Below are 72,089 nucleotides of genomic sequence, written 5' to 3'. Positions count from 1 at the left end.
TGACATGTGTTGATGTCTCGATTGTTTTCGTGGAAAACGTGTAGCAGGTTGCTACGTGTGGCATGGTGGCATGCAAGTAGTTGTGGCATTGCGACGTGCCAGCGGCTGTGGCATAGCGACGTGCTAGTAGCTGTGGCATGATGGCATGCCAGTATGCTCGCGCATATTTTAGGTGCGATAAAATTAGGAGTTTTGGCATAAACTATGGAATTTGGCATTGCGACCAAAAGTTGCCACAAGTTTGGTGGCAAACTTGTACGGTTGAGATTTGCATCTCAGGAGGAGGGAGGACGTTGATTGTTGCAGCCCTTCGTCTGGTAGCCAGTGGCATGGTTTAGGGCCGGCATGGCATAGTGTGGGCGCGACAAAAATTAGGTTTTTTGTGCAAACCGTGATGTTTGTATTTGGGATGCAAGTTGCCATACGTTAGGTGGCGAACTTGTGTTGCTGAGATTCGTATATCAGCAGGAAGGGCAGTCGTTGATTATTGCAACCCTCCGTTTTAGCAGCCCGCGTCGTGTATGGCTTAGGGTCGGCATGACATAGTGTGGGCGCGACCAAAATTAGGGCTTTGGTGCAAACCGTGATGTTTGGCTTTGGGCCGCAAGTTGCCATGCGTTTGGTGGCGAAATTGTGTGTCTGATATTCGTATCTCAGTAGGAAGGGCAGTCGTTGATTATTGCAACCCTTCGTTCGGCATCCAGCCTCGTGCATGGCTTTGGAATTTGTTAGGCGCGACCAAAATTAGGGTTTAGTGCAAACCTTTATGTTCGGATTTGGGCCGCAAGTTGCCATGCGTTAGGTGGAGAACTTGTGTGGCTGAGATTTGTATCTCAGCAGGGAGGGCAGCCATTGATTATTGTAACCCTCCGTTTTGGCAGCCAGCGTCGTGTATGGCTTAGGGCCGGCATGGCATAGTGTGGGCGCGGCCAAAATTAGGGCTTTGGTGCAAACCATGATGTTTGGCTTTGGGCCGCAAGTTGCCATGCGTTGGTAGCGAACTTGTGTGGCTGAGATTTGTATCTCAGCAGGAAAGGCAGCCGTTGATTATTGCAACCCTTCGTTCGGCAGCCAGCGTCGTGCATGGCTTTGGCATGTGTTAGGCGCGGCCAAAATTAGGGTTTAGTGCAAACCGTGATGTTTGGCTTTGGGCCGCAAGTTTCCATGCGTTAGGTGGCGAACTTGTGTGGCTGAGATTCGTATCTCAGCAGGAGGGCAGCCATTGATTATTGCAACCCTTCGTTTTGGCAGCCAGCGTCGAGCATGGCTTTGGCATGTGTTAGGCGCGGCCAACATTAGGGTTTAGTGCAAACCGTAGTGTTTGGCTTTGGGCTGCAAGTTGCCATGCGTTAGGTGGAGAACTTGTGTGGCGGAGATTCGTATTTCATAAGGAAGGGCATCCGTTGATTATTGCAACCCTTCGTTTTAACGTGGAAATTTAGTTGGCACGGCATGCCATTGACACATGTGGTGCGGCTGGAATAGTTGGCATGCCTTGGCGCGGAGACGTGGATGGCATGATTTGCCATTGGAACGGTGGTGCGGATGGCATGGTTGGAATGCCTTGGCGCGGAGACGTGGCTGGCATGGTTTTCCATTGGCACGGTGGTGCGGCTGGCATGGTTGGCATGCCTTGGCGCGAAGACGTGGCTGACATGGTTTGCCATTGGCACGGTGGTGCGGCTGGCATGCCTTGGTGCAGAGACGTGGCTGGCATGGTTTGCCATTGGCACGGTGGTGCGGCTGGCATGGTTGGCATGCCTTTGCGCAGAGACGTGGCTGGCATGGTTTGCCATTGTCACGGTGGTGCGGCTGGCATGGTTGGCATGCCTTGGCGCAGAAATGTGGCTGGCATGGTTTGCCATTGGCAAGGTGGTGCGGCTGCTATGGTTGGCATGCCTTGGCGCAGAGACGTGGCTGGCATGGTTTGCCATTGGCACGGTGGGAGAATTAGGGTTCGACATATACAAAGGTGATGTCAATTAATACTAAGGGTTCTGCCGTGGAACATGACACATGTATATAAAAAAAGGTACCCTGGTAATTCTTACGTAGACACGCTGATTGATTCAATAAATGCGCTATTAGTCATAGTGACGTCATGTCAGATATACGGTTTTACGATTTTAACCCTAAGCTAAAAACCGCCATCAACATTAAGTCCCCTGCTTAGCTCGGAACAGGAGTATTGTTGCGAGGTAAGTATAAAATGGTGACAGACAAGGACAAAATCGAAGCAGCGGGTCATAAAAGATGGTTAGGAAGATTCGTCTAACCTTTTTCGAGAATGTTTGGAGAGTTCGTGATTTTTGTGTAGGCGGCCTTGCATGAATTCTACTTGCGTCGTTACTGGCCAGACCATGAAATGGTAGAGGCGGTTACTGGTTGAGATGCACATTGTCAGATTGGTTTGGTCACGCGTCGTCTTGGCTGGGCTAGGGTACGCGGAGACGTTGTCTTAGTGAGCTATCGGCGTTGGTCGGCTTGGAATGGCTTGAGCGCGACTTGGTTTGGCTTGGCTCGGGCGTGACTCGACTTAGCTTGGCCCGGCTTGGCGTGACTTGGATTGGAGTGGAGCATCAGGCGTTGCGCGGCTTGGAGTGGAGCTAGCTTGAGTTCCTTTTAAGGATGATGACCGGCTTCAGTTCCGTGGAATGAGGCAACTTTGTCTAAATTAGGGTTTGGCATGCAGAAACCCTAATTAGCGCCCTTTACTAGAATCGTTGTAGAATTCTAATACGAACTCGGATTTTGACGGTCCGCCCCTCCATTTCTATCGGAAAAGAATTTCCTATCTCCTGATGAGGAAATATTTAGGTTCTGAGCTCGTTTAGGAGGTGAAAACAGCCCGACAGTAAAATTCAGGAAGAATTCAGGAGGGATGCTGCGGGCCCGAGGTGGCATAGTCGCGCCCAATCATCTATTCATGTAGAAAAAAGGAATCTTCACTTTGTTCAAACTCTAGAAACTCCGTCCGCATGAAAAGAGGTATCGACCCTCTTATGTTGCTCGTCTGGATCTGTGCTTTCGTCAGCAGTGTCTCTCTAGTGGATTCCAAAATTTACCAAAACTCCACTGCATTCTTGGGATGGATGGATAAAATATATGCTCGACAATGATCATGTCAGGGTTAGTCTTGGAGATTGCGGTTGCGTTGTCGGTCCATCCTTCATTTTAGGTTGTTCAGTGCCTGGGCCTCCTGATCGCGATGATGATATGCCATGGATGATTGCATGGTAGAAATCTTCCGAAGCCACGAGATGAAATAGATGAGTTGGGAGACATTCTGCTGCCGATGTGCTCCTATCAAGTCTTCAAGGACTTTGCCCCAGGAGACACCCTTCGAACCAACTTCTGAATCTTGGACTATCGTATGAAATGGGATGCTGTGAGCAGTCCCCGGTTATATTTTTGTTAGATCCGATGGAATGTACGAATATGTGAATGTATATTTGCGGCGTGCTTTTGGAGTCTTCGATGCACATGTACGGGTTCATGTTGAGAAATTCCTGCGGCTCGTAAAACTTCGGCAGTGATGATGTTGAAATCAGAAATAACCAGGTTGAGGGGAGTGAAAGCGTCCCGTGCTGGTAGTCCCATTGTGTAGCCTACTTTCATTGCATCACCTTGAATCCATGTCCACGAGATTTGATACAAGCTTATTGTACTCTTCTGGATGTGTTGCTGGGATGCACATGGACGAAATATTCTGGATAGCGAAGAGGTAGGAATGAGAGAGTTATATTGTTTATCGTGGCTCCCTCTGTTTCTTCAAGAAAATATTTCAGCCGCGTATCTTGAGTCATCTCATGAGTCTTTGATGGCCGTCGGGATGGACTGCGATGAGCAGTCCCCGGTCGCATCTTTCTTTAGTTTCTGAAGTTGTTTTCCTCTAAGCAGGCTTGGGATCCGTCGCGGCCTTGTAAAGTGTTGAAGGCGTCTTCTAGACAGAGAGGTGATGATATTCTTGCGCCACACCCTTGAATAGTAGATGAACTTGTTGTGTCTATGGCCTTTTGGTTGACAGTGTCTTCTGAGCTTTGACAGTGAAGGGGTTCCGTGTAGATCTTTGTAGTGATTGCTGCCGCGGTGAAGCTCTGGCTGGTATCAACAAATGACCAACAACAATTCTTGGTAGCAGATGTAATCATAAGAGACTACATTGTCGTGGGAACAATGTAGGTTGGCTAGAATTGTATGGGAATCCATGAAAGTAAAAGGATTGGCTGGATGCATAAGCGAGCAAACTGTCCATGGTCACGAGTTTTAGCAGGATGGATCAAAAGGTGGACATGACTACGAAGATTGACTGGATGCGATCATGATCCTTGACATGGGGAATGTGGTGGCACGACCCTTTGCAGGAAGGAGTGGTGTTGAAGCGACTTCGGCTCTTGGAGAGGACGTTGAAACTCAAGGAGCCAAGTGCTGAAGCTTCAGCTTCGGATCCCAGAGCATCTTATAGAGAGAACGCTGAAGCGGAGCGGCTGTTGGAGCGAACATTGAAGCAGAGCGGCTGTTGAAGCGGACGTTGAAGCGGAGCCGCTGCTGGAGAACGTTGAAGCGGAGCCACTTCTGGAGAGAACGTTGAAACGGTTCCTTGCACCTCTCAGAGCCTTGACGGTTACCATGTTGAAGTCGGAGACCGCGTTCTGTCAAAATCGACATCCCTCAAGTGAACAGAGGTTAGGAGTCCCCAGTTCCATCTATCGATCGTGCTTTCCAAGAGAGGTTGGGGTTTGGGAACGGCTTCCCTGGATGGAAACACCTGCTTGCCTGATGCAGTGCGGTTGAGGGATGCAAATATGTCTTGACGCTACGCCTTGGAGAATATAGAATCTCACATAACTGTTTCATCATAGACTGCACGACTTTGTGGGCGAAGTCCCCAGAAATCGCGCAGCTCCTGACGGGAAGAGGGTCTCTGTGAACTCAGGAGGGTTGTTGATTTCCTTTGCCTCGATTTTGGAGAAGTCGTTCCTGATCTTTACATGTGATGAAATTGGATTGCTGATTCACTTCTACTGGGCGTTCAAGAGCAACGCCAGCCTCTTCATCTATAAACGCACGTCCTGCTGAAGTGCCTGCGCCAGATGTTAAAATTATTCTTTGTCAGATCCCTCTTGGGTTGACGTGACTCTTATGGTGGCCGCTCCGTCAGTGTATTGAGGAAATAGGTATCTTTTCCTGAGTTATAAACACGTCTGTCTGAGCCTTACGAGAACCTTTTGTCTTTTCATCAAATCAACAGTGGTAAAAGGAGGTCGGCTTCTTCCGGCTCTTCCAGTATCTTGCCCTGATGGTGGAGTAGCAGCGTCTCTGGTGACGGTTGGAGCTGTCATACTTGAAGAAACGTTGGGGTGGCGGAAGCGGCTCTGGTTCTGGTGGTCGTAGTTGTATCGTGCAGAGATGGCACGGTTTTGATCACGGAGTGCTGGAGCCATGGCGTTGTTTCGAAGGGTTTGGCTGGTTGTGGAGCGGAGAAGATGGGGATGGAAGGGTGCAAGCTGTTAGCGCTGGAAGGATGCAAGCTGCTGGCGCTGGAAGGATGCAAGCTGCTAGCGCTTGAAAGGATGCAAGCTGCTGGCTCCGGAAAGATGCAAGTTGTTAGCGCTGGATCGGCTTGGAATGGGCGCTGGCTTGGCGTGGGCGGTGACTGTTGGCCTGGCACGACGCTGGCTTGGCACGGCGCGGACCGCTTGGCACCGTGAGGCTTGTTCTTGCGGGCCCAGTTGCCTATTTATATTCGTAGCTCAAATAGGAAATCCTTTCCTTATTCAAATTCCAAAAGTGTTATGCCTATAAAAGGGGTTGGCTTTCCTCTTTTTCTTTTTTTTTTCGAAAGTCAAACAAAGCGCCTGTTTTATGGTTTGATTTGAATTGATAGATTATTGTTATCTATGAGGGTTTTGAATTATTCTTTTGGAATGCTTTGTTTTAGAATAATGTTGTTTTGGTTATGACTATAAGTAGCATAAGTACCCCAGGAAAAGCCATGGAATCGTGAATGTTGTGCGACAGTAGAAAACACGAAATGAAACATGGGAACAATATGGCTATCGGTTTTTATCATCTCTGTGAAGATTTGAAGTAGTAGACCATGTATTTTGTCTAGGAAAGACTTACTCAGTTTTTAGGATCTCCTAACGAAAAATGATTCTTCCGGGTGCAAGTCCGAGTTTTGTGGGAATGCCGCTGTGATCGTGGAAAGTCCCCAGTCGTCCCTGAGCCACCTGATAACCGAGTCGTCGATTCCTGGTCGGATCGTTTGCTTCTAACCTCTGGGAAGTCCCCAGTCATCCCTTGCCGTGTCATGACTGGTAATCGGGTCGTCCGGTAACTGAGTCATCGATCCCAGAGTGGATCGTTTGCTTCTACCGCCTTGATGTCCGGGTCGAAGGATGAGATCGGGAATTGGAAATTGATATTGTAACCGAGAGATTAATCTCCCACTGTGGTCGCCAATTGTTTGAGGGTGAAAACAGTTTCTGCTGATTTCGGTAATTTTGGATGTATGGGTGAGAAACGAATCTAAACCCTAAACAATGTACTGCACGGGAGTACTTTAGATTCGAAAGATCAATCTGTACAAATTCGGCCTAAACCAAGAAATGGCCATTCCAGACTTGCTTCGGTCACAAAGTGAAGGAGAAGGGTTGGTTTTGGGGAGGGAAGCGAAGAGAGTGTTGAGACCAGAATAGTTGATTCTGGAAGAGTAGTTGTTCGACGACTTGTATCAGAAAGTGAAACCTAACAAATGGGAAAACTAACAGATGATTTCTGAGTGTTGTATGTTCCTGACCAAAACTTGTTGTTTAGTGGAAATAGGTAAGACCTATTTATACAAGTCGTAACATAACGTACTCTGGTCTCGTAAGAAATGGAAAGGGCTGAGTAAAGTGGAAGGAGGTGGTAACGGGTAACGCCTGGAATTGATGTTCCATAATGAAAGGAGCGTTTCACCATTAATCCTTGTATTTACTAACCGACTCATTCTTATGACACTTTCATGTAACGGCCGTAGTATACGCCGCACGCTGTAAACCGCCAAACCAATACCCTTTACGAGCATCTCCCAGTTTGTGACATGTGTTGATGTCTCGAGTGTTTTCATGGAAAACGTGTAGCAGGTTGCTACGTGTGGCATGGTGGCATGCCAGTAGTTGTGGCATAACGACGTGCCAGCGACTGTGGCATAGCGACATGCTAGTAGCTGTGGCATGGTGGCATGCCAGTATGCTCGCGCATATTTTAGGCGCGGCCAAATTAGGAGTTTTGGCATAAACCATGGAATTTGGCATTGCGACAAAAAGTTCCCACAAGTTTGGTGGCAAACTTGTACGGCTGAGATTTGCATCTCAGGAGGAGGGAGGCCGTTGATTATTGTAGCCCTTCGTCTGGTAGCCAGTGTCATGGTTTAGGGATGGCATGGCATAGTGTGGGCGCGACCAAAATTAGGGTTTTGGTGCAAACCGTGATGTTTGGCTTTGGGACGCAAGTTGCCATGCGTTAGGTGGCGAACTTGTGTTGCTGAGATTCGTATATCAGCAGGAAGGGCATTTGTTGATTATTGCAACCCTCAGTTTTGGCAGCCCGCGTCGTGTATGGCTTAGGGCCGGCATGACATAGTGTGGGCGCGACCAAAATTAGGGTTTTGGTGCAAACCGTGATGTTTGGTTTTGGGCCGCAAGTTGCCATGCGTTAGGTGGAGAACTTGTGTGGATGAGATTCGTATCTCAGCATGAAGGGCAGCCGTTGATTATTGCAACCCTCCGTTTTGACAGCCAGCGTCGTGTATGGCTTAGGGCCGTCATGGCATAGTGTGGGCGCGACCAAAATTAGGGTTTTGGTGCAAACCGTGATGTTTGGCTTTGGGCCGCAAGTTGCCATGCGTTAGGTGGTGAACTTGTGTGGATGAGACTCGTATCTCAGCAGGAAGGGAAGCCGTTGATTATTGCAACCCTTCGTTCGGCAGCCAGCGTCGTGCATGGCTTTGGCATGTGTTAGGCACGGCCAACATTAGGGTTTAATGAAAACCGTGATGTTTGGCTTTGGGACGCAAGTTTCCATGCGTTAGGTGGCGAACTTGTGTGGCTGAGACTCGTATCTCAGCAGGGAGGGCAGCCGTTGATTATTGCAACCCTCCGTTTTGGCATCCAGTGTCGTGTATGGCTTAGGGCCGGCATGGCATAATGTGGGCGCGACCAAAATTAGGGTTTTGGTGCAAACCGTGATGTTTGGCTTTGGGCCGCAAGTTGCCATGCGTTAGGTGGCGAACTTGTGTGGCTGAGATTCGTATCTCAGCAAGAAGGGCGGCCGTTGATTATTGATACCCTTCGTTCGGCATCCAGCGTCATGCATGGCTTTGGCATGTGTTAGGCGCAGCCAAAATTAGGGTTTAGTGCAAACCGTGATGTTTGGCTTTGGGACGCAAGTTGCCATGCATTAGGTGGCGAACTTGTGTGGATGAGATTCGTATCTCAGCAGGAAGGGTAGTCGCTGATTATTGCAACCCTTCGTTTTGGAAGCCAACGTCGAGTATGGCTTTGGCATGTGTTAGGCGCGACCAACATTAGGGTTTAGTGCAAACCGTGGTGTTTGGCTTTGGGCCACAAGTTGCCATGTGTTAGGTGGCGAACTTGTGTGGCTGAGATTCGTATCTCAGAAGGAAGGGCAGCCGTTGATTATTGCAACCCTTCGTTTTAGCGTGGAGATGTAGCTGGCACGGCATGCCATTGGCGCATGTGGTGCGGCTGGCATGGTTGGCATGCCTTGGCGCGGAGACGTGGCTGACATGGTTTGTCATTGGCACGGTGGTGTGGTTGGCATGCCTTGGCGCAGAGACGTGGCTGGCATGGTTTTCCATTGGCACGGTGGTGCGGCTGGCATGGTTGGCATTCCTTGGCGCAGAGACGTGGCTGACATGGTTTTCCATTGGCACGGTGGTGCAGCTGGCATGGTTGGCATGCCTTGGCGCAGAGACGTGGATGACATGGTTTTCCATTGGCACGGTGGTGCGGATGGCATGGTTGGCATGCCTTGGCGCAGAGACGTGGTTGGCATGGTTTGCCATTGGCACGGTGGGAGAATTAGGGTTCGGCATATACAAAGGTGATGTCAGTTAATACTAAGGGTTCTGCCGTGGAAGATGACACATGTATATAAAAAAAGGTACCCTGGTAATTCTTACGTAGGCACGCTGATTGATTCAATAAATGCGCTATTGGTCATAGTGACGTCATGTCAGATATACGGTTTTACGATTTTAGCCCTAAGCTAAAAACCACCATCAACAGTAGGCATGTTGGATGATTCCATAAATGCGCTAGTGATGTCATGTCAGATGTAAGGTTTTACAATTTTAACCCTAAGCTAAAAACCACCATCAACAACCGTGAAGTCTAAAGCTCAACTACACACTTTTATGCTAATCCGAGACATATCTATAAGTAGACTAGAAATCAAGTATATAGTTTTGATCAACTGAACTTGACAAACAAGCTTGAGATAGTAACTCTTGCGAGTTTAACCGAGCAGTGCTCTAACAGGGTCATATGATACGGAGCTGGAACATTAGAGGGCTTAGGAAAGACGATAAAATTGCATCAATCAGGAATGCAACTAGAAGGAATAATGTTACTATTTGCACAATTCAGGAAGCAAAGAAAAAGTCAGTGAATGAAGCTTTGGTTAGGTCACTTTAAGGTAATAAAAATTATAATTTTCTGATTCAACCATCGATTGGTGCATATGGAGGTATCATAATCATGTGGAATGAAGGTGTTCTACAAATGGATGATTATTTAGCAGGGGCTTTCTTACTCACTATAAGATTCAGAAACATTTATGAAAAATTATATTGGAATTTCACTTTTGTGTATGTTACAAGTCTAAAAGAAATTAGAAAAGGAGATCGTATCTCTCATTTTTGTTCATTATGGTTGTGGAACTGCTTTCATTAATTATTAAATAGGCAGCGGAAGCAAGAGTGCTTTCTGGTTTTCAAGTCACAGAAAATGGTACTACCATCAATCACTTACAATTTGTGGATGATTTAGTGGTCTTTCTAGATGATTCAGAGAAGCAATTAGTGAATCTGAAAAATATATATTTTATTCGCTTTTGATCTTGTTGATGGATCGAAAGTTAACTTTAGGGAAAGTGCGATATTTGGTATTGGGGAAGCTATAATGGTGTCAATTGTGCTAATACTTTTGGTTGCTAACTAACTAATTTTCTGATTAACTATCTAGGAATCCCGATGGGAAGTAATTCAAAATTATGTAGAGTAAATTAGGAACTACGTAAATTATATGAATAAGGGCACCTGAGAAGAACTGGTATTTCAAACTATCTAAAATACCCTAGGTTTGACCGTTTTCGTCCCGTGGATACATGCTAGCCGTGAATTTCTCTCCAATAAGATATGACATAAAAACCCATGAGTTTGCTGAGTTTTAAGGGGTTGGACTGAGTCTACCCAAGTCCATTGAAACTATAAATTAACATGAACCCACTATTCCAAATTGACAAATTTGAAACCAATAATAACAATTTGATCTAATTATAAATCAAAACATGAATCAACTGTGTGAAATGAATAACAAGAAACTCACATTAAAAAATACATATTCTTCTACAGTTTTCAACGAAACAAAATAAAAATTAACAAAAGAAATAAATTAGAGTTGATTTACATGTGTTTACAGCAGAATAGATTAAAGTTCTTATTCAAAACAAAGACATGTATGATACTATTTACATTTCCTCTTTGAGACCAGACTTGAAATAAAGTTCAGGATTTGACTGAAAATCAAAATTTAATCAAGATCATATCCCAACCTTTAAGGAATTTTTTCTCAAAATGTTCCAAATCAAGAACAAACCCTAATTTTTGGGGATTTTTTTCTCTCAAATTACTTCTGTTTAAAACAACCATTTTGCATGAATGTGATCAAAACTAGAGAATGATTTGAAAACTTAGCCTTTCATATGAGTATATTTGTTGAATCTTTATACATCAAATAACAATGAGTCAAAAAGAAATCATTATACTCTTCAGCTTAATCCAAATCTTAATTTTTTTAATATCTAAAAATTTTCCTTATCCATTATCCTTTCTATTAATGGTGGCATATTAAAATATCAGTTGTTGATTCAGGGATATTTTAAGATAATTCCCATAATCAAACCTTAAAATTTATGATATAAATGTTTTTTTGAGTTTACCTGCTAAACGATTTAGTGATATAGCTTTCTCCCCGTATTAATTGTTAATACTAGTAACTTGCCTCCTAAGCAATAATTTTCGTCAATTTTTTATTTTTTGAAGGTCACAACCATTCTCGATTATGGCCATAGAAAAAGCGATAGGAATCCATTGGACTAAATGGTGGCTCCCAACTGTGTATTACTGCATTTCATACTTGGGCTGGGTGCTATGGTAATTCAATATTCAGCCTAAAACCCGTTACAAAAGCGTTGTATTTTCCCTGATTCAACATAATGTTCAAGCATTTGCTTGGATGCTATCTTGAACCAACACATGAATGTGGCGTTCAGCAGCATATCCTGGGAGAATATGCTTCCGAGCATCTAATGGTAAGGTGCCTAACGATTAACCATAAGGCGCCGCACCTGAGTGCCGAACCATTGGACGCTGGTGTTAAATATTTGTTTGTCCTTGTTTTAAGCTATACCCCGTATACACTCATACGAAATATGTTCACATACCTTGTTCTTGTTTGTGTATGAAGATCGGGCAAAATAGGTTCAAAAGAACCACAATGACCACAAACAAATACCCCTTCTAATTTGTTTTCAAACAACTCAAGATGACCACACAAATACCCCTTCTAATTTGTCTTCAAACAACTCAAGATGACCACACGAATCATACATGCAAACCTAAGTTTTGTGGAGTAAAAAAGAAGAAAAAGTAAAATGAAATGAAGATAAAGTTTCTGTTGGTTTAGGGGAAATTTAGGAGCGACTAACCATTTGACACTTTGACCGAATTTGACGCTCAGTCAGAAACCCCAAATGGTTAGACGCTAGACGTCTAATGGTTCGACGCTTTTATAGGGAATGTTGAACCACCGTAGGGGTACGGAGGTGGCTCAGAATGACGTGGCACCATCTTGTATCTTGAATGACCATAACACTCGTCACTCGGCCTTAGGGGGAAACCCTAATCGAGACAATCGAATTCCACCCACCGAATAACCGATCCGACAGTCATAAGATGTTCTCGCAATCTAACCATCTATTAACTCTCCATACATGGTCATGTAAAATACCGGATAATACCCTGAATTCACCTAGTTCGTCTCTCTCTCCTCCTCCCCTCTTTCGCTGCGAGTCTACTTCCACAATCAAACTCAAGAACCCTAACAGAACCCTTATTGCAAAATTGGGTGATTTTTTTAGTCAACAGACTCGTCTATTGAATCAATTCGAACCCTTTTCTTCGTTTCCTGTAATCACTCCAGACAAACCCTAAAATATCCTCGCCAATTTTGTCGTGAAGAAAACCAAGTGGAGCTTGATCAATTGATGGTTAGTTTTTACAGTTACATATATTTATTCTTCTTATAATGTCTTAGTTTTTGTTAATTCCATAGAAAAAACCCTAGAGCAGGAGAAAACTATAGTAAGTTATTACTAATGGAGTTCGAACCGTTGAATATGGATAACGAAGGTTTTGAGATAGATTTAGCTTTAGGAGACGATGCAGTTGATATTGTTCATCCTGTTGATGACGAAGAAATGGTTGATAGTTCAGCAAGTAGGGAATATTACATTCCTGAAGGAGATACTAATCTTGAACCTTATGAGGGTATGGAATTTGAGTCTGAAGAAGCAGCTAAAGCGTTTTATAATTCGTATGCTCGTCGTGTGGGATTTAGTACCCGTGTTAGTATGTCTAGACGATCAAGGCGAGATGGGGCGATAATTCAAAGATCATTTGTGTGCGCCAAAGAAGGTTTTCGTGTAGATAGAGAAAAGCCAGGAAGTGATGGTAAGGTTAAACGACCTCGTGCTGTAACTAGAGTAGGATGTAAAGCTATAATGGCTGTAAAGATACAGAATTCTGGGAAATGGGTTGTATCTACATTTGAAAAAGAACATAATCATGAATTGGTTCCCCCTGATAAAGTTCATTGTCTGCGTTCTCATAGACATGTATCAGGTGCTGCAAAAGCTCTTATTGATACATTACAGGGAGCTGGTATTGGTCCCAGTGGAATAATGTCTGCTTTAATTAAAGAATACGGTGGAATTAGCAATGTTGGATTTACAGAGAGAGATTGTAGAAATTATATGAGAAGTAGTCGGCAGAGGACTCTTGGGGGTGATACTCAGATTCTTTTGGATTATCTGAAGCAGATGCAAGCTGAAAATCCTTCATTTTTCTATGCAGTGCAGGGCGATGAAGAGCAGTATATGAGCAATATTTTCTGGGCTGATGCAAAAGCCAGGATGAATTATGCTTTTTTTGGTGATACAGTGACTTTTGACACAACTTTCAGAACTAATCGGTATAGGTTGCCATTTGCTCCATTCACGGGAGTAAATCATCACGGACAACCCGTCTTGTTTGGTTGTGCTTTGCTTATAAATGAATCAGAAGCTTCGTTTATGTGGCTATTTAAGACATTCCTTACTGCAATGTCAGGTCAACCTCCTGTATCAATTACTACTGATCATGACAGGGTTATACGCTCAGCCATCACCCAGGTATTACCGGACACCCGTCATCGTTTCTGCAAGTGGCACATCCTCAAAGAAGCCCAAGAGAAGTTGTCCCAGGTATTTCTTCAGCACCCACATTTCGAAGCAGAATTTCACATGTATGTGAACCTGACCGAGTCAATTGAGGAATTTGAATCTTGTTGGTTGGCTCTGATAGATCGTTATGATCTGAGGGATCATGAATGGCTTCGATCTGTATATGCTGATAGGCGGCAATGGGTCCCTGTGTACCTGCGTGACACATTCTTTGCTGAAATGTCCATAACGCAGCGTAGTGACAGTATAAACTCATATTTTGATGGGTATGTGAATGCATCGACGACCCTGCAGCTATTTGCTAAGCAGTACGAGAAAGCCCTTGAGCATCGGTATGAGAAAGAAGTAAAAGCAGATTATGAAACTATTAATACTACCCCTGTTTTGAAGACCCCGTCACCTATGGAGAAGCAAGCGGCAGAGCTTTACACGAGGAAGTTATTTATAAAATTCCAGGAGGAGTTGGTAGAGACCCTTACTTTCTCAGCAACGAAGATGGATGATGATGGACCAATGACTACTTATCGAGTGACCAAATTTGGGGAAGATCACAAGGCTTACTTTGTTAGGTTGAACGCCCTCGAGATGAGAGCAACTTGTAGTTGTCAGATGTTTGAGTTTTCTGGTCTTCTTTGCAGGCATGTTTTGACGGTCTTTAGAGTGACGAATGTTCTTACTCTCCCTTCTCATTATATTCTGAAAAGGTGGACTAGGAATGCCAAGAGTGGTGTTATACTAGAAGAACGTTCTAGTGATCTGTTGATTAGTTGTCGGGAATCTGCTACTGTACGCTACAATAATTTGCGTCACGAGGCTTTGAAATATGTAGAGGAAGGGGCAAAGAGTATGGACGTCTATACGGTTGCAATGGAGTGTCTTCAAGAGGCTGCAAAAACTGTTGCTTTAGCAAAAAAGAACGGTGGAAGACTACCTATAGCAAATGGAAGTAGCGGAGCTGAGGGTGTTACTGATGGAAGCTTCAGCAGTGGAGGTCTACAATGGGGTTCCGGAGAACCTTTGTCGGGGGTGAGTTGATTTTTCTTAATTTAGTTTCAACTTGTACCTTTTTTAAAAATTCCATATCTTCGCTGTTGTCATTAATTGTTTTCACATAAGCTATTTGTATAGTTCTTAAAATTTATCATTTGTTATGGTAGAATACCAGTTATCATCGAGCTTCTAATTTAGATAATTTAGTGAGTTCCCTTTTCTGATTGTGTTCACCAGAACTAAACTATTTATGGTTTTGTAGATCAGGTTTCATTTCTTAGTTCTTCCAATACAGATGTTTATGTACCTTGTTATGTTAACATCTATAGTTAACGTTCCCGTTTTTGAAATTTGGTCATGTAACTCCTGTAACTATTTTACTGATAAATGTGTTTCTGTTTGACCACGTAGAATGGAAGGTTTTACTCTCAGATTTTTTAACGTGGTTGTTTGCTTTTGAACACCCCGTACATATTCAATTTTACTGATGTTCTCTTTTCCTATATCGAGTAGTTAGTAACAATGACTAATGTGCACATATTTTTGTAGGATGAAAAGGACAAGAAGATTCAGGAGTTAAACTATCAACTAAGCCGTGCAAGTCGTAGGTGTGACGTGTACCGAGCAAACTTGCTAACGGTTTTGAAAGATATCGAAGAACAGAAACTACAATTGTCCGTGAAAGTTCAAAATATAAAGATTGGTATGAAAGAGTGAGGTGGTTAGTTAGTAATCCATTGTTCCCAATTTTATTTTATTATTATGATAGTTTAGGCACAGTGTGATTGGCGACGTGTTTTTTTTCTACTGAAAGTTAAATCTTATATCTATCAAAAGGAAAATTACATGAGGCTGTCTATACTGTTGGCTGCCCTTATCTCAGTGTTAGGAGCTGAATCATGGGTATCTTCCATCCTCAGATTGAAAAGCAAATACATTCGAACTTAAAAGCGGGAAGAAGAAAACTAGGCATCTGTCTCCAATGGGGTTTATGAGGACTTGTTTCCTTGCCTGCTTTGCCAAAACATCTGCCACTTGATTGCTACTCCGATGATTAAGAAAAAAACCCAAAAATGGACTATAAGACTTCAGAACCCTTAAAGCTTCAGAGATTATGGCTTGGTTTCTCCGCTGAATCATGTTTGCTTGACCTTGTGCAAACTCAATTACTCTCTTGCAATCTCCTTCAATCCAAAAGTGCTGAATGTCCATGACTGCTGCCCAAAGTGCTGTTTCTAGCAAAGTAAGTGCTTCCGCCTCCTCAGGACTGGAGCCATCGATAGTCCCAAATCGAGCTTGGACAGTTGTATCTGAATCAGAACGGAGAATTAGTTCATAACTTGCAGGAGAAAATTCATCAATCCAAGATGCACCAAAATTTGTCTTGAATAAAATCAGGTGGTTTCCATCTTTTGCGGTTGTTTGAGTTTAAGTTTCAGGAAGGTACTGAGGATATTCCAAAAGCGTTTTGGCTCAGTCCATTATCAGAAGAAGCATATATATTCAACAGAGAAGGAGATCAAAAATTCAGATGTCTTAGGATTTCAAGTGAAGTCTGCAAACTAGTTTTTGATTTTTCCTGAAAAATTCTCATACGCCTTTCCTTCCAAATCAACCAGCATTTGCTATCAGTTTCAATTATGTTATTATCTGTTTTACCTGCAATCCAATTAGTATAAATTCATAAAGGAGAGGTCCGAGTTAAGATTGAAATCCACACATGCCAAAGGGGTAACATCCAAACTGATTTTGCAAAAGAACACTAAAAAAACATATGCATTAGTGATTCACATGAATTATTACAGAAGATACAGTGTAGATCAATGTTGTTTACGTATTGACCTAGTTTTTACTAACCGATAATGCATTATGAATGCATTTCCATAGAAAATCTTGATTCTCTGTGACACATTTAGCTTCCAAAAGGCTTTCCAAAAAGCAACAAGAAAACGTGTATGACTTGTTCGTTCATTGTTTTGAAGCATTTTAAAGTTAAAATTCCACTTTTCGTCAGAAGCCATCTTAGAGTGTCTTTCTTCAGAATCATTTTAGTATTTTATCGGATATACTAGTAGGAAAGTTATTCATAACTCTTTCTATATTACACTTTTGTGTAGTTGAGTCAAGAAACTCAGCTACAACTGTTACAAAGCTTAATTTAGAACCACAGAGTGTTTCTAGGTTAGTATCTAACCCTGATATCCACTTATCTGACAAAAATATATATCATTGTGCCATCCCCTATTTCCCAACAGCTGAACCTATGAATTAAGGAAACCTCATGCATAATGCATTTCCATATCCAAGATTCATTGTAATGTTTTCTAGTGTTAAAGACCGTTGTACTTCTAAAATATTCGTGTCTTAAAATAGAAGATCATAAAGCTTTTGACTGAGTAGCCAATATCCATGCTAGTTTGGCAATCATTGCCATGTTCACTTTATTGGCTTATTTGAAACCCATCCCTCCTAATGCTATCGATTTACATAAGAAATCCCAGCATTTCATTTAGCAACCTTCAGCATTGTGAAAAGATGAGGGTACCAAGTACACCATCAATTTTTTAGTTCGGAACCCGTATGAACAAAATCTAATGCAATTGCAAATAAATCTACTGTAATCAAAGATCCTTGAACAATATGTATGCATAGAGTTTTCTCTTATCTTTTCCACAAGCAATATGTCTGGACAACTAAGTCCGTGAACCTGATTGTGTAGAAGAGTTCTTGGACGATCTCACAAAACAATTTCTAAGATGAATCTAGTCGTATCTAAATCTATCTTTCAAGATACGAATTCTACAAGAACAAGTCTCGTAATTGATCACAGTTAATAAGGACTTAAACTACCTAGATTGAATACATACTACTTGTGATATTCTTATTATAAAGATAAACAATATAATGCGGAAAAAAACAAACACAAGACACCAGAAGTTTTGGTAACGAGGAAAACTGCACCTGTAGAAAAATCCCGGACCTCGTCCAACTTTGGATACCAAATTGTATTAAGCCGCTACAGATACTAGCCTACTATCAGACTTCGGATTGCAATGTAGTTGAGACAGAATTAACCCTCCAAGCAATTTAGCTGTAGTCGTGCTCCTTACATTTCTTGAACCTCAAAGGCTCAACGCAATTGATTCCCTTCGCTGACGTCCTTTACAACCTAAGAGTTGCTTCAACCTAAGTGAGGACTTTTGATACCAATCTTCCACTAACAAATAAGCCTATTTGATCTCCGTTTACATCGTTCAGATCAAGTCTTGGAAATCTATTTGCAATAAACAAAGCCAACAAACCTCGTGAATCCGGAACTCTTATAGTTAGTCCGCTGGGAAGCCTAAATCACTAACCACCTCTCAAGAAAAATCTTAAACCGATCAACAAAAAATATTTTAAATATTTATCTTGAGGAATCACAAAGTCTAAGATGAAGAGAACTTCGTGATTTCGATATATATCGTTCCTGATCGGAGATTGATGAAAACCCCGACGATCAATAAGAATAAGTTCATGATACACGAACTATCAAGATAAAGATAGTCGGACATGCTTCATGAATCCCTAAGTAAAGTCTTTAAGTCGTAAACCTAATTATTTCTCAAATTAAGGAAACCTAAGTTAATAGAGGACGACTCTAGCAAGTAACTAGGACACATAAGTGTCAAGGATTGGAATTCCAGTTGTTTGAGTCTCTCTATTATAGTCTTTTAATTTAATTAGATGAAATTATTATTAGCAATTCATGTAAGCATGTGAAAAGTGTGTCTTGAAATTACATAGAAGAATATACACTATGGTCTATGGTACTGGAACCGTGTACAATGATATATAGTTCATGGAAAATATGCCATATGATTGTATAAGCATAATTGTGTTCAATGACACTTAAGACTTAAACCATGATTCACATGCACTGAGTGATTTAGTGACAAAAGTTGTCTTAGAAGTGTTTATGAGAGTTGTAGCAATATCAAACATATTTGTGAAAATGGTTTATGAGCATCTGCTTAGTTCGTATTGGATAGGTTTGTGTAGGTTGCAGTACCTATAGACTAGTTCGTGAACTCAGGATGCTGAGGAATGCGTACTGGATATGTGTATCTCTAGTTATGCACTAACTCATGCCCTTGGGATACGGGTACTGGGTATGCCTACCTTCCCCCTTTAACAAACTCAGAACCTTAGGGTACACGTACCTAGAGGAGGTGTGAAACGGACTGGCACAGCCCATTAAAAGACGAGCCTAGCGTGCTATGTGTTGTGTTGTGCCGTGCCAGAGATTAAGACGTGCCGTATTATGCCGTGCTTGAGGGCTAGCTGTGCCAGGAAAATAGTCGTGTTGTGTTGTTCTTTGCATGACACATTTATTTTATATATTTAAAGTAAATGTTTTCTATGTATTTATATACTATGCGTGTCGTTATAAAAATAACTCAACATAACGAAGATAAAATGTCAAAAATTATATACACAAATGTGTTTTATTGTATTGTGTATGCATGTTATGACGTGCTTTCTTAGAGTGCTATGTTGTGATGTATCACGTGCTTATCCGTGCCACATGTTGTGCTGGGCCATGTGCCGATTAATCTGTCCTAGCCCATCACATGAAGCTACCATGCCGTGTGGTGCTGGGCTAATTCATGTGTTGTGCAGGGCTGGGCTCAAATTTTAGTGTGTTATGCTGGGTTGTGCTCATGCTGGCACGACCCAATTTATACCTCTATGCGTACCTTCCTATGTTCCAGAACTCAGATGTCAAGGGTACACGTACTGTGTATGCACTACACCAAATGGAGTAATTTGTAACACTGAATTGTGACACCCATAGATGTAACAAAATACATTACACATATTAGTGTGACAAACTGCTTAAGTGTGACATTAATTCATAATTTAATTTTCATTAATTATGTTACACATTTAGGTGTGACTTTTTAATGGATCAGAAAAATATGTTGTATTTTGTTTGACAATTTATTTATTTTATTTTCTTAATATAAGTAAAATTATTTTACATGTAAACCCACAAACCCACGTTCTCTCCCGCCTTCCTTCTCGTAGGCTTTAGTCTCGAACTTAGGTGGTCATGGGGCGGGTACAGGGAGGGGATCTTGTATCCCAGTCACTGTCCCGTTCAAAAAAAAAAAACCACACCCTCCCCATTACCCGCTTGATCTGGGACGGGGCGGGTATGGGAAATACCCGTATGAAGCGGATTTTTTACAAGTTACCCACAACATTAAGCTCAAATATGATGAGTTAATTTAATAATCAATACCTAAGTTCAACCAATAATAATAATAATAATTTAAAATTTCAAACTCATAAATTCATCGTAAAACAAGCAAAGAAAAACAAATTGGTCTATAAACGAGCATCACTCATTTTAGTTCTTAATTATTTCTTATCAAGTATCTTTCTTATAATATAATATAATTTCTTAATTTAAATATAATATAAATAATTAATGATATCTTATACTTTTACCTTTTTTTTTATAATATAACATAATATAATTTCTTAGTTTAAATATAATATAAATAATTAATGATATCTTATACTTTTACCTTTTTTTTATAATATAATATAATATCTTAGTTTAAATATAATATAAATAATTAATAAAAATATAAAATCCTAAAATGGGAACGTACGGGACGGGTATGGGGCGGGTACCTAGAATCCCATCCCCGCCCCATCCCCGCTTCACTAATTTCGAGTATTACCCATATCCAATCCCAACCCGTTTGTACGGATAAAATCCTACCCAATAGGGGCGGGTACCCACGGGGATGGGTTTGGGTGGGGCAAATGGCGATCCCTAGTAGGGTATATGATGTGCTTAAAATCAATTTCGTTTTCACAGTAAACTGGGGATCCTAATTTTCCTGGCGTTTTTAGGGGCCACTCAAAAGGATTTAGGGGCCAACAATAAAACAAAAAAGGTCACCCAAAGGGAAAATGTAGCCAGCCCTTATCTCGCGTAATTCGTAATGGAGAAATTACCCTTATATATTCGGAGGATATGATAACATTGTTACCCTCCGAATGCAATCGGAGGCCAAAATATTTGCCAGACGTCCGATTATACGAGGTGCAGTATTTCTTGGTTCGTGTTTTGGATTCAGCGTTAATCGGGAGTTAAATATATTACAAAACCTACCGATTATAAGTTGCCGCAAATTCAAATTTTGAAAGCTACCATAATCGGTAGATATGCTAAATCCAATACCTACCGATTATTGGTTTCTCCACATTCAACTTTCGTCAAATTAACCGTTGGAGTTTTTGGGAAAAACAAAAAGAGCCGTTGGACCCTAAACCTATATAAAGAAACTCATATCTATCACCCCAATTGCACCAAACTCTTTCCTCTCTTCAGTTTTAATTTTCATAACAAAAAACATGGATATTGCTTTTGCCGAAGAAGAAGATTGTGCTATTTATAATGCGTGGGTTGTGGTAACTACTCATGATCGTGTTCACAAGCTCCACAAATCGGAATCCGAAGAGCAGATATGGAGCCGTATCTTAATGGTATTTGAGGCCTTAGATGGTAATCGAATTCGAAGATCATCCAATGACATTAAGATGAGAAAGAATGCGCTAGATAAGGAGATTGACAACTTGAAGATGAGGAATGGTTTGTTAGGAACGCTTTTCCTTGGTGGACGTATGAAAAACGAGTAAGTATCTCTGTAACTCCAATTCACATTAACAAAAGTTAGTACTAACTTGTTACTCATTCGTAATTTCAGAGAAATCTTGCGGATCGCCGGTATGTGGACCTCTACGGGAAACGATTTGAACATGAAGGATGCTACAAAATCAAGAGGGACAATTTCTATGGTCACTGGAAGTTATGATCTGTTTTAATACTTTTATAGTCAATTAGGAGTATGGATTTAGGTGCTTTTGACGAAATTGTAAGGTTAAGGCCGTTTGAACTTTATGTAATGGATGTAATCGGAGTATTATTAATATAAAAACTAGCCGATTATACGAAATCGGTAGATTATTTTGTTAAACAACCTACCGATTGTAAAATATTCGGTTATTTTATGAGTCAACTTTCTTTCCGATTATGGTGTTGTTTGGTTCCAGGAAACAGTTTTTTTTGAACTTGTAATTTTCGGAGGATAATGTTTTTGTAAAGTTCCGAATGTACGATGGCCCAAAAATCAGAATTTGGAAAAACTTATACTTTTCAAATTTTGTCTTTGAAATAATCGGACGTTAAATTAGTTACCAAAACTTCCGAATATGGGATGTCTAACCTTCAATATGGGCCCTTGGAACCACCTGGAGCCATGGCGTGGTTTTTTTTTGAACTTGTGATATTCGGAGGATAGGTTTTTTACAAAGTTCTGAATGTACGATGGCCCAAAAATCAGAATTTGGAAAAACTTATACTTTTCAAATTTTGTCTTTGAAATAATCAGACGTTAAATTAGTTACCAAAACTTCCGAATATGGGATGTCTAACCTTCAATATTGGCCCTTGGAACCACCTGGAGCCATGGCGTGGTTTGTTTTGAACTTGTGATATTCGGAGGATAGGTTTTTTATAAAGTTCCGAATGTACGATGGCCCAAAAATCAGAATTTGGAAAAACTTATACTTTTCAAATTTTGTCTTTGAAATAATCGGAAGTTAAATTAGTTACCAAAACTTCAGAATTTGGGTTGTCTAACCTTCAATATGGGCCCTTGGAACCACCTGGAGCCATGGCGTGGTTTGTTTTGAACTTGTGATATTCGGAGGATAGGTTTTTTATAAAGTTCCGAATGTACGATGGCCCAAAAATCAGAATTTGGAAAAACTTATACTTTTCAAATTTTGTCTTTGAAATAATCGGACGTTAAATTAGTTACCAAAACTTCCGAATATGGGATATCTAACCTTCAATATTGGCCCTTGGAACCACCTGGAGCCATGGCGTGGTTTGTTTTGAACTTGTGATATTCGGAGGATAGGTTTTTTATAAAGTTCCGAATGTACGATGGCCCAAAAATCAGAATTTGGAAAAACTTATACTTTTCAAATTTTGTCTTTGAAATAATCGGAAGTTAAATTAGTTACCAAAACTTCTGAATTTGGGTTGTCTAACCTTCAATATGGGCCATTGGAACCACCTGGAGCCATGGCGTGGTTTGTTTTGAACTTGTGATATTCGGAGGATAGGTTTTTTATAAAGTTCCGAATGTACGATGGCCCAAAAATCAGAATTTGGAAAAACTTATACTTTTCAAATTTTGTCTTTGAAATAATCGGACGTTAAATTAGTTACCAAAACTTCCGAATATGGGATGTCTAACCTTCAATATTGGCCCTTGGAACCACCTGGAGCCATGGCGTGGTTTGTTTTGAACTTGTGATATTCGGAGGATAGGTTTTTTATAAAGTTCCGAATGTACGATGGCCCAAAAATCAGAATTTGGAAAAACTTATACTTTTCAAATTTTGTCTTTGAAATAATCGGACGTTAAATTAGTTACCAAAACTTCCGAATATGAGATGTCTAACCTTCAATATGGGCCCTTGGAACCACCTGGAGCCATGGCGTGGTTTGTTTTGAACTTGTGATATTCGGAGGATAGGTTTTTTATAAAGTTCCGAATGTACGATGGCCCAAAAATCAGAATTTGGAAAAACTTATACTTTTCAAATTTTGTCTTTGAAATAATCGGACGTTAAATTATTTTCCAAAACTTCCGAATATGGGATGTCTAACCTTCAATATTGGCCCTTGGAACCACCTGGAGCCATGGCGTGGTTTGTTTTGAACTTGTGATATTCGGAGGATAGGTTTTTTATAAAGTTCCGAATGTACGATGGCCCAAAAATCAGAATTTGGAAAAACTTATACTTTTCAAATTTTGTCTTTGAAATAATCGGACATTAAATTAGTTACCAAAACTTCCGAATATGGGATGTCTAACCTTCAATATTAGCCCTTGGAACCACCTGGAGCCATGGCGTGGTTTGTTTTGAACTTGTGATATTCGGAGGATAGGTTTTTTATAAAGTTCCGAATGTACGATGGCCCAAAAATCAGAATTTGGAAAAACTTATACTTTTCAAATTTTGTCTTTGAAATAATCGGAAGTTAAATTAGTTACCAAAACTTCCGAATATACCACACAAATCATTGTCATTTGAACTTGTCTAACTTAGTTACCCAAACAAATTTCCGAATGTACAACAATCGGGAAAACAATTAAGTACCTAGCCACCGAATAACCAACATTCGGAAAATAAGATGGATCAATTCCTACCGAATATGCGTCATTTGGAGTTCAGTAACCTATAGCTTTTCTGGCCTGTATATTCGGTTCTAATATCAAAAGAATATTTCCGATTGTATATAATCGGGAAAACAATTAAGTACCTAGCCACCGAATAACCAACATTCGGAAAATAAGATGGATCAATTCCTACCGAATATGCGTCATTTGGAGTTCAGTAACCTATAGCTTTTCTGGCCTGTATATTCGGTTCTAATATCAAAAGAATATTTCCGATTGTATATAATCGGAAAACAAAGTAAGTACTTAACCACCGAATAACCAACATTCGGGAAAGGAGATGGATAATTTCCTACCGAATATGCGTCATTTGGAGTTATGGATATGCATCATATGTATTGTCTACTGAATAACTATAGAGTGAGTTATAGAGTTAAAGAAAAAACCTGCAATAGAGACACATTCCCGGCAACTTGGCAGGTTCCTAGCCTCGAAGCCTTTCTCAACTCTTCCATCAAGAATGCTAGGCATGCCGTGCCCCAAGAATAGTCACCGACTTCATGGAGAGGATCCAAAAGTTGTATAAGGTTGGCGTCGATCCGGTTGCCAGAAGTATTGGGGAATATGACACATCCCAATACACAAAGGAGATATGCGGTGGCAGCGTGGTTCACTTGCTCATCAGTTAACGTTCTATTCTTTTCCTTCTCCAAGGTGCCTCGAAACATATTCATCAAAGCTGTAATGTTGATCTGTCTTGTTCTGTAACTTGCATGCCTCCTAAACTCTGCTGTTGTTGTCTCTTCATCCCAACCTAAGCACTTGTTAGTTAGAGAATAAAGTTGTGCCCAACTTAACTGCTTTGTGTAGTTAAACTTCACAGCTGTGCCTTGGTCGGGAAGGTTAAGAATCTGCACAACATCATCCGGGGTGATCGTCATCTCCCCAAACGACATATGGAAAGTATCGGTCTCAGGATACATTCTCTCCACGAACGCCGATATGGCCACACGATCATGTTCCAACAATGAATTCTCGGCGGCATTAGCTAACCCCGAGTTGGAAACAATTGTCTTGAACCTTTCACATTCACCGGATAAAGGCCACGCAAGCATTTTTGTTGGTGCGGCGGTAGGTTTGAGTAGACGGACCGCATCTTGATGATCCTATTAATACAAGTATTACGATATAACATATAGACAATACATTAATAAAAAATAGTAATTTTATTACCTCGGTTTCATATATTTCTCTGGCCCATGAGTCTTTGTATCCAAATAACAATTTTCCTCCATCCGCTGGTAATCCAAGGATTGTGCCTGCTGGAATACCCTTCTTCTTCAAGTGCTGAGGGACAAGATGTGATGCTTTCTTAGCAATATCCTTCCTTCCAACATCTTTTCCTTTTTTGGCTTTTTGGGTACCACTTGGTTGTCCTTCTTCTTCTACTCTTGCCACTGGATCAACTGGTTCAACACTTGGTCCTGCACTTTGTTGAGCGGCTTGTTCAACACTTGGTCGCACCCCTTGTTCACTGCCTTGTTGTTCAACAGTTGGTTGCACTCCTTGTTGACTGCTTTGTTCTTGTTCGCTTTGTTGAGCACCTGAATTATCTTTGGCACTCCTTTCCCTCCTAGCACTAGCTGTCACTTTCTTCCTCCCTTCTCGACTTTGTCTAAACAACAAAGAAAGGAACAATATTTACAAACTATACAATCGGAAGACAAAGTATGGAAATATAACCCGAATGTACACATTCGGACGTAAGAAGACACATATTGTTCCCGAATACAAAACAATCGGAAGCTAACTAAACATATTTGCAACCGAATATACATCAATTGGAGTTCACAAGCTGTAAATTTTTCATCCTACACAATCGGAAGAAAAAGTGCACCTCTATAACCCGAATGTACAAATTCGGAAGTAAGAAGACACATATTTTTTCCGAATGAAAAACAATCGGAATATAACTAAACACGTTTACAACCGAATATTCATCAACTGGAGTTCAGAAACTCTAAAATTTTATCCTACACAATCAGAGGTATAAAACATTATATTGTCTTCCGAATAAATACTGGCCCCAAAATGGGATTTTTCCTATATCATAAATTTTGAGATTTTTTCAATATATACATTCGGTAGTGAGTGTTCTTCCGAATACTTTGTGTCTACTTAAATATATTCGGTAGCCAAAAAATTCATTAAACTACCGATTATTAGCAGTTTGTATCCAGGAAGATATGTCCACCAATATTCGGCAGATAATCATCAAATCCTTCTCCCGAATACTGTCGATGTTCTTGAAAAATGAAGAACACGACTACATTCGGAAGTAAATGAGCATGCATATCGTCCGAATCTGGATAAATAACCGAAAACGCTAGAATTTTTTTTTCTCGATTCGACGAATTAAAGCGAAATAAACCCAAAAAATGATAGATTCTTACCTAATTGGGGCCATTTGAAGTTGACGAAGTGTTTGAGTCTCGGAATCGCCACCACCGACTACATTGCCGGGTACTTGTTCTTCGCGTTCTTCTTCATTTGCAGCAAGAATTTCTTTATTTCTTTCTAAAATTCCAATGTTTGGATCGATACCCCGAGCAACATTTTTGGTTCTAGGTCTGTGGGTTTCATTTCTCTTATCCATTGTTTTATAATCGAATCGACGATGTTTTGATTTTACGATTCGCGGCGATGTTTCGGTTGAACGAGGAATTTTTTTTTTCTTCCATAATCGGAAGATAATATGAAACTGGAAGAAGAAGAGTTGAAATGAGTAGAATTGTTTTTGATTTGGTTTTTATACAGTTTTACCAGAAGGGCATTTATGTAACTTCAATATCATATAGGGTACCCCTTAACTAGAGTCTTTGGCTGGGTATAAATTGATGGCCCCTAAATCCTTTTGAGTGGCCCCTAAAAACGCCAGGCTAATTTTCAGCAAATTTTTTTTCTTTTTTTTTTCAGCAACAAGATCTACAACCTCGGATGATGCTCTTTATGTAATCAATGATTAATGGTATGGTTGCTCATGAATCCATCGCGAAACAGGTTAGGGATTTGCGTTTTTCTTTCAAATCTGATTTCTGTCTTTTATTTATTGTATATTACTTCCTTTAAATTCTCTTAAAAAGGGTTCGTTAGATTTGATATTTTCTCATAAGGATCTTTCCTAAAACAACAAAAATTTTGTATCCAAAAGTTAGTTCCTAACCTTCCGTTGAGCCATTTGAAGCTGACACCAATCTTTATACTCACATTTAGATTCATAATATTGATATTCATGGCCATATGGAAATCCTTGGATTTGTAATTAACACATTTTGATAATCTATTGGACCGATACTTTGCCGTATCAATTTGTGTAAAAGTGTTCATGATGTACTCGTTGAAGCTGCTTCATCCAACTTGATTCAAGAGGATGATACTAGCTAGGATTAAGGTTGTGTAATGGTTATTTACTGTTTACTAGTAGTGGTTATGGTGTAGACTAACATTGTCATGACTGTCTTTTATAGTATGTTTCATTAGGCTTGGCTTAAAATTTGATAAAAGAATGGTACTCTAGTAGCACGACTCGATCTGTGTTTCTAACTGTAATTAATTTCCCCCTAATTTCCTTTTTCAGGGCTAAGTAAACGTTAAGGATTTCAAGTGTTTTGAATCACATCAGGTGAGTATGATACAGCAATATGATTCCTATTATATTTACTTTCCCTGTCTATTTAGCGTTGATTTATATGATATAGAGTCAATTAACTTGTTTGTGCACAATTTTGTGTGGTATTATTGCTATGCAAACACTGTAGGTTTGATTTATTGTCAGGTTGAAGCAATTATTCAAGCCGGTTGGGATTCAAATCTGTGGAAAAGTAAAGAATAGATTCATGCTATAGTGGGCGGCTGTGATGATTTTTTTCGATGCCGACTGGAAGCAGAACGAGTTTGACATCCCAGGTAAGAAATTAACTATGAGTTTCTCGTTTTGATTATGTCTGTGCATATAACAATCTTCGTTTTATTCATGGTTGAGAATTTTATCTCATTATCTTGCACTCTGATGTAAGCTGACATGTTCTGTAAAGAAAGTGGGTAATAATTTTATCTTATTTTTCACTAGGTTAATAGGGTTTGCTAGGGGCCTTAGTCTTCTTTAGGATGAAAGTACACTGTCTAAGACGACCACTGAACAAAAACTAGCAATTATGATTCCTTAGACGTCATTTTTTTTTTTTTTTTGCTTTCAACTATTCTCGTTCGCCATAAAGAATAATTAGGAGTCATTCAGCATAAGCAAACAACACTTAGTGCTCATTCTTTGGTGGTTTGGAAAAACTCCGACTGAAACAGAAAATGCACATCATGTGTTATCCTAGGTATTATTGTCCCAATTGGTTCTTTTCCTAAACTGTTCCCCGCAGCTTCCTGCTCATATATGTGAGTGTGTAACCATGGTGATTTCATTTCTCGTCTCGCTCATTCAAGATCAAATTATGCATTTGCTGCAGGTACTATATATTTATCTTACTTTTTTGTGAATTCATGTTTTAAACTTCTTCTCTTTCGTATCTATTTTTTTGGATCAACATTTCCTATGAATTTTCCTTGAGTTAGGCAAATATCCCTGTTTCTTATTTGAGTGCCAGTAAGGAGTGGACTGAGCAGCATGAGGTATCCTAGAGAACTTAGCTCTGTTTGCTGTACATACAAGTTACTATATGTTACGTCAGTGTTCATGACACGTGGATCCTAATTTACTCTTCTATGTGTTTATACTTTCCTTCTCATATAATTTGCAGTTTCGAACTGTTGCTTTGCTTATATTATATCCCTTTTCTTTGTAGTGATTGTGATCTCACGACTCTTATATTAATACGCAATTAATTGAGAAGATTATCAGTATTATAGCGATAGCATATCTCAAATGATGGCCACATTTATAGGGAATGAGGATCTCTGAACTTATGAACAGAGTGGTTGCCGTACGACCTAGGGCTCAGGTTAGTTTTTTCTGGCAAAAATCTTGATTCTCATGTGATGCAGTACATATTCATGTTTGCTCTCAGTTCAAACTTGTTTACTTTTTAAGTCCTTATACTTTTAAGTTATGTGCAGGAAGACCATCAGGAACACCTACATCTACAGAGCCCTCTGCTACACCATACATATTCTAAATTGTATTTGGAAGTACTGACGATCTACAGCTGCCCTGCTAAGCGGAAAAAACGAACAAGGATATAAGCATTTGTCTATGCGCTAATGGTCAAGTTCGTTATTAAGATATTGATAATTAAGTTATTACAACGAAATAATGGTCTAAATTGCACTGATATGGTATGATCATTTTGTTGTAAAACTATATGGTTTCCAATTTGTGGCACCGCCTTGTTTAGTGTTTAAGAGTGTTCAGGATATTAGTCCATGTGGAAACATATTTCTTTTTATTAATATAAATTTTATTGGGTACTCTCTTATAAAATTGTATACATGTTTTCGTGGATTTTGGGGAAAATTTAACAATATGGTGGACCGGGCATAGTCGGTGTACGTATCCAGAACAGGGTGGGGGAATAAAAATAAATATATATTTTTTTAATGGCTGCCTGATTTGTGACACTAATATATGTAAGAGATTTGACATACTTTTTAGTGTGATTTTAATTAATTAAAGTCACACTTATTAGTGTGGCTACTGGTGTGTAACAAAAGAAAAACACCATATTTATTACGAGTATAAGTGTGACATTTAATAAGAAGTCACACATATTTGTGTAACAAAACGCCTGATTTGGTGTAGTGATGCATACCTACCATGTGTTCAAATTTCATTAGTTTTGAAAACTTTCTTTAAATGATTTGATACATTCCCAATCGCCATAGATATGAAATATCATTGCTTGGGAAATCTACAAATGATTAAATTGGAACAAAAATAGTTCTTGGGAAACAAATTGATCTTAACTACGATTGGTAAGGATCCATGAACATCCAATGCTTGAATCATATTTCGAGATATTCAACAAAAAAACCTTGACTCGAATTTTTTTCTTTGCAGTACTAAATCTATTAATAATTATACGATGTAGTCTCATGAAGATAGAATGGTAATTCCCTGAGTAAATAGGATGGTTCAGTCTTCACATACCTCTTTGTAGATGAAGTTCTCCAAATATCTTCGTTTGATCTTCACTCTTCAATTTTCGAGGGTTATTCAATGATGTTTAATAATCAACTACCATAATATAATCCTAGTCTGAGACTTGACTTTATTAGACCAGAAATCAAGATATAGTTTTGTGCATCTAACATTGACAACAAGCTTGAGATAGCAAAACATGCGAGTTCGACCGAGCAGTGCTTTAACACATTTTCCTTTCCCCACCAGAATCTGAATAACATTTATCATATTAGTAATCTTTTTAGGAAGAATGAAGCATCCAATTTAGTAGATTGATAGGCTAGTAAGAACTGATTTTCATTTTATGAACTATGTTGTGAAATTTTTTCAATTAAGATCTGTCAATAAAAAGTGGTGCCCCTATATAAGAATCAGAGATATATATTTTTTTTTTAATTTTGAAAAGTCTAATCATCATCCTTTGATGTCTTTCAAGTTTTTTTTTCCCGATAACTTCCTCGCCCGATGTCAAATTGACCTCATTCTTTCATCGTTGGATTCTCCTTTCAATTTTCTAAAACATAGTAGGAAGAAACATTGGACTTGAATGAGCAGAAATTTTTCTTTGACACCTCTTAATCAATGGTACTTCACTTCCTTATTCATTATATGTCTCAAATAAACTTTTTTCGTCTTATTCGGTTGAATGCAGTCTGAGGTAAGGAAAGTCTACCAACATATGTTGACTCAATATAAGCCCTCATTTTGCGCATGTATCACGGGGAGGCCCTCGAATGAGTCAGAGACTCTAAATTCATACGTTGATGCATATGTTTAGAAATAAAACCCTAGGTTGAGCTCTTGCATGTCACTAGCCATAGAGTGACTTTGAGAACATCCTCCATGAGCATGGGAAAACCTAGATTAAGGAGAATGTACAAAACTACAAGAGGTAGTACAAGAGAAGCAGAACAATTACAAATACACAAGGTCCCAATTATGGACAATATTAATTAGCAAATTTTAAATGCACCCTTTTGTTGAAAGCATCAACCCAAGAGATAATCAAAATTTCTTGAATCTTCGATTAAGTCATTATCATTCTTGAAATTGTATTTCTCTTCAGACAATCTACAGTTTCTTTCCTTCCATAAAATCCATACTACAACTGCCAAAATAAGATCCCACACCGCCTGACCATGGACTGAAAATACATTCATATGCCATGCAGTTACCAGAGAAGCCATCAATTCATGGAAGACCCAAGCAAAACTTTTTTTAAGTTTGCGAGCTGACCAAAGGTTAAAACCTATTTTGCAATACAAAAGAAAATGATCTTGTGATTCACCACACATGACACAAGAGCTATAGATGTCCATCCCCTTATGCCTTAACATATCTTGAGAATTTAGTCTACGCGGACAACACACCACATCGAAAAATTAATCTTGAGAGGGATATCATATTTCCATAAGAACTTATGAGGGAAATTATCAATGGCATCTTCAGCAGTCAAACTAGCATATAACGACTTGACAGAGAAAATACTAGAATGATGTAGACCCCATCTTCTTGTATCAGAAACCATGTCTAAAGGAGGAGGAGAATCACCAATGGTAGCAAAAAGAGTAGCTAACTGACTTACTTCACTATCAGATATAATTCTTTTAAAATCGAACTTCCAGGAACTATTTACAGTTATATAATCAACCACACTAGAATTTTTCAATCTATCAATTTTAAAAAGCAACGAAAAACTCTCAGCTAGACAAGAGTTACCCCTCCATCTGTCATGCCATAAAGAAGTAAGTTGTCCTTGAAAAAGCGGGGGGTCTACAACCACACCCAATATTTCGCTTAGCAATCTGTATGGACTAACTCCAATATACTTTTAAGAGAATCAACTAGACAGTTAGACTCAATCTTAATAAAAGTATATCAAAGATTTCTATCTCTCTTTCTCGATTCAATACTCACTCAAGTAAATAGGAATCTGCGAGTCTAATTGAATACAAGAGAAATCACTTGAACGGTACCAAAGACCAATGTTCAAGGATCAATCAATTTCAATCAACAACCAAAGGTTGGATTTCCCAATTGATCGATTCAATGCACAACCTGTGATATTTCAATTATATAACAAAATATAATGCGGAAAAGAAATAATACAGATACCAGAAGTTTTGTTAACGAGGAAACCGCAAATGCAGAAAAACCCCGGGACCTAGTCCAGATTGAACACACACTGTATTAAGCCACTACAGACACTAGCCTACTACAAACTAACTTCGGTATGGACTGTAGTTGAACCCCAATCAATCTCACACTGATCCAAGGTACAGTTGTGATCCTTACGTCTCTGATCCCAGCAGGATATTGCGCACTTGATTCCCTTAGCTGATCTCAACCACAACTAAGAGTTGCTACTACCCAAAGTCGAAGACTTTAATAAACAAATCTGTATCACACAGAAAAGTCTACGGTAATAGATAAAACTGTCTCCCACAGAAATACCTACGAGTTTTTTTTCCGTCTTTTGATAAATCAAGGTGAACAGGAACCAATTGATAACCCAGACTTATATTCCCGAATAACAACCTAGAATTATCAATCACCTCACAATAATCTTAATCGACTAGCGAAAGAAGATATTGTGGAATCACAAACGATGAGACGAAGGTGTTTGTGACTACTTTTATATCTTGCCTATCGGAGATATCAATCTCAAGCCAATCTTACGATTGTACTCAAATACGATAGAAACAACAAGATCAGATCACACAACTACAAGAAAGTAGTATCGGTCTGGCTTCACAATCCCAATGAAATCTTCAAGTCGTTAACCTACAGGGTCTCGAGAAGAAACTTAAGGTTAAAGGAGAATCGACTCTAGCTAATAAAACTAGTATCACACAGGAGGTGTGGGGATTAGGTTTCCCAGTTGCTAGAGTTCTCCCTTATATAGTCTTTCAAATCAGGATTTGCAATCAATGTTAGCTTAGTAATAAAGCATTCAATATTCACCGTTAGATGAAAACCTGATTAGATTCAAGCTAATATCTTTCAACCGTTAGATCGAAAATTAGCTTGTTACACACAAATGAAATGCACGTTTTTAGGTTTGTGTAACCGTACCCAAACATGTACATCTAGTTGGTTTAACAGTAGTTAACCAAATGGTTAGCCATATGAGCACTTTCATATCAACCATATTCTTCTTTACCATAACTAGTTAAAATGACTCAAATGAACTAGTTAGAGAGTTGTTCAATTGCTTAGATCTTATATAAGTATACAAGACACGATCGAAGCAAAAACGATTTGATTCACTCGAATCAATTCATGAACTGTATATCCACGGTTTGCAAATATGCATTCCTTAGTTAAAATAAGTTTAAGTTCACGAATAACCGTTTTTAGAAAATAACCAACTTAAGTACGCGGACTTAAGTACCCGGAATAAGTTTATTTTCAAATCACAAACTCCAACAGAAATTCTCGGTATGAGAACTTCCGACAGTACGCGGACTTGGTTCACGGACTTGGTACGCGGACTCTTGTTCCGGTTTTCCTGAGCAGCAAAGTACGCATACTTTGGTTCAAGGAATAAGGACTTATACATGTATGAGTTTCCTCACAATGTTTATATCCAACCATGGTTATATAATCTAAACTCTCATTTCAATAATTGAAACATTCTTAGAGGACGTTATATGATTGTTATTCACAAACCATCGTCAAAGCCATTTTCAAGTAATTGAAACGTATCATGACTTTCGTCACTAGTAAAGATGAACTTGTCCAAAGCGAAAGTTTACCAACACATATTTCGAGAAATAGATAAGCGAGATAAACTCGGCTCGAAATAGCAAATGCGTATAATCAAAGTCTATATAGCAAAACGACTTTTGTCTCAAGATAGGAGATAGAGTAAATAGACTTTTGAGTGATAGATAAGTTCAAGTCTCCACATACCTTTTAGTCGATGAAGTTCCACCAGTTCCTTGAGTAGTTCTTCGTCTTTGCATGATGATCGCCATGGAGTCTTGAGCTCAACTACACTTTCTATCCTAGTCCGAGACTTAGCTATAAGTAGACTAGAAATCAAAACTTATAGTTTTGATCACTAAGATTGACAAACATGCTTGAGATATCAACGCATGCGAGTTCGACCAAGCACTGCTCTAACAGTCCTGAATGCAAGTAAATAGTTGAATTTTTAGAGATCAATTGATGACTATTTTCATCAATAATTCTCCAACAAGAAACGCCATATGGAGATAATACCTTACTAGCTAGGAACCCAAAAAGAGTCTTGTTGTCTGTATTTCTCCTTTATGAGCTTGCACCAGATATGAGATTTCTCAACTCCAAATCTCTAGCATCATTTGGATAGAAGAACCATATTCATGATTTTTAGATTGAGAACACTTAAACCACCTCTTTCTTTAGAATAACAAACTAGCTTCCAGTTTATCAGATGAGAAGTAGTGCTACCAGATTTACTTTTCTAATACATTTATGACAGAAACAAGTGTCTTGAAGAGAGAAAAGTAGTACATTGGCAGAGTGGTAAAAATGCATTTGAGCAAAACAAGTTTACCAACTTTAGTTAGAGTACTTTGCCTCCACATATAGAGATAAACATCAAACCTAGCAATGACAGGATCCCAAATTTGCTTGGAGGAGGATTTAGCCCCTAAAGGCATACCCAAATACATAAAAGGAATCTTGTCAGTAGAACAACCCAGTTCCTTAGACAATCATCAATGTGAGGAATATTGGCACCAATAACAATGAGTCTGGTTTTTGCAGTGTTTACTTTCAGACCTGCAATATACTCAAAGCAAAGAAGAATATAGAACAATTTAATAAGCTCTTTTTTGTTGTTATCAACAAAAAAGATAGTGTCAAGAGCATAATGCAAGTGATTAACCACCATCCTTTTTTCAACCACTGAAAAACCATTAAAGAAATTAAGATTAGTATCTCTATCAATGTATCTTGAGAAACTCTCCATAACAATATTGAAGAGTAAAGGAGAAATTGGACAACCTTGTCTCACACCCCTTGAACTACCAAAGGAACCAAAAGCATAACCAATTATCAATACTGAGAACTAGCAGTTGGGTAACAACATTTCATCCATTTACACCATTTTCGACTAAAACCCATTTTCTACATAGCAAACTGTCACATGCCCATTTAATCGCCTAAAATTTTCATGGGACATGACCGACAATGAATGTGGTTTAGTGAATCATCTTCACCCACAATCACTCAGCCTTGCATACTTGCATCAAAGTATGCATCTGCCTTCACTCATAAGGCTTTGCACAACAGAAGTCTTTTCTTCTTTCTCTTTAACTCTTCATGCCCCCATAAGCATAAGAGGTTCTGCCATGCATAAAACCAATTGATCAACTCACACAAATCAGCAAACGCAAGACCGTGGTGTATCGGTTTTCTCCTAACTTGCGCTTATTTCTTCATCCTTTCAATAAGCTTTCTGCTATATAAGAATTGGTCATCCCTTCTTTTATGGCATCACATTGCCACAAAAATGCTTGTTCGCAACCATACTTTGCATTACCACCAAGGTACATGCATTCGAGAGAGATAACTTTAATCTTCCATCCAACTGGCTATGATAAAAACACCTTCAATCTATCACATAGACATGTTTTTCATCTACTTTGCCACTGCAAAGACCATCAACTTCTTTGAGTTCAGGAATTTTCGCAAAATTCCCATTACAACTTGTAATGTACTCGCTACTGATAACACCACAAAGATATGCATTCCTAATGCATCATCTTCGTATACTTGTGAGAAACATGGACTTCAACACCTGACTTGCACCATATAAGTCAGCATACTCCATAGTTTTGTCATGACATCACTTGAAAACCCGGTTTTCAATGATTCTTGCATATTCATCTAACACTTTGGGCTGGAATTTTGACACCTTTGTCATAAACTTTCATGGCCTGCCGCTACATCAAGCTTCAAAGTTCCTTCCAATTGATCTTTCCACACAAGACCAACTTCTTCTAGTCTCCATACCAGTGAAACCTAAACAATTCTTCACTGAATTTGACAAACAAATGATACCAACTTGAGTAAAAGAGAGAAAAATCAGCAAACTGTGTCCCCTAACACAGCTATGATACCGGCTGTCACATGCCCATTTAATCGCCTAAAATTTTCATGGGACATGACCTACAATGATTGTGGTTCACTGGATCATCTTCACCCACAATCACTCAGCCTTGCATACTTGCATCAAAGTATGCATCTGCCTTCACTCATAAGGCTTTGCACAACGGAAGTCTTTTCTTCTTTCTCTCTAACTCTTCATGCCCCCATAAGCATAAGAGGTTCTGCCATGCATCAAACCAATTGATTAACTCACACAAATCAGCAACACAATAAACAGAAAGATTACTGCAACAAACCCATTTTATTGCACTAAAGGAAGATTACAAAACTCGTCTATCACATGGACCAAAAACAGGCCATTCACCCTCTTGGTGAATGCATAACTCTCTCAAACATGAGACTAACTCTCCTATGTAAGCCTACTGATTTTCCCACTCCTTAGGACTATTTATACAGCAAACTCACTAGCCAAAACCGTGCACAACACTTGCACACGCATGGAACATCCATGTGTCCCATCATGTAGTTTCCTTAACCGCCAGCTTGCTTTTCCAACTGCCACCTTTTGTGTTGTCAAGCCAACGGATGCCACATATGTTCTTGGTGGTTATGAACACTCCACATGGTAAGAAACTCATTTTATAACCGTTCTATCTTGTCTCACTTCATTGGAATGCTTGCAAAGCCCGTAACCAACTTGTAACCGTCACTTGAGCCGTATTGCACAACTGTTGTGCTTTACTGAATTCTGCCTCGCTCCAACGCCCATCCATCTTGGCCCTGCATGCTTATCACTCTAAGCTAATGCACGGACAATCCTTATGCTTCAAACATCGAGGCCAACTCGTTAAGCTCACTCTAGTTACTCATGCGTCATATATGCTTCACTTCTCCAATTAGCTTGACAACAACAATGAAACTCTTGCATTACCAACTTGTTTGGATTGTTCAAGCTTTGGCCAGCCTTGAACTAATGCCATAGACCAACTCTTGATCTATACTTCACTCTTGCATCATCCTTGAGCTTGGGCCAACTCAATTCCATCGATATGCATCGATGCCAACATCTCATGTTGCATCTGTCAACTTTGGCCATGTCTTGCCAATCCTTCAATGAAGCTTCATTGTGGCGGCCAATAAGCTTCATCACTTAGACAAATGTATTTACAATGTAGTGCTGCACTTGCACTACATTGGCCCTGTGGGTTTATGCCATTCTCGACACTTGACAGTCTATACAGTAATACCGCTATTATGGCTTGCGTTGCGCTATTATAGCTTACGCTGCGCTATTATGGCTTCACATTGCACCATTACGGCGGAGTACTGAGTTGGCCTGCAACTCTGTAACGCGTAATCATTGTGCGTCACTTGCAGTACCGTAACACAAACTTCATATAATTCCAATTTACTCTGTAAAATGCCTTCTCTACGTCAATCTTATAGATAATTCCAAGACTACTAGATTTGAGCCTAGAATCTACTAGCTCATTAACAATAAGAGTACCATCAATATCTTCTCTAACTTAGGTGTGTGCTTTATTCCTAGCTTACACACTTAGTAAAAATATCTTATACACTTAGTAAAAAAAAAGGAAGTCTGAAGGGATTTGTGCATATACACACGCGGGGGCTTTGCCACTGCAATCCACTTAAGAAACTGCTATCCCATGGACCCTTCGTACCGGCAAGCATAATCAATACTCCCTCCGTCCCAAATTAATTGAGATATTTGGTTTTAAATTTTGTCCCATAAATAATTGAGCTATTTCACTAATCAAAGAGGATTTTTCTGAAACTACGCTTTTAATTGATTATTGTTACTATAAGAAATATGTATAATTCGATAGTCATGTTTATATTCGTTATGCAGATGTTTTCAAATGTTCTCCAACGGTATAAAGTTTACGAAAAACCAAGGTATAGTTTAAGAGATAAATCATTTCTAAATTTTACTATTTATTATTCATAAGGGCATAATTGTAAAAAACACTTAAATATACTCCCTTTTTTCCTTCCCTTAAAAATTGTGCAGACTACAACTAGCTTAATTAATTTTGGACGGAGGGAGTATTATTTTTAAAACCATTTGCAAATGTCCAACATAATGTACTTTTTTTTTTTTTTTGATGAATGAAAGGTTGATTTAATATGTTGAATCATCCATACAAGACCTGTACATGACAGTTCAGAAAGAGATTTTCGTATGTCATACTCACTAGAATACTCCTAGAATTCTTGTTCTTATAATTATTTAAGCCCAACAGCCTTTAAGCTTGTACAACATTTCATACATCAAGATCTTGGGCAATGGAAAATAAATAAAGCAGTTATACATGCATATGTAGTTCTGTTTCTAACATGCTAGCTAGTGAGACAAGCTTGTTTATATGTTTATACCTCTGCAGGAACTAAAGTTCATATGTCATTCCAACTTTCAGAAGACGTTTGTGAGGGATTTCAAAAACCTTCTCACTTTGTCTCAAATTTCTCCTCAAGAAGTTGAAGGCATAATTTATCAAGATCTTCTTAGCCAAGCCTGACCCTTTTCGAGCGACAACTTCATTCTCACCGATCAAGTGAACAACCCCAGCACGCCACGCGTGCTCCACCATTTCCAACTCTTCCTTATCTTCGTACTGCCTTTCTATTATTGGTTTGCGATGACCATCTGCATTATCTTCATGATCACCACGATTCTCAATAAGAACTCCATTTTTGGAATCAACTTCGGATAACCATAAATCTTCTGCGATGAATCCTTTCAAGCTATCTACTAGCATTCTCTCAAAAGATTCATGCTGATTTCTAACGTCAGTATAACCATACCTGACAACACATCGGAAAACATTGAATTCGCATGGCTTGACTCGTCTGAAAAGGAACCGATCTTCAGCTGCTACTTTGCTTATCGGAAGTGATTTTATGGACACAAATACAAGAACCGAATGCAATGCTGGTACATTTGCCACATAGTGCTCGAAGATGGGTGGAATACCATGAACAAGTTCTGAATAAAACATAGCAAGTCCCGGCATTCGACATAATTTAGTGTTGTCTGTAATTTCCTTCACTTTTTCCGGTGAAACTTTGTGGTTTAGTTCGTAGTTGTATTTCATCCGGTAAACATAATTCCATACATACATTATGGTAACAAGGACTGCAGCAAATGCTAGTGGAAGATATCCTCCTTGATCAAATTTGTAGAGAACAGAACTTAAATAGAGAAGTTCAACTGAGCCAATTAATAGAACGAAACTGATGACCAGGAGTATATGTGTTTTCCATATCACTATCATTATGAGCACCAAAAATGACGAAGTTAATGTCATCACAAACACCACCGCAATGCCTGCAATCAAGTTCTTATTAGATTCCATCATAGTTGTGAATGTCATAAAATGCATAACATATGATTAATCTAATAAAGTTTGTCTTACCATATGCATTCCCAATCTTTGCAGTGGTTCTGAAGCCTGCCGTAACTGCTACACAAGCTAACATGAGAAGATAATTAACCTCTGGAATGTAGACTTGTCCCGCATACTTAGCTGATGTATGGACGACTTTAACCCGAGGAAAACATCCAAGCGAAAGTGATTGTTGAATGATGGAGAAAGTCCCAGATATCATAGCCTGACTGGCGATAATTGCAGCACAAACCGCCACAACAAACATAGGCCAGTAAAAAGAGCCTGAAAACATAGGCCAAATACAATTTAGTGGTGAACGCCCAATCATTTTTCAATTTTTATATGTAAGATCTAATCTTCACCTGGAATGGACTCGTAGAAGGTATTAGCAACTTGATCGTTATGTTGACGAAGATAAGAAGCTTGTCCGATGTACGCCAAGACGAGAGAAGGGTATGTTACCGCGCACATACTTATTTGAATAGATAGAACATTGAAGTGACCAACATCAGCAAATAATGCTTCAGTTCCTGCACAACATATTTCAAAATTCGTAATCACACAATCACCAAAATTTCAAGTACTATTTCTAAATTGTGACCGAAAAATTAACCTGTAACAGCAAGAACAACTCCGCCCAGTGAAACCCAAGCTTGTTTCTTGTTCCTTTGAAAGTAATCGATAATGTATTTCGGGTTTAATGCCTTGATTACTTTGAGATCGTATTTGATGAAATTGTAAAGCCCGACCCCAGCTATGAACGCGAACCAGATACAAATCAATGGGGCAAAACAGTACCCGACTTTATCTGTTCCAAACCTTTGTACTAAGAACAAGCAAATCAAGATTGCAATTGACACCCAAACAATCCTATCTGCATTTACAAAGAAGAAAATAAATCAGAAATGAAGAGGGAGTCTTCCGCCGTGATTAGGACAGTGGTTGATTAATTACCTTCTGTCATAAATGATGTAGCCTCCTTTATCCCTCCAACAGCTGATAGAACTGCAGTCAATAAAGATATAATTCTGAATATTATAGCCAACCAACCATCGTTAAATTTTCTAGTGTATATCCCTGGGCAGATGATCGAACAATAAGAACGGAGAAGAAGCAAGTATGTTAACAACCTGAGATGCAAGGTGTAAGAACACCATCACCAATGACCATAGAAGTACCGAGCATGGTAGCAAATAAGAGGAAGTACTTTGAAAATAAGCTATTCTCAAGCTTAGATTTCACGTTTGAAGCCCTGCGAGCACCACCATCATTTGGTGACTCCAACTGGTAATTTGATACGTCTCGATCCTCTGCTTGTTGACTCGGTATCAAACCAACCTTTGCATACCTGCATATCAACGAGTACAACGCAAACGTTCCTCCTGCATACACATAGACACGTTGTACGATTATAATCTCAAATTTGTCAATCGTTTGGTTTAAAATTTAGATTTTGAAAAAGAAAAAGAAATTTCAATTACCTTCGCCATTGTCAGTAGCACGTAAGACGATGAAGATATACTTGATGACAGGTATTAGAGTAATCGTATAGAGGATCAAAGAGAGTACACCCAAGATGTCATCATTGTGTTTGATGCCGTCCGTGAATGTACTTGCGTACACATACAGTGGAGATGTCCCGATATCTCCATAAATTACCCCAATACTTTGGAAAGCTAGGTGCAAGATTGTCGACCAATCAACTGCCTATGCAAATAAATAATTTTAAAGAGAACCGCCGAGAGAATATTATAAAATATGCGTCGAAATGACAAGTATATACGTACCTTGGATCCGGCATGACCATGTCGATGATGCTGATGGTTATTACCAACTTTGCCTGATTCAACCTCAAGTGAATCGCAACGACCTAGTTTATGCCATGAATTACTACGTTTATTCTTCTTCCTCAACTCATCATCATCGTCATAATCGTTAGTATTGTTGATCATCATTGGTAGTTGATCAGTATGACTAATAGTAATACTTTCATCCTCATCGTGAACTCGATTATGACTTTGATCATGTTCATCATCTAATACTATTACAACATCTGATGATCTACCTGACATTTTTTTCTCTTCTCAACACACAAGTTAGACTCTATCTAGACAGGGTTGAACTTAGGAGAGAATAAGGATCAAGGAGAGTCCTATTTATAAGAAAATTCTCCTTTGATGTCCAAATGTGTATTTAGTATACGTCGAACCTGGATTTAAATCATGCATACCTTAATTTCCTCTTTTTGGACACGGGATCGAATGGGCTACAATTCGTGTCTTTGTCATGTAAGTTGTAATATTAATCAATTCTCATGCAGCTTAAACAATTTAATGCATGATGGTCTGGTTTTAGATATTTACGTGGCCAAACAAAAGCCTCTTTGCCATTTTTTTTAATTTGTTGAAAAGCAATTTGAAAACGTGCTAGACCATCACAGCCCAGCCCACAAAGTCACGTGCTTAGCATAAAATATGCATGAAATGTATTTTATGCATGATTTGGCGTGCTTTTTCCGCACGCCGTGTGGTACTGTACCGCGTGTTGTGCCGTGCTGATGTATCTATTTAGCTGGTACAACACAACACACTAAGCCAACGTGTTGTGTCCGTGCTATGCCAAATCACGTGCTATGCTCGTATTTTAACGTGATGTGTTATGTCGTAAACGTGTTGCCACGGCCCAATTTACATTTCCAGCGATAAACACAACTAAATTTTTAATTTTCAACCACTTTAATAACACTTGTTTCCTAGGAAGTTGGAAGTCAACGAAAGTAGAAATCGAAGTGGTCCACTCCACTACTAATACTCGTGATGATCACACTAATAAATAACAAAACTTGGCTACCTCTTTATTTTTCCAATTTGTATAACGGAAAATGGGTCATTTGTCCAAATATTTTTAAATCACGGTTCAAATGGACGAGTAAAAAATAATTTGGGTGAAATGGCCAAAAAAAATAGTAATGATGAAACTGGTTTCATCCTAGCTTAAATTTAAAAAATAGCAAGGATGAAACTGGATACATCATGTGTAAATTAAAAATAAGAAAAAATATTTGAAAATGGTCACGATGAAACTGGTTACATCCTGACTATTTTTACATTTTTGTCCATTTAAACAGTATCAAAATTTAACTGTCCATTTCACTCAGGAATTGTTGATTTTGGTCTTTTTAACCAATTTTGTGTTTGTATAACAACAAGTGGATTTGATCTTTAGACACTCCACTTGTGGGAAGGATGGTAACATCAAGGTTGAACAATCACGGCCATTACTTAAAACTTTTGAACGGTGTCCGTGTAGGTTTCGCGTAGAGCCAAAATATAAACTTAAAACTTAATTTTGTTTTGTTCATTTAATTTTCAGCAAATATCTTGGTTTTTTTTTCTTTTTTTGAGTTCTTAGTCGACTTAATGTAATTTTGTTTTCATTTTCTTGCCGCCAAGATTGATTATTCTTTAGTGAAAATATCTTGTACTTGATAAAGTCTCAATGCAAATGTCTTAAGAATGATTATGAAGGACCATTTTGATTCTTGACTGTATAAAACCAATTTCATTTGGACACCTTGCTGTAATTTGACAAATTAACAAGTATTAGAACAACTCTAGAAGATAATATTGAAAGATTGATTTATACACAACTCTAGAAGATAATATCGAAAGATTGGTTTATAAAATGGACCACACTACAACTAGAATAGTTGAAGCTCGTTCATATATTAGTTTTAATTCTAAGTGTGGTTGAGGTTATATACATATCTAGCACAATATGGTGATCTGTATACATACCCGACGACTTCTGAGGTCTGAAACCAACTAATTTGTCTGGGACGGAAAATATTAAGATTGTCTAGTGGTATTGAAGTTTAGTTAAACACACGAGTAACGGAACCAAGTTGGATTTCAGTTATTCCATGTTGTAGATTTTGTGCAAATAAATGGCGGAGGAGTTCGTATATTTTTCCGGTCCTGGAAAAAAGATACTATCAGTTTTCGTTTTAGCATAAAACTATGTCAGTAACTCTTTTCCAAAAACGGAAGGAGTAGCTTTTCGCAAAGTCGTTTTCTAACACTCACCGTAAGTGTCATGCATGCTTAAAGACTCAAGGTAGAACATATTGTCAATTACAGCGGCTGTGGATCGTGATTAAGTTTGAGACCATATGAATTCTTCTTTTTCCCACTTCAGAGTAAACGTATGTCACCTACTTTACACATACGAGATTTGAATCAAACTAGGTTTTGTTTACATTCCATGCATCAAGTGTTAAAACGCTCAATCAACTTAGGACAGAGTTTTCGTTTGAAGAATTTTTTGGTTATCATGAAAATTTAGGTGCATAGTATTTAGCCAGAAATTGTTGATTGAGATCCCATCACATTTGAGCTTTAATTTTGTATGCTTCACATTGAGACTGCATTCAAATTTTGGTGTCACTTCTCCATTTTGTTGAGCAGTCGCTGTACACTCCAATTTCAAAACAAGCTTAATAATCCCATGCCTGGTGAGTTTTTGGCGTTTCCTTATCAAATGCCAGGCAGAGATGAATCCAATATTTAAAAAACAAGCATATAGAGCAACTTAATCAAACGGACAAGCCAACACTTCCCATGAATTTATCGCGTTCTTACAAAAAGAAATTTAATAATAAAAAAAATAAAAAATTTCGCATTCAAATCAAATAAACCCAAATTTTGTTTTTAGGTAGAAACTGCAAAACTCTACTCGTTTAATCTAGGGTTTTACGTACTGCGTACAAGACATTTGTTTGCACACCAAAAGCATTGTAGGAAGAAGTTGCCTTCAGCAGTTTGATAATGTGGTAGTGTATTGGCATAGGTGTATTAGGATATTCTTTGACCACATCAAGCTAATTTTGTGTTTTTGCTTTGGCTTGTAACGACTTATTTAGCATCTTATGTTAGAATTTTCACTGAGACATTTAAATTGACCTAATCTGTACTAGTCTAAGAAATTTATGTTCTCTGTGCAACAAATTTATGTTCTCTGTGCAATAATGTGTTGGAATCTGGTACTCACCTCTTCTGGAATTGTCAGTTCACTCAACAAGTTTGGGCTTACTTTTTCGCTCAAGCAAATGTGCAGTTTCCTACTTTCTCATCCCTGTTAAATTTGTTTAAGAACTGGTCATCTGTGGCCACTCAAAATAATGGGAAGGAGATATGGAAGAGGATCCCTGCCAGCGTTTGTTGGAACGTTTTGAACGAGAGAAATGCCCGCACTTTTAATGGCAAGAAACGCACTGTGGAGGCTATCATTGCTGATTCTAAAATCAGCGCTTTTCATTGGGCTGCTAAGAATTTAACCTGTACAAATCTTTTGCATCATGATGTGATTTCTAACTGGAGAGGTCTGTTCTTTGACCCTCCCTAGTCTTTCCTTGGGTTTTGATTTTCTTTGTTGTGTTTCTTTTTCCCCCTGCTTGGTGGCTTCTACTTTGCAGAGTTTGTAAATTGCCTTTTTCTTAATATATTTCTATTTACCGAGCAAAAAAAAAAAACATAAAAATGTATAAAGATTCACATTATATATTTTGAACGTGCAATTAGGGTATATGAAAAATATTTGGGATATGCAAATAAGATAAAATAAGGATTTAAATGGTAATTCGCAGGTACCCCTATGGGCGTCCTATCCATATATTTTATGTAAATCCTAATTTACCCTCACTAATTATATTTAGTAGTTAAGCATTTTTAGTTAAATTAATAGATTAGTCTGATAATGATTAGTATAAATGAGTATTATTGAATTTGTTGATGCAACAACATTAAATCAAGCTATTTATGATCGTGAAGGTTTAGGCGAAGAACCGATGCAGGAAAGTAAAAAAGCTGAACATATAAGTTTACTCGTGTATAGGTATTAAATTTGTTTTTTTCATTGAATTCGCCTTTATTACGCCTGAAAAAACTCAGTGTCGGCATGGTAAAAGTAAGAATATCATGCCGGCAGGGACCTAATTGGCATGGCACCATTGATAGATTTCTATCAAGCATGTCGGAATCTAAATTCGGCATAGTATTCATACTAAAAACAACATCGGCATAGTTAAACGGCATGGTGTTCATACTAAAGTTGTGCCGGTACTCAAAACCGACGTTGTATTCATGATGAATACAACGCCGGTATTGACTAAAACTGGAAATTTTAAGTTATAATTTTTATTCTACATAAACTAGTTCTTTTAAAACAAAAATTATCGATGATTGGGTTTCTTTTGAGGAGTCATGTTTATATAATCGATCAATCGCCGAAGAAATTTTTATAGTAACGATGAAACCGTGTTGAAATCGATGATGGAGAAAAAAAATCGTTCTCAAAGAGAGGAGCCGGCAGAGAAGGAGAAGAGAATTTAAAAGGGAATGGGAATGAGAATGGGAGTATGAGAAGAATAGATTTAGGTTTGATTTAATTTTTATTTGTTTTAAAGGGTAGGTTAGTACTTTCGCCTCCAAAAAATACACCTTAAAATGACTCTAAGGATGGGAATATTGATTCATAAACCCCAATTGCGTGTTCTATATTTTCGGCTTGTTGTAAATATGTTTTTCTTTTTCTTTTCCAGTGGACTATGGGATTGGCAATGGGATGAATCATTAAGATGCAAATCACTAAGAAGAATAGGACCCATCAGAGCCATATCAAAATTGAAAACAAGCGAAGTGAGTGAATAATGGTATATCAAACATTTTTTTTTAGATAGAATAGAATTTTGTTGCTTAAGTTGAAAGGAAATTGTTGTTTTTTGCCAGAAGACTACATATTTCAGCAGAGAAGTTCTCATAATATTCAACTCCTTACCGATTTAGAAACTACATGGGCTACCTGATTATCATCACGATTAACATAAGTAAACCTACAATAACTAAAAATGGAAATTAAATGTCTTGTTTCCTTTAAGAGTTTCTGTTTTCCCACTGATTCAGGAAAGTGTTGTTTGTGATGGATTCAATGACCACTTTAGCATTATCATCTGCATCAATATGAACCTTTGTAAGTTGCTGCTTTTCGTTTGCCCAAATTAAAGCCTCTTGTACTGCCATACACTCTCCTGCTTCAATATCTAGGATTCCATGTGAATAACTCCCCTGATTCCTCCATAGACACCTGCATGATTATGAATAATTAGACCAGGACCAAGTTCATTTGTGAAATGGTCAAAAGAAGCATCTACATTAATCTTAATGATGCCAGGAGAAGGAGGACACTAATGAGAAACCATATCGGGGCTAGTATAAGAATCAAGTGGTGAAATCATATATATGTGAAGCTAGATGATAATTAATTTTATGCATAAATTTAAGAGGATTTAGAGAAACTCCTTGGAAAACAACATCACATTTATCCTTCCATAGATACCAATCACCTATCATAAGCGTGAATAACCATTTCTCATATGTAGAATTAATCTCAGAACCAGATAGCCACCCATTCAGACACATTGTTGTAGTTGTCTCTTACTGCGTGTATGTCGACATTTACCCCTCTCCAAACTTCCCTAGCATGCCTGCATTGTTCGATAGTTTCTTCAACTAGACCACATCAACCACACTTAGTATCCATACTGTCATTATAGATGGTAATTCTGGTTCTTGTAGGAAGTATCTCACAGATACATTTCCAAGCAAAAAGTATGATTCTATGAGCCACATTTCTTTTCCACAAAGAATTCCGTAGAGTAGGTGTAATGTTTCTACCATTGATAATGGTTTCTCTGTTACACTTAGTAAGCAACTTGTAAGTGCTTTTGACTGAGAACTTTCCGTCTCTTGCAGGCATCCAAACCAGAATATCATATTTAGAAGTATCCAAAATCATTTCATGTATTTTTCTTGAAGTAACTTCATCAAAGAGATGATCAAAAAGATTAATGTTCCATGAGTTACTGTCAGGAAGAACAAGTTCAGCTACATCTTCATAAAATATGAAAATATCATTTATGGGAACCAGAGGGTGCGTATGACCTATGATCCACTTATCCAACCAAATTTTTGTTTTCCTTCCATTATTGACTTCCATAAAATAATTCTGTTGCACCACCTATAACCCTTTAGTGATCTCATTCCACGTGTGGGAGCAATTTTTGGCTTCAACATTCATGTGTAGAATGTCACCATCCTCGAAGTACATGCTGCTAAGAATTTGAACCATAAGAATGCTGGATTCAGTACAAACTCTCCAAGATAACTTGGTCAGTAAAACAAGAATTAGTTTACCAAGTTCCCTAAAAGCCAGACCACCAATATTGTTAGAGCATTTCTCTGTCGAACTTACAAGTGTTGTTATCTCAAGCTTGTTGTCCAATTTAGTTGTCAAAACTATATCTTGATTTCTAATCTACAATTAGTTAAGTCTCGGACTAGGATAAAAAGTTGAGAAATAGTGGATCATGTTAGTCATCCTTGCGTTCTACCGTTTGAAGGCGAAGATCAACCAAAGCTTTTGGAGAACTTCATCAACAAAAGGTAAGTGAAGACTAAACCACCTATTTCTCAAGTTATATTCATTTTTCTATCATTGAGACGACGTCGCATAACTAATTAGACTATTATGCATAAACAAGAATTTCGAGTCAAGTTTATCTTGATAACTAGTTATCGAAATATAATGACTAAGCTTAATGCATATTTTTTCATACTTGATGAATTTTGGTAGAGGACAATTTATTGTTCTGAATCAAAATCATGATTCAAGTTTTATCATTCAAAAATATCCTGGAACAGTGATATGTTTCATTGATGTTATTCGGGAATGTTCCGAATCGATTTTGAGAGAATATATAACTACTATAGATTCAGATACAAGACATTGTTATCCGTCTTACAAACTGGGAAAACTATTATAAGTTTGAACCCGTATTACATGTACTCGTACACGTATATTCTTATGTACACCATATAAAAATATATCGACTTGCATATTTGTGGTACGCATATTCTTATGTACACCATATAAAAATATGTTCAACTCGTTAACCAGATCGGTATGCATGCTCGTATGCAAACCATTTAGAAACTGTGGTCACGAAACCGGGTTAGTTTACAAACCAGTACACGTACAAAAATAGTTTTGTGTTCCCGAACTCGGTTTAGTACCCATACCGGTACGCAAACCAAAATAGTTATATGGACTCCGAAATCGGTCATAGTCTTAAGGTTTCCAAACTGATACGCATACGCATACCTAAACTGTTCTGTTAATTCCGGAACTTGGTTCGGCTAAATGTTTACAAACCGGCACAGAACTCTGTCTGACCTGAGTCACGAACGGATATGGTATTTGTACTTTCTACATTTACTAACCATGTCGATTATCTTCAAGTGCGATTAAATTATTTCTATGAGATAATTAGCATTTGATTAATTCTCTAAAACACTAGATTTGTTTGATCACATGTAAGTGTTCATGAAAATGCGTATTAAGGTTTTAAGTTCAAATCGGCTAGTTTCGGCTAACCACCTCGAACATAGTCTTTATACACGGTTCGGTTACGGTTTCACCTAACCAGAGTGTATATCTTTTTTATGTAAATCAGATTCAAAGATCTATCTAACGGTGGATATTGTTTGCTTGGTTCCAAAGCTATCTTAGCTTAAACCTAAAATAAACTATGCTTTGAATGTTTATAAAAGAGGAACTTCAAGCAACTGGGATTTTTGAATCCCGACACTACTTTGGTGTGTCCAAGTTGTAACTATAGTCGTTCTCTTCCTAGGGATTATCTACTATAAAGACTTCATAGGGATTCGTGAAGACAGGTCTAGTTATCTTTCCTTGATAAATCGAGTATCCTGATCTTGATCGGTTGTTGAGAATCTCACTCTTCGTCTCAAAATTTGTTGATTCCACAAGATTTATACTTGTGAGGTGAATAATAATCTAGGCTGCACTTCGGGTTGCATAAGTCCATATTTTGTGGTTAGCTAGACTTTGTCTATTGCTACCGATTTCCATCACCTTTGACCAAACTTTTTGATTGTAACAGGAAATCATATATAAGATTAATTTGTGGGAGGAAGATTAGTTCAAAGTCTTCAATTGAGTTGAAACAACTCTTAGTTGGTGTGACGTCAGTTAAGGGAATCAATTATGCGGAGTTCTGCTGGGATTCAAGAGGCGTAAGGAGCGGGACTGTATCTTAATCGGTGGGATACCTTTTAGGCCTCAACTACATTCCAGTCCGAAGTTAATTGGTAGTAGGCTAGTGTCTGTAAAGACTTAATACATTTTGGTGTTCAAACTGGACTAGATCCCGGGGTTTTTCTAAATTTGCGGTTTCCTCGATAACAAAAATTATGGTATCTGTGTTATTTCTTTTTTCACATTATATTGTTTATCTTTATAATTGAACTATCACAGGTTGTGCGTTAATCAGTCATAGTAGATACATCCGACCTAGTTTTTTGGATACGACTTGGTTGATTCTTGGACATTGGTCTTTGGTACCGTCCAAGTAATCTCTTTGTGATTAGGTTCACGAATTTGATTATGTAAACGTTTTAATCGCAAAAGATAGAGAGAGATATATACAACTCTAGATACTATTCTTTGATTGAGTTTAACTCTCAGAGTTGTGTTGAGTTTTTGCATACAGATTGCCTAAGAAAACGTTGGTGGTGTATATTGGTACCCGCGCGTTTTCAAATATCTTTAGGTTTGCATATCTTATGCCATGCCAAGGTATTAGAGCTCTGTTTGAGTTATAGCCCCGGAAAAATCTTCTTTCAATTGCAGTGAGCTTGTTAATAAGTTTATCAGGAAGCTTGAAAGTACCCATTTGATAGCTTGGCACTGAATTAAGTACATGTTTTATCATTTTGGATCTTCCTACTTGAGTTAGAAATATAACATGATATGTAGATAGCCTATTCTCAAAAATTTCTTGAATAGCTTTGAAAGCTTCTTGTTTAGAAAGACCAAGTATTAATGGAGATCCCAAATTCTTTTCTTTGTTATTCGTAACTTTAACACCAAGAATGTGAGTTAGAGTTTCTACTACTTCTGGCTTTGTATACTTACTGAAATGAATAGTTGGCTTTTCAAACTTAATTACCGGACCTGATTGAGAGCTGAAATTATTGAGAAGATTCAGTAAATTCTTAGCTGATTTTTTTTTCTCGAGTGAAGATCAAGTAGTTATCTGCAAAAAGCAAATGATTAATGGTTGGATAATGAGCAACCACTTTAATTCCATTTATTGAATTATCTTGTTGGGATGCAATGAGATGTATTGACAGAAATTCCATTGCAAGTATGAAAAAATAAGGTGATAAGGGGTCACCTTGTCTAATACCTCTAGTTTGATGAAAATATTCACATGGAGATCCATTAAGCATAACAGAGAGTGATGTGGTGTTGATGCATTAAAAGATAAGATCACAAAAATCATCACGTAAGTCAGAGTAATTGAGAACCTTTATGAGAAAACTCAACTCTAGTCTGTCAAAATCTTTTGACCTAATTTGAGTGTCATCCAGCCTATTTTTCCTCTTTTCTTCTTCATTGAATGAATGGTATCTTGTGCAATGACAGTGTTGTCACTATTTAGTCTCCCTGACGCATAAGGTGCTTGGTACGGAGATATGGTTTTTTCATTAATGGTTTCATTATGTTAACTAAGATTCTAGATATGATCTTGTATGAAATGTTGCATAGCCCAATTGGTCTGTAATTTGCATCACAAATAGACTTTTTCTTCTTTAGAATGAGAGAAATGTAAGTCTTGTTAATCTGCTTGAGAATATGCTTAGAATGAAAAAAATCTTTTAACCATAGAACAAACATCTTCACCAACAATGTTCCACTGACTTTTATAGAAGCCAAATTGAAAACATACTAGTCCTGGTGCACTCCAATTTTCCATGCTTTTTAGAGTACTCAAAATTTCTTCTGAAGAATGAGATCTGATGAGAATAGGATTTTTTCTGTAGAAATAACAGTAGGAATCACAGAAAAAAAAAAAAAAAACTCTCATCCATGATGGGATTGGTGGAAGAACTTATGTTTTTAAAATGAAAGTTGAGATGAGATGCAATATCATCTCTTTATTGAAGCCAAATATCATTATGATCTTGAATGAAGTTTATATTATTTCTTGATTGTTTCCTGTTACGCTTAGCATGAAAATACTTATTGTTGGTATCCATATTTTTGATGAAATGATCCCTTGATTTCTGTTGATAGAACTCACTTCTAAACTTGTGCCACTTATTAAGATCATTATTAATGTTAACTGGTAAGAACACATGTGCAATGCACATGCTTTAATTTAAATCACTCGACAATAAGAAATTTGAAAACAATGAAATTTTCTTGAGCAAAATAAAAATTTAATGGTCTTGTTTGTACTCGTAGATAATTCAAAGAGCTTTTCAAACATACCAGTTTTATAAAAATCCATTGTGTATTTTGAAAGATATTAAGTTTTTAAATTTTTGATATAATGACATTTCTATAAATATGTTAATATTCATTTAATGTACATTTTCACCCTTTGCTTGTATTAAATTTACACGATATAATAGAGTTTAGTAATCCAAATGAGGTCAACTTGGTAATTTAGGGGGACTCCTACCAAAAAGACCTCTTTTCTTTAAATTAGTATAAGAAAAGAGCTTTTCAAACATATCAGTTTTCTAAAAATCCATCGTATATTTTGAAAGATATTAAGTTTTTAAATTTTTGATATATTTTTGATATAATGGCAATTCTGTAAATATGTTAATATTCATTTAATGTACACTTTCACCCTTTGATTGTATTAAATTTACATGATATAATAGAGTTTAGTAATCAAAATGAGGACAACTTGGTAATTTAGGGGGTCTCCTACCAAAAAGACCTCTTTTCTTTATATTAGTATAAGATAAGATAAGATAAGATGATTCGATCTTGAATACTAGAGTTTGAAGGTTGTGCTTGCAGGATACTCAGTTGTTGTTGTAGATCATCCACTTGTTTATTCACATTTCCAAATTGCTTTCTACTCCATTTTGATAAGTCTTTCCTTGCTTAGTGAAGTCTTTTGATCAGTTGATGTCCAGGTGAACCATTAATAGTTATTTTCCAGGCATTATCAATTATAGTAGAACAAGAATCATCATTCAACCAAGTTAGAAAGAATTTAAAAGGTTTCGAGCACTTAGGAACTGCGATATCAGTAACCAACATAACAGGACTATGGTCACTGCCTATTTGATTTAAATGAAATAGTTTTGAGTCTGGAAAATGAGCATTCTATTCACTATTTCCAAGGGCCATATCTATTCTAGACTTCTTATTGTCATTACTGTTAATACCCAAAAAATCGCTCCTAGGTAAAATAATGTACTGTGAAAGTACTTTATTTAGGTTTTGAAAATCAAAATCGTACAAAACGAGCCTAAACCAAGAAGTTGGTCGTTCACGTTTTGCTTCAGTTACAAAGAGAGAAAATGGGTTGATATTAGGGGAGGGAAAGCAAAGAAAGTTGAGGAAATTAGTGGTGATTGAATTGGGTGTGAGGTTACTAAACTATGGAACAAGAAGAGCTTGGGAATGATAAGCTTGTTATGTATCCTGAATAAACAAGGTAGTCTATTTATAGTTGTAGGGAACACTCATTGTTTCCTCGTAAGTAGTGGAGGTTGTGGAGAGATGGAGATAGTGGGATAATGGTGTGGTTACCCCCGTGATGTTAGGAAGTTTCTGGAAACCCGTGAACCATCATTCCATTACTTAGCCACTTCTTTTAACCGCTCACAACTGTTGCAACTACTTGTAACTTCCTTATCATGGGATGTTTCCATGCCGCACGTTGCTGTAAACCACCAGACCAATACCCATGAATAATGACCCCATGTAACATGTTTTGATTTCTCGTAGGAATTAGTAGAGTCATGGATTGTCTCTAGTCTTATCCAGGTTGCCACGATATACTTAACTAAGTAATAGCCTAAGCTAGCCAGACTTTGTCGAAGTGGCATAACTTGAAGAGACAACTCGGCTCCAAGGTGACTAATAATGAGTTTGCTATAAGATGTCATTGTAATCAGCTAGCCATAATAATACACGTAGATAACATAATGCACCAAGTTAATACCTAGTTAAGTCGTGACACTGGGCGCGACCTAGTTGATAGCCAGTCGAGTGATAGACGCATTTATGTGTCTAATTTGTCCTCAATGTTTCGTATTGTTAGTACTTGTTTTTGTCTTTATTATGGTGTTTTGTGTGTTTGTAGGTATTTTTTGGAAGTAAATATTGATGGAAAATTCGGCTCAAAAAGTTGTTAAAGGCACCCCGGAGGACATATGTTATTCGGACTCCAGCAACGGATAAGGGGCGACCAATGGATAAGGGGTGACCTTCTTTAACAAATTCAAAATTTTGTTTTGGCGGGAAAAAGGTTAAATGAACTGGCAGATTTTCAATCGGATGTTTGGACGTGATTCAATCCCTGAAACTTCATGGGTAGATGTGATTTGTCATAACAAAGCTGGTATGGGTGTTTTTTTCGATCAAATTTGGCTAGATAACCCAAGATATGAAATCGGAGCATCACGGGTTGGTTTTCCATTCCGAGTCCTTATTGAGTGACCAAAAGATTTTCGCGTGGCTGCTGCATGTTGGAACACTTCTGGACAATAACTGGATGCATTGAGAGTAATTTGGCGTGGGGAAACAGCGTGAGAAGCTAAATCAGGGAAGAAAATATTCCCAAAATATTTTTCATCAAGGCCGAGTTAAGAGAGAATTATCTTGAGTTATAGCGAGATTTCTTGGTGCTACGGGCTATATAAAGGGTGCTGGTGTTTCATAAAAGGGGGGAGGATAGTTTGGGAGAATTACAGAGCACCAGAGAGTCGAGAAGATCAAATTGCAGAAACTCCATTTCTGCTGCTGCAAAGCTGAAGAACACGAAGAACAAACTTACCAGGACAGTCGTTTTCCAACAGTGACAACGACACTTAGCCGTGGATCGTACAGCTACAGTGACAGCGACTGTTCTCATTTATCGTTCTCTGTAACAGATGGTTTGTAACAGAAATAAGTGTTACAAACCCTATTTTAATATTTTCTCTCCATTCCATCATTTGTACACCACCTTTGAGCAATAATAATGATTTTTGAGCGTGTTTCCAACATGATGAGCGGCTAATTATCTCACAACCAAGGCAATGAGGAAGCTATTTACGCATGAATAATTGGTAATTATTTATTTTCTCTAATTTATAATTTATAATTCACTCAATCACTGCTTTTGCAGAGTTTTTAATTGTTTGCAAAATTTTCTTCATTAGTTGTGATTCAATTAGATAGGTTATGCTTTGTTTAGATAATCTATGCTTAGGGGATACAATTAATATTTGAGAATTTGCCTGATTATTTGTGAATTAAGAAATAAGAGACTTAAAAGATAATTAGAGTTTTGAATTTTTTACCATAATTTATTCATGTGTGATAGTGGAATCAGTGTCTTGGTTGCTCCTAATATCTTGATATCACTTTATTTGAGTTTGCTACATTTTTAGTTTAAAAATTAAATCTAGAATCTTTTGCTTTCACAAGTCTTACGAACCTTTTTACTACAACATTATTGAGTCACATCAATTTTTGGCGCCGCCGACGGGGACTTGGCTTTAGGCTAGAGTTTTTAGATTTTTTTTCTTTTTTAGGTTTTTATTTGTTTGTATTTTTTTTGTTCTTCTTTACGTTTTTGGGTTTTTGTCTTTTCCTTACAGAATTTGGAATTTGGAGCGAAAGAAAATTTTGCCAAAGCTTTTGGTGAATACTTAAAGACTTGGAGTAAAAGGCAAAGCAAAAGGAGCGAAAGAAGAAGAATTTTTATTTTTATTTTATAAAAAAAAAAGAGAGAGAAAAAAAAAAGAGAGACATTTTTAATTTTTTTTTTAGACTTTCCTTTTCCCTTGTACTTTATTTTTTTGGACTTTGGACTGTAAACTTTGGGACATTATTTTTAAACCCTACGGAAGGGTAGTTTAAATATTAAACTGTTTACAGAGAAGAACGGTGATTATGATATCACCTCGGCCCCTCGGGTTCGTACATGACATAGTAGTCGTGGCCCGAGTCGACTACAACGGTTCATCCCTCGTCTGGAACGGGAGGTAAGTTTGTCGAAACACTCGTGAATCCCCTGCTAGCGAGTTACTGTATTCCTTCGTTTGCATATATGTCGAGGAACTGAATACGGCTGCTTTAATTTCCTAGTAAAGGGCAAGGACTGGCCATACAAGATAAGGGTTCGGATTTCATCACCGTTCTCTTCTTGCCCGCCTTAGGAAAACGATACTTATCGCGAACCTAAGCTTTAAAATTTGGAATAGAACGAGACCTATAGGGTAACGAGCTTAGTAGGAAAGTCGTTCGAAAAATATTGGTTACCCTTTTAAGCATACTTCGAAGTTCATGATGGTTTCTGTGAGTTGAATGCGTGACTGCGCCGCCTTGTAATACCGGTGAGGCCTTGGGTATCAAAGCTCCACTGAGCTTCCCTCGCCTCTATTCAACTTACTTTGACTCGGATTGATTCCAGAGGGGTTTGCTTAAATTGTAACGAATTCCCTTTCGAAGGATTAGAAGCTGGTCTAGAAACAATCTAAGTGGAGCCATCATGCTTTTTGTTTGCTAGAAATCAGTAGGTTTGCTGTGGTGGAGTCAGCCTTGTTTGTGTTTGCTTAGATATTCCCTTCCTTTTAGGATTTTTCTTTGTATTTTTGTTTTTCTAGTGTATGCCCGAGGTCATTAGAGAGCGGGCTTGGAAAAGAAACACTCTAGGTCGTTTGATTAGTGACAAACCTAGTAGTTCTTCTTGTGAAGGCGGGGAGCTCGAAGACTCTTCTTTTGAGAGCCCTGTCTTTGGAAATTTCAGCTTTGAAAACTTGACAATTAGTGAAGAAAGTACTCCTAGTCCTTTGGTAGTGCCAGAAATGGCAACTTTGAAAGCTTTGTTAAACCCAACTAGGACCTCTCGTCCGTCTTGTATCAAGTTAGCTGAAACCGAGGCAAATTATGAACTGAAACCTGGGACTTTACAGATGCTCCCAATGTTTTTAGGAAAAGAGAATGAGAACCCCTATTTTCATGTTAGGGAATTTGAGGAAGTTTGTAGCACTCTGAAAATTAAAAACCTAAGTGATGATGCGTTGAAACTTAGGTTATTCCCCTTTTCCTTAAAAGATAAAGCCAAATCTTGGCTGTATAGTTTGGCCTCTGAGTCAATTGAAACCTATGACCAACTTACTTCTGCCTTTTACATAAGTTTTTCCCAAGGCATAAAACATCGTCTATTAGGACACCAATCTGTACTTTTGCCCAACAAGGGGAGAATCTTTATATAGGTACTTAGAAAGGTTCAATGACTTGATATCTCAATGTCCTCATCATGGTTTGGAGAAGGTTAGGTTAGTTCAGATCCTCTACGAGGGTTTAGATTATTCAACAACAACCATGGTTGAGTCCTTATGCACAGGTGGGTTTGAGAATAAAACTGTTGATGAAGCGATGACATTTTTGAATGAAATCGCCGATAAGACCCAACAATGGGAAAATAGTAGGGAACCCCAGAAAACAATTCTTCTAAGTAGAGGAAATGTTAATAGGGTAGAAGGAACTTATGAGTCAGATGCCAAAATAGCAGCTATAGCCAAAAGGTTAGAAGCCTTAGAATTAGGTCATTCTAGTGGTAGTAGTGGAAGAAATGAGCCTTTTTGGGAAGGCCTTGCTGTTGAAGAGCAAGCCAATGCTCTTTATAACAACACTAGGTTTGATAACCGACAGAAGTTTGACCCATATTCAGAAACCTATAACCCTGGCTGGAGAAACCATCCAAACCTTTCTTGGTCCAAGGGCCAGAATCAAGGTCAGTCTAGTAATGCTCAGGTTCCCCCAGGTTTTGGCTATACTAAGAATCCTTCAGCTCCGGCACAGTTTCAGAACCCTTCGGATAAGAAGATTATGAGTTTAGAAGAGTCTCTTGCTTTGTTAACTCGTAATACTGTGCAGTTTCAGCAATCTGTTGCTCAAGGTTTAGAAGAAAATAAGAGAATAGGTCAGGCTAACTCTCAGGCTATTTCCGAGTTGAAAAACCAGGTTAGTCAGATAAATGAGTCTTTAAGAGAAAGAGGTAAGTTTCCTAGTCAGACTCAACCCAACCCTAGAGGAATTAATGAAATAGGTGAAAGACCATCTGATCATGTGAATTCTGTTACAACCCTTAGGAGTGGGAAGAAAGTTTACAATAAGGTCACCATGCCTGAAAGTGAACATGTTGTGGTCACCCTTCTGAGCCAGAAAATGAGGAGACTGATAGAGTCTCTAAAGAGACCAATGAGGGTCCTGTTGAGCCCGGATTTGTTCCCAGAGCCCCGTTCCCCCAACTGCTAGTTCCAACTAAGAGGGAGTCCAACTTTAATGATATATTGGAGGTTTTTAAGGAGGTAACTATCAACCTACCATTGTTGGATGCGATTAAGCAGATTTCCTCTTATGCTAAGTTTCTTAAGAACTTGTGTACACAAAAGCGTAAGCTTAGTGTCCAAAAGAAAGCCTTCCTAGCTAGTCACGTGAGTTCTATTATTCAGAATACCACTACTCCTAAGTATAAAGACCCAGGGTCGCCTACCATTTCTTGCACAATAGGTAAATACCGTGTTAAGAAATCTTTGCTTGACTTAGGAGCCAGTGTGAATTTACTTCCATACCATGTGTACCTCAATCTAAGACTTGGTGATATGAAACCTACCCAGATGACACTTCAGTTAGCTGATAGGTCCGTTAAAATTCCTCGTGGTGTGATCGAGGATGTTCTTATTGAGGTCGACAAGTTTATTTATCCGGTGGATTTTGTTATCCTAGATACCCAACCTGTCCCTGACCCAGAGAACCAAATACCAGTGATTTTAGGTCGCCCATTTTTAGCAACATCCAATGCGATCATTAATTGTCGAACTGGCATTATGAATTTGTCTTTTGGTAATATGACTATTGAGCTGAACGTCTTTCATATAAGTAAGCTACCCTCTGAACTTGATGACTCGAGCATAGAAGAGGTAAACATGATAGGAACATTAGTCGAGGAGTCATTACCAAAAACTTTGTTAGAAGATACGTTAGAGAAATGCATAGCTCACTTTGGGATTGATTTTGATGATGATAATGTGATTAATGAGGTGAATGCTTTGTTAGATTCAACCCCTTTGTTATACACTAGTAACGGATGGAAACCTAAGTTCGAACCACTACCAGTTTCTAAGTCTACCCTAGTTCCTTCGTTAGAAGAGCCTCCTAAGTTGGACCTAAAACCATTGCCAGATACCCTGAAGTATGTATTTTTAGGCACGTCTGAGACTTTACCTATGATTGTTGCTTCCGACTTGGATAGTGATCAGGAAAGTAGGCTAGTGACCGTCCTTCAAAACAACAAAGAAGCTTTAGGGTGGACCATAGCAGACATTAAGGGTATAAGTCCTACTGTTTGTATGCATCAGATCTATTTATAGGAAGATATCAAACCTTCTAGGGAGATGCAACAAAGACAAAACCCTAATATAAAAGAAGTAGTTCTAACCGAGGTTCTTAAGCTGTTAGATGCAGGCATTATCTACCCCATTTCAGACAGTAAGTGGGTCAGCCCCGTTCAGGTTGTTCCCAAGAAATCCGGTATTATTGTAGTCTAGAATGATAAGAATGAGTTAATCCCGACCCGAGTGACCGCGGGTTGGCGTGTTTGTATTGACTATAGGAAATTGAACAAGTTCACTCGGAAGGACCACTTTCCCCTTCCCTTTATCGACCAAATGCTAGAGAGATTACCTGGACATAGTCATTACTGTTTTCTAGATGGCTACTCAGGCTACAATCAGATCGTTATTGCCCCAGAAGACCAAGAAAAAACTACTTTACCTGTCCCTTTGGTACCTTTGCGTATAGACGCATGCCTTTCGGGCTATGTAACGCCCCTGCGACTTTTCAGCGTTGCATGATGAGCATATTTTCCGATATGGTAGAAAAGTTTATAGAGGTCTTTATGGATGATTTTTCATTGTTTGGTTCGTCTTTCGATGAGTGCTTGCATCATTTGTCTTTAGTGTTGACTAGGTGTAAGGAAAAGAATCTAGTGTTTAATTGGGAGAAATGTCATTTCATGGTTCGATCAGGAATTGTTTTAGGGCATATCGTATCTTCTAAGGGTATAGAGGTAGATAAAGCCAAAGTTGACCTTATCAAGACTTTACAGGTCCCAAAAACCGTAAGAGATATTAGGTCATTCTTAGGGAATGCAAGTTTTTATCGTCGATTCATTAAGGATTTTAGCTTGATTTCTAGACCTCTTTGCAATTTGCTTGCAAAAGATGTTAAGTTTGTCTTTGATGATGCTTGTTTAGAGGCTTTTGAGAAGTTCAAGACTTTACTCACTACCGCCCCCATAATCCAGGCACCCAACTGGAACTTACCCTTTGAGATCATGTGTGATGCTTCAGATTATGCTATTGGTGTTGTGCTAGGTCAGCGAGAAAACAAATTACTTCATGTGATTTACTATGCTAGCAAAACTCTGAATGATGCCCAGTTGAACTATACCACTACCGAGAAGGAACTGTTAGCCATTGTGTTTGCCTTAGACAAGTTTAGACCCTATCTCTTAGGTTCTAAGATCGTCATATATACTGATCATGCTGCTTTGAAATATCTTTTGTCTAAGAAGGATATGAAACCTAGATTGATTAGGTGGATCCTTTTGTTGCAAGAGTTTTCTCCGGATATTAGAGACAAAAAGGGTGCAGAAAATGTAGTAGCAGACCACTTGTCTAGACTAGTTGTTGATTCCCCTGATGATTCCCTTCCTATAAGGGATAGTTTTCCTGATGAACAACTTTTCTTTGTTACCCAAGCACCTTGGTATGCGAATATAGTGAATTATCTTGTTACTGGTCGAATGCCCCAACATTGGGGTAAACAAGATCGTTCTAGGTTTTTAGCCGAGGTTAAGCACTTCTTTTGGGATGATCCTTATTTGTTTAAGTATTGTCCAGACCAGATTATTAGGAGATGTATACCTGAGAGTGACCAGTCCAGTATTATTTCCTTTTGTCATGATCATGCTTGTGGGGGTCACTTTAGTGCTAAGAAAACTGCTACTAAGATATTGCAGTGTGGATTCTATTGGCCTTCGTTGTTTAAAGACTCCCACAGCTACTGTGTGACTTGTGAACGTTTCCAGAAATTATGAACCATATCCCGTAGGAACATGATGCCCTTGAACCCTATTTTAGTTGTTGAGGTCTTTAATGTGTGGGGTATTCACTTTATGGGTCCGTTTCCTAATTCTTTTGGTAACCTATACATCTTTGTCGCTGTAGACTATGTCTCTAAGTGGATTGAGGAGGATGACCATAGGGTTGTGATTGAGTTCTTGAAAGGTAATATACTTACACGTTTTGGTACACCGCGAGCTATAATTAGTGATGGAGGGTCGCACTTTTGTAATGGGCCTTTTAGGCTTCTGATGAAGAAATATGGTATTACACATAAGGTAGCTACCCCATATCATCCTCAGACTAGTGGTCAAGTTGAGGTTTTCAATAGAGAGATAAAACGTATATTAGAGAAAACAGTTAATCCTAATCGGAAAGACTGGTCGTCTAGGCTTACTGATGCCTTATGGGCTTACCTTACTGCGTTTAAGACCCCCATTGGAATGTCGCCTTATCGGCTTGTGTACGGAAAGGCATGTCATTTACCTGTTGAGTTAGAACATAGAGCTTATTGGGCGGTTAAGCAGCTAAACTTTTCACTTGACAAGGCAGGAGCCCATAGGAAACTCCAGCTCAATGAGTTGGACGAGATTCGTATAGATGTTTACGATAGTGCGAAGGAGTATAAAAAAAATGAAACTTGTGCATGATAGAAATATTTTACGGAAGTCATTTTCTCAAGGTCAAAAAGTTCTTCTGTATGATACCCGCTTGCATCTTTTCTCTGGGAAGTTACGTTCTCGGTGGACGGGTCCTTTTATTGTTCGCACTGTCTTTCCTCATGGAGCTGTTGAAATTGAGACACCGGATGGTGGTAGTTCTTCGAAGGTTAACGGTCAGAGATTGAAACCCTTTTTAGAGCCCTTTCCTACAGGTGATGTTGAGGAGGTCCCTCTGGAGGACCCTGTTTACCCTTGATTGACCATCGAGGCGATTGTATGTTGTATATTAGTTTTTGATTTCTCTCTTCACCCAGGTATTATATTTCCGACTTCTCTCTTTACTGATTCCTCGTGTTACTTTACTTTTTGGTATTGCTCTTTCATTAGAAACATTGAGGACAATGTTAGATTTAAGTTTGGGGGTGGGGAAGAAACTTTTTGCTGCAATAAATAAACTCCAGGGCCTAGAAATTTATGCCTATTAAGGATAGCACTAACCTATATAAGTGGATGGAAACATCTTGGTTGTAGGAGTTGAGGAACCAATCTGATTAGATGGAAACATCTAAAGAGTCTATTCATAAAAGCACAGAGCTCAGGTGTTAGAATTAAAAAAAAAACATGGTAGTTTCGCCATATCTCGTTGAATCCTAATCCTTCTGTTTTATTTTATTAAGTGATTTGGTGGGGCACACGATTCAAGTTGTTACCTTTTCTAGGGTGAAATAGGGTGATTGAGATACCAAAAAAAAAAGAATTAAGACCAGAACAACAGGAATAAATTCAATAAAGTCGACCGCTGGTGCCCTTGTATATGCCAGTTGTGTTGACCTAGAGTTAGGATTTTCGACCGATGGTCCCCTTGTATATGCCAGTTGTGTTGATATTAGTCTGACCGGTATCTCAGTCCATTAGGATAGGTTCATCCTGGCAGAGGCCTTCAGACAGATATGGGAAATACCGTTCACTTTAAACCATTTTTTTCTTTATCCATCTTCTTAATCTTTCCATGTGATTGGTTGACTCCGGTTATGATGTCCAGAAACTATCTGAGTAGAGCTCTGTCACTTTATATGAATTTTAGTATGCTTGAGTGCAAACTCGTGTACAACAATTGGAATTTCGCATCAGGGTACTTCCTCCTGTAGTCAGTGATTGTATGCCAACCAAGGAGATTCTTTAGTGCCTTCCAAGATTCTGCGTAGATAGCTAGGGTCTGGAGTAATGGTTTTGTGGGTACACCTCTGGTAAACCCTCCCGAGATTAACTCGGTTTTATTTATTTTTTTTAGTTTTGCTCGAGGACTAGCAAATAATAAGTTTGGGGGTATTTGATAGACGCATTTATGTGTCTAATTTGTCCTCAATGTTTCGTATTGTTAGTACTTGTTTTCGTCCTTATTATGGTGTTTTGTGTGTTTGTAGGTATTTTTTGGAAATAAATATTGATGGAAAATTCGGCTCAAAAAGTTGTTAAAGGCACCCCGGAGGACATATGTTATTCGGACTCCAGCAACGGATAAGGGGCGACCACTGGATAAGGGGTGACCTTCTTTAACAAATTCAAAATTTTGTTTTGGCGGGAAAATGGTGAAGAGAACTGGAAGATTTTCAATCGGATGTTTGGACGTGATTCAATCCCTGAAACTTCATGGATAGATGTGATTTGTCATAACAAAGCTGGTATGGGTGTTTTTTTCGATCAAATTTGGCTAGATAACCCAAGATATGAAATCGGAGCATCACGGGTTGGTTTTCCATTCCGAGTCCTGATTGAGTGACCAAGAGATTTTCGCGTGGCTGCTGCATGTTGAAACACTTCTGGACAATAACTGGATGCGTTGAGAGTAATTTGGCGTGGGGAAACAGCGTGAGAAGCTAAATCGGGAAAGAAAATATTCCCAAAATATTTTTCATCAAGGCCGAGTTAAGAGAGAATTATCTTGAGTTATAGAGAGATTTCTTGGTTCTACTGGCTATATAAAGGGTGCTGGTGTTTCATAAAAGGGGGGAGGATAGTTTGGGAGAATTACAGAGCACCAGAGAGTCGAGAAGATCAAATTGCAGAAACTCCATTTCTGCTGCTGCAAAGCTGAAGAACACGAAGAACAGACTTACCAGGACAGTCGTTTTCCAACAGTGACAACGACACTTAGCCGTGGATCGTATAGCTACAGTGACAGCGACTGTTCTCATTTATCGTTCTCTGTAACAGCTGGTTTGTAACAGAAATAAGTGTTACAAACCCGATTTCTAATATTTTCTCTCCATTCCATCATTTGTACACCACCTTTGAGCAATAATAATGATTTTTTAGCGTGTTTCCAACATGATGAGCGGCTAATTCTCTCACAACCAAGGCAATGAGGAAGCTATTTACGCATGAATAATTGGTAATTATTTATTTTCTCTAATTTATAATTTATAATACACTCAATCACTGCTTTTGCAGAGTTTTTAATTGTTTGCAAAATTTTCTTCATTAGTTGTGATTCAATTAGATAGGTTATGCTTTGTTTAGATAATCTATGCTTAGGGGATACAATTAATTTTTGAGAATTTGCCTGATTATTTGTGAATTAAGAAATAAGAGACTTAAAAGATAATTAGAGTTTTGAATTATTTACCATAATTTATTCATGTGCAATAGTGGAATCAGTGTCTTGGTTGTTCCTAATATCTTGATATCACTTTATTTGAGTTTGCTATATTTTTAGTTTAAAAATTAAATCTAGAATCTTTTACTTTCACAAGTCTTACGAACCTTTTTACTACAACATTATTGAGTCACATCACCGAGTCGGAATGGACATGGGTGCTAGGCTTGGAGCAACGTAGATGTGGCCATATGGATAGGCTAGTCCGAGAGGCAAGGAGGTCATGACTACTAGCTAGGCCAGTCCAGACTAGGTAGTCGTGGCACGGTCGTGGCTAGAAGACAAGGTGTCCTTGTCTTGGCCATGGCTAGGCCAAGACAAGGAGGTCGTGATCACTGGCTAGGCTAGGCCGAGAGATAGGGAGGCCGTGACTACTATCTTGGCTAGGCCAAGAGACTAGGAGGCCGTATCTAGTTAGGCTAGGGACAAGATGGTCGTGGCCACAGGACAGGCCAAGCCAAGAGATATGAAGGTCGTGGACACTAGGAGGTCGTGGCCTGATGTCTAGTCTAGTTCGAGACATGGCTAGGCCGGAAGGAAAGATGGCAGTGGCCACCGACAGGCTAGGCCTGAAGACAAGGAGGTCGTGGCCTGATTGCTAGTCCATGCCGATACATGGCTAGGCTGGAAGGAAAGATGGTCGTGGCCACGGACAGGCTAGGCATGAAGACAAGGAGTTCTTGGCCTGATGGTTAGTCCATGCCGAGACATGGCTATGCCGTAAGGAAAGATGGTCGTGGACACGGACAGGCTAGGCCTGACTAGCTAGTTGGCTAGCTAGGCAATTGGTGGCCACCGCCTGGATATCTAGTTGGGTAGATAGGAATTTGGTGGCCATGGCTAGGTTATGTGACCCAACCAGATTATCCTGGATATGGAGTGCGTCCATGTTGGCGTTGGCACTTCGTTTGTAGCATACATAACATATTCGAGGAATTCAACCGTGGAAGTTCTGCGACTCGAAGTAATATTCCAAATATTATGCTTCTGGTAATTCAGAATAGCGTAATAGCTTATTCTGAATATTTATAATTGCAGCATCAATGTAGACTGATCAATGCATGACAATTCATATGGTCGTGCATAAAATAGTGAGAGTTCAGCTAGGTGAACCTCTAAAATCTTGCAAGCATATTGAAAGCCAGTATGGCCATTAGCAAGATACTCATTCTCAATTCTCTTGTGCAATATGATTTAGAAGTACGAATCTATAATTATGATGTCGGGTCAAGAATTTATACACATTTATAAATACATATATATATATCATTAGTACAAAACAAGGTTTAGATAAGTTTGCCTTTGTTAGTGACAGTCAGGATTTGTCCTGCAAAGATAATTCTGTTGCACCACCTATAAGCCTTTAGTGATCTCATTCCACGTGTAGGAGAAATTTTTGGCTTCAACATTCATGTGTAGAATGTTACCATCCTCGAAGTACATGCTACTAAGAATTCGAACCATAAGACTGCTGGATTCAGTACAAACTCTCCAAGCTAACTTGGTCAGTAAAACAAGAATTAGTTTACCAAGTTCCCTAAAAGCCAGACCACCAATATTGTTAGAGCATTGCTTTGTCGAACTTACAAGTGTTGTTATCTCAAGCTTGTTGTCCAATTTAGTTGTCAAAACTATATCTTGATTTCTAATCTACAATTAGTTAAGTCTCGGATTAGGATAAAAAGTTGAGAAATAGTGGATCATGGCAGTCATCCTTGCGTTCTACCGTTTGAAGGCGAAGATTAACCAAAGCTTTTGGAGAACTTCATCAACAAAAGGTAAGTGAAGACTAAACCACCTATTTCTCAAGTTATATTCACTTTTCTATCATTGAGACGACGTCGCATAACTAATTAGACTATTATGCATAAACAAGAATTTCGAGTCAAGTTTATCTTGATAACTAGTTATCGAAATATAATGACTAAGCTTTATGCATATTTGTTCATACTTGATGAATTTTGGTAGAGGACAATTTATTGTTCTGAATCAAAATCATGATTCAAGTTTTATCATTCGAAAATATCCTGGAACAGTGATATGTTTCATTGATGTTATTCGGGAATGTTCCGAATCGATTTTGAGATAATATATAACTACTATAGATTCAGATACAAGACATTGTTATCCGTCTTACAAACTGGGAAAACTATTATAAGTCTGAACCCGTATTACATGTACTCGTACACGTAGCGGAGTATATATATATATATATATATATATATATATATATATATATATATCGACTTGCACATTTGTGGTACACATATTCTTATGTACACCATATAAAAATATGTTCAACTCGTAAACCGGATCGGTACGCATACTCGTATGAAAACCATTTAGGAACTGTGGTCACTAAACCGGGTTAGTTTACAAACCGGTACACGTACCAAAATAGTTTTGTGTTCCCGAACTCGGTTTAGTACCCATACTGGTACGCAAACCAAAATAATTATATGGACTCCGGAACCGGTCATAGTCTTAAGGTTTCCAAAATGATACGCATACCTAATTTGTTCTGTTAACTCCGAAACTTGGTTCGGATAAATGTTTACAAACCGGCACAGTTATCTGTCTGACCTGAGTCACGAACGGATATGGTATTTGTACTTTCTGCATTTACTAACCATGTCGATTATCTTCAAGTGCGATTAAATTATTTCTATGAGATAATTAGCATTTGATTAATTCTCTAAAACACTAGATTTGTTTGATCACATGTAAGTGTTCATGAAAATGCGTATTAAGGTTTTAAGTTCAAATCGGCTAGTTTCGGCTAACCACCTCGAACATAGTCTTTATACACGGTTCGGTTACGGTTTCACCTAACCAGAGTGTATATCTTGTTTATGTAAATCAGATTCAAAGATTTATCTAAAGTTGGATATTGTTTGCTTGGTTCCAAAGATATCTTAGCTTAAACCTAAAATAACCTATGCTTTGAATGTTTATAAAAGGGGAAATTCAAGCAACTGGTATTTTTGAAGACAGGTCCAGTTATCTTTCCTTGATAAATCGAGTATCCTGATCTTGATCGGTTGTTGAGCATCTCACTCTTCGTCTCAAACTTTGTTGATTCCACAAGATTTATACTTGTGAGGTGAATAATAATCTAGGATGCACTTCGGGTTGCATAAGTCCGGATTTTTTGGTTAGCTAGACTTTGTCTATTGCTATCGATTTCCATCACCTTTGAACAAAATTTTTGATTGTAACAGGAAATCATATATAAGATTAATCTGTGGGAGGCAGATTGGTTCAAAGTCTTCAATTGAGTTGAAACAACTCTTAGTTGGTGTGACGTCAGTTAAGGGAATCAATTATGCGGAGTCCTGCTGGGATTCAAGAGGCGTAAGGAGCGAGACTGTATCTTAATCGGTGGAATACCTTTTAGGCCTCAACTACATTCCAGTCTGAAGTTAATTGGTAGTAGGGTAGTGTTTGTAAAGACTTAATACATTTTGATGTTCAATCTGGACTAGATCCCGGGGTTTTTCTACATTTGCGGTTTCCTCGATAACAAAACTTCTGGTATCTGTGTTATTTCTTTTTTCACATTATATTGTTTATCTTTATAATTGAAATATCACAGGTTGTGCGTTAACCAGTCATAGTATATACATATGACCTAGTTTTTTGGATACGACTTGGTTGATTCTTGTACATTGGTCTTTGGTACCGTCCAAGTAATCTCTTTGTGATTAGGTTCACGAATTTGATTATGTAAATGTTTTAATTGCAAAAGATAGAGAGATATATGCAACTCTAGATACTATCCTTTGATTGAGTTTAACTCTCAGAGTTGTGTTGAGTTTTTCCATACAGATTGCCTAAGAAAACGTTGGTGGTGTATATTGGAACCCCTGCGTTTTTAAATATCTTTAGGTTTGCATATCTTATGCCATGCCAAGGTATTAGAGCTTTGTTTGAGTTATGGCCCCGGAAAAATCTTCTTTCAATTGCAGTGAGCTTGTTAATAAGTTTATCAGGAAGCTTTAAAATACCCATTTGATAGCTTGGCACTGAATTAAGTACATGTTTCATCATTGTGGATCTTCCTACTTCAGTTAGAAATATAACATGCTATGTAGATAGCCTATTCTCAAAACTTTCTTGAATATCTTTGAAAGCTTCTTGTTTAGAATGACCAAGTATTAATGGAGATCCCAAATTCTTTTCTTTGTTATTCGTAAATTTAATACCAAGAATGTGAGTTAGAGTTTCTACTACTTCTGGCTTTGTATACTTACTGAAATGAATAGATGGCTTTTCAAAGTTAATTATCGGACCTGATTGAGAGCTGAAATTATTGAGAAGATTCAGTAAATTCTTAGCTGATTTTTTTTCTTGAGTGAAGATCGAGTAGTTATCTGCAAAAAGCAAATGATTAATGGCTGGAGAATGAGCAACCACTTTAATTCCATTTATTGAATTATCTTGTTGGGATGCAATGAGATGTATTGATAGAAATTCCATTTAAAGTATGAAAAGATAAGGTGATAAGGGGTCACCTTGTCTAATACCTCTAGTTGGATGAAAATATTCACATGGAGATCCATTAAGCATAACAGAGAGTGATGTGGTGTTGATGCATTAAAAGATAAGATCACAAAAATCATCACGTAAGTCATAGTAATTGAGAACCTTTATGAGAAATCTCCACTCTAGTCTGTCAAAATCTTTTGACCTAATTTGAGTGTCATCCAGCCTATTTTTCCTCTTTTCTTTTTCATTGAATGAATGGTATCTTGTGCAATGACATTTTTTTTCACTATTTAGTCTCCCTGACGCATAAGGTGCTTGGTATGGAGATATGTTTTTTTCATTAATGGTTTCATTATGTTAACTAAGATTTTAGATATGATCTTGTATGAAGTGTTGCATAACCCAATTGGTCTGTAATTTGCAGCACAAATAGACTTTTTCTTCTTTGGAATGAGAGAAATGTAAGTCTTGTTAATCTTCTTGAGAATATGCTTAGAATGAAAAGAATCTTTTAACCATAGAACAAACATCTTCACCAACAATGTGCCATTGACTTTTATAGAAACCAAATTGAAAACTTATTGGTCCTGGTGCACTCCAATTTTCAATGCTTTTTAGAGTACTCAAAATTTCTTCTGAAGAATGAGATCTGATGAGCATAGAATTTTGTTCTGTAGAAATGACAGTAGGAATCACAGGAAAACAAAAACCAAAAAACTCTCATCCATGATGGGATTGGTGGAAGAACTTATGTCTTTAAAATGAAAGGTGAAATAAGATGCAATATCATCTCTTTATTGAAGCCAAATATCATTATGATCTTGAGAAGTTTATATTATTTCTTGATTGTTTCCTGTTACGCTTAGCATGAAAATACTTACTGTTGTTATCCATATTTTTGATGAAGTGATCCCTTGGTTTCTGTTGATATAACTCACTTCTAAACTTGTGCCACTTATTAAGATCATTATTAATGTTAATTGGTAAGAACACATGTGCAATGCACATGCTTTAATTTAAATCACTCGACAATAAGAAATTTGAAAACAATGAAATTTTCTTGAGCAAAATAAAAATTTAATGGTCTTGTTTGTACTCGTAGATAATTCAAAGAGCTTTTCAATCATACCAGTTTTATAAAAATCCATTGTGTATTTTGAAAGATATTAAGTTTTCAAATTTTTGATATATTTTTGATATAATGGCATTTCTATAAATATGTTAATATTCATTTAATGTACATTTTCACCCTTTGCTTGTATTAAATTTACACGATATAATAGAGTTTAGTAATAAAAATGAGGACAACTTGGTAATTTAGGGGGACTCCTACCAAAAAGACCTATTTTCTTTAAATTAGTATAAGAAAAGAGCTTTTCAAACATACCAGTTTTCTAAAAATCCATCGTATATTTTGAAAGATATTAAGTTTTTAAATTTTTGATATATTTTTGATATAATGGCAATCATGTAAATATGTTAATATTCATTTAATGTACACTTTCACCCTTTGCTTGTATTAAATTTACATGGTATAATAGATTTTAGTAATCAAAATGATGACAACTTGGTAATTCAGGGGATCTCCTACCAAAAAGACATCTTTTCTTTATATTAATATAAGATAAGATAAGATAAGATTAGATAAGATAAGATGATTCGATCTTGAATACTAGAGTTTGAAGGTTGTGCTTGCAGGATACTCAGTTTTTGTTGTACATAATCCACTTGTTTATTCACATTTCCAAATTGCTTTCTATTCCATTTTGATAAGTCTTTCCTTGCTGATTGAAGTCTTTTGACCAGTTGATGTCCAGGTGAACCATTAACAGTTATTTTCCAGGCATCATCAATTATAGTAGAACAAGAATCATCATTCAACCAAGTTATAAAGAATTTAAAAGGTTTCCAGCACTTAGGAACTTCGATATCAGTAACCAACATAACATGACTATTGTCACTGCCTATTTGATTTAAATGAAATAGTTTTGAGTCTGGAAAATGAACATTATATTCACTATTTCCAAGGGCCATATCTATTCTAGACTTCTTATTGTCATTACTGTTAATACCCAAAAATCGCTCCTAGGTAAAATAATGTACTGTCAAAGTACTTTCTTTAGGTTCGAAATCAAAATCGTACAAAACGAGCCTAAACCACGAAGTTGGTCGTTCGCGTTTTGCTTCAGTTACAAAGAGAGAAAATGGGTTGATATTAGGGGAAGGAAAGCAAAGAAAGCTAAGGAAATCAGTGGTGATTGAATTGGGTGTGAGGTTACTAAACTATGGAACAAGAAGAGCTTGGGAATGATAAGCTTGTTATGTATCCTGAATAAACAAGGTAGTCTATTTATAGTTGTAGGGAACACTCATTGTTTCCTCGTAAGTAGTGGAGGTTGTGGAGAGATGGAGATAGTGGGATAATGGTGTGGTTACCCCCATGATGTTAGGAAGTTTCTGGAAACCCGTAAACCATCATTCCACTACTTAGCCACTTCTTTTAACCGCTCTCAACCGTTGCAACTACTTGTAACTTCCTTATCATGGGATGTTTCCATGTCGCACGTTGTTGTAAACCACCAGAAATACCCATGAATAATGACCCCATGTAACATTTTTTGATTTCTCGTAGGAATTAGTAGAGTCATGGACTGTCTCTAGTCTTATCCAGGTTTCCACGATATACTTAACTAAGTAATAGCTTAAGCTAGCCAGACTTTGTCGAAGTGGCATAGCTTGAAGAGACAACTCGGCTCCAAGGTGACTAATAATCAGTTTGTTATAAGATGTCATTGTAATCATCTAGCCATAATAATACACGTAGATAACATAATGCACCATGTTAATAGCTACTTAAGTCGTGACACTGGGCGCGACCTAGTCGATAGCCAGCCGAGTCGGCATGGACATGGGTGCTAGGCTTGGACAAAACGAAGATGTGGCCATATGGCTAATCTAGTCCGAGAGGCAAGGAGGTCGTGACTACTAGATAGGCCAGTCCATACTAGATAGTCGTGGCACGGTCGTGGCTAGAAGACAAGGTGTCCTTGTCTTGGCCATGGCTAGGCCAAGACAAGGAGGTCGTGGTCACTGGCTAGGCTAGGCCGAGAGATTGGGAGGCCGTGACTACTATCTTGTCTAGGCCAAGAGACTAGGAGGTCGTAGCTAGTTAGGCTAGGTACAAGATGGTCGTGGCCACTGACATGCCAAGCCAAGAAATAGGGAGGCCGTGGCCACTAGGAGGTCGTGGCCT

General features: G+C 38.2%; 3 protein-coding genes across 7 annotated transcripts; 2 read left to right on the top strand and 1 right to left on the bottom strand.

Annotated features, from left to right (window-relative positions):
• Positions 1-12,299: 12,299 nt before the first annotated feature.
• LOC113356764 (protein FAR1-RELATED SEQUENCE 5-like) lies at positions 12,300-15,638 on the top strand. Its single transcript, XM_026599972.1, has 2 exons — positions 12,300-14,817; positions 15,331-15,638. Exons 1-2 carry the CDS (start codon positions 12,667-12,669, stop codon positions 15,496-15,498), a joined length of 2,319 nt encoding a protein of 772 aa, XP_026455757.1. The 5' UTR covers positions 12,300-12,666; the 3' UTR covers positions 15,499-15,638.
• Positions 15,639-26,970: 11,332 nt separating this feature from the next.
• Positions 26,971-29,513, top strand: LOC113361459. 5 transcript variants are annotated; one of them, XM_026604703.1, is made up of 6 exons: positions 26,971-27,098; positions 27,676-27,720; positions 27,874-28,004; positions 28,424-28,555; positions 28,991-29,047; positions 29,163-29,513. In XM_026604703.1, exons 3-6 carry the CDS (start codon positions 27,969-27,971, stop codon positions 29,286-29,288), a joined length of 351 nt encoding a protein of 116 aa, XP_026460488.1. In that variant the 5' UTR covers positions 26,971-27,098; positions 27,676-27,720; positions 27,874-27,968; the 3' UTR covers positions 29,289-29,513. The 5 variants fall into 5 exon arrangements, 3 of the variants coding, with proteins under 3 accessions (XP_026460488.1, XP_026460489.1, XP_026460487.1); XM_026604704.1 differs by having other exon boundaries at positions 27,857-28,004; positions 28,469-28,555; XM_026604702.1 differs by having other exon boundaries at positions 27,857-28,004.
• A 9,026-nt stretch (positions 29,514-38,539) lies between these two features.
• Positions 38,540-41,847, bottom strand: LOC113356763 (potassium transporter 5-like). The gene is made up of 8 exons (XM_026599971.1): positions 41,528-41,847; positions 41,222-41,447; positions 40,871-41,122; positions 40,695-40,745; positions 40,354-40,614; positions 40,103-40,270; positions 39,768-40,022; positions 38,540-39,679 (listed from the first exon to the last, which is right to left on the bottom strand). The coding sequence occupies exons 1-8, from the start codon at positions 41,810-41,812 to the stop codon at positions 38,739-38,741; spliced, it is 2,439 nt and encodes an 812-aa protein (XP_026455756.1). The 5' UTR covers positions 41,813-41,847; the 3' UTR covers positions 38,540-38,738.
• Positions 41,848-72,089: the final 30,242 nt, after the last annotated feature.

This window comes from Papaver somniferum, chromosome 3 (assembly GCF_003573695.1).
Source record: "Papaver somniferum cultivar HN1 chromosome 3, ASM357369v1, whole genome shotgun sequence".
Lineage (NCBI taxonomy): Eukaryota > Viridiplantae > Streptophyta > Magnoliopsida > Ranunculales > Papaveraceae > Papaver > Papaver somniferum.
The sequence above is the reverse complement of the archived record's forward strand: the minus strand, read 5'-3'. Positions and strand labels throughout refer to the sequence as shown.

Excerpts from the sequence above, each read along its gene's own strand:
- LOC113356764 (XM_026599972.1), top strand. The coding sequence starts at position 12,667 with ATGGAGTTCGAACCGTTGAATATGGATAACGAAGGTTTTGAGATAGAT. Across the intron at positions 14,818-15,330 it reads CCGGAGAACCTTTGTCGGGG|GATGAAAAGGACAAGAAGAT; the intron begins GTGAGTTGATTT and ends ATATTTTTGTAG.
- LOC113361459 (XM_026604703.1), top strand. The coding sequence starts at position 27,969 with ATGCCGACTGGAAGCAGAACGAGTTTGACATCCCAG. Across the intron at positions 28,005-28,423 it reads GAACGAGTTTGACATCCCAG|GTATTATTGTCCCAATTGGT; the intron begins GTAAGAAATTAA and ends GTGTTATCCTAG. Across the intron at positions 28,556-28,990 it reads AAATTATGCATTTGCTGCAG|GGAATGAGGATCTCTGAACT; the intron begins GTACTATATATT and ends CCACATTTATAG.
- LOC113356763 (XM_026599971.1), bottom strand. The coding sequence starts at position 41,812 with ATGTCAGGTAGATCATCAGATGTTGTAATAGTATTAGATGATGAACAT. Across the intron at positions 40,615-40,694 it reads TACATCATTTATGACAGAAG|ATAGGATTGTTTGGGTGTCA; the intron begins GTAATTAATCAA and ends TTGTAAATGCAG. Across the intron at positions 40,271-40,353 it reads AGTTGTTCTTGCTGTTACAG|GAACTGAAGCATTATTTGCT; the intron begins GTTAATTTTTCG and ends TATGTTGTGCAG.